This window comes from Engystomops pustulosus, chromosome 2 (assembly GCF_040894005.1).
Source record: "Engystomops pustulosus chromosome 2, aEngPut4.maternal, whole genome shotgun sequence".
NCBI classification, from domain to species: domain Eukaryota; kingdom Metazoa; phylum Chordata; class Amphibia; order Anura; family Leptodactylidae; genus Engystomops; species Engystomops pustulosus.
In genome coordinates, this window is record NC_092412.1 from 54738762 (window position 1) to 54810850 (window position 72089).

Sequence of the window (72089 nt, forward strand, 5' to 3'; positions counted from 1 at the left end):
CCGTGTGACAGCCGTGAGCTAGCAGCTGCTGTTTTGTGGCTAGCTCATGGCCGCCATATATAGTCGTGTTAATGAGACCTAGTGTGTATGGGGCCGTAATGTCCCACAGGACAGGTCATCACTAAATTCAGCATCAATTTGTTTACTGGTTGGTTGGATAGGGTCTTGCCAGCTCTTCCATGACACCTTTGAACTCCTGTCACCTCTAAGGGTGGTGCTTCCCTTGGTTTGTCACCCGATCATGATACTATGCATGATTAGTCATCTACTAACTAATGAGACTATTTGTACCAGTATATTTTGCTATGTTGTTATTGAGGGTAAAATTATTTTGTTTATCTGAAGTTAATGTGACTTTTCAGAATCATAGGTTGTGATTGGTTGGCAGCTTTCCTTTGCTCTGCAAGAATCTATAAATAGGCAGTGGGTCAGCATCCTTTGCTAGTTGCTGTATGTCATTGTAACTGATAACCTTCTGACCACTGTTTCAAGGGAGAGGTACCCCCAAATTCCTGTTCCACTACATTTTCATATCTGCAGCCCTCAAACGATCAGAAACAGCATTTAAGAAGTTTGTTAACCCTTTGCGATCTTCATAGTAATTAAATTTAAGGAAGTGAAGTAGAAAGGTCCACATTTGCAAAGAGTTTGTATGTTCTCTCCGTGTTTGCGTGGGTTTCCTCCTACACTCCAAAACATACTGGTAGGATGATTAGATTGTGAGCCCTATTGGGAACAGGGACTGATTTGGCAAACTTTTGCAGCGCTGTGTAATGTATGCGCTATATAAATAAAGGAATTATTATATTTTTTCTTAGGTTTTACTAATGGTGGCTTTTTATTTTAAAACATTTTTTTTTTTTACTTGTCCCACTATAGGATATGAACAGGCAATTGTTCGATTGCTTGTTCGTTAGAATACCATGTAATGCTGATACATAGCCTGACACACAGGACTTTACAGGCATTTACTATGGACAGCCCTGGGGTCTCAGCTCATAAGCCTCCAAACTGAGTGCTGATCATGTAGGGAATCTTCCTGCAGGCATTTAAAGGAAACCTACCACTTGAAGTGGCAGGTTTCTGATGGAAATACCGGGCACCAGCTCAGGGTGCCGGAGCTTATTTTCGTTAGTGTTTTAAACCGCGGTATCGCGGTTTAAAACACTTTTTAAACTTTATAGCCGGCGCAGGCAAGTACGCGCTCGTTGCTTACCGTGCGCGCGGCTACATAGGAAGTGAATGAGAGCCGCGCGCATGGTAAGCGCCAAGCGTGTACCTGCCTGCGCCGGCTATACAGTTTAAAAAGTGTTTTAAACCGCGATACCGCGGTTTAAAACACTAACGAAAATAAGCTCCGGCACCAGCTCACCCTGAGCTGGTGCCCGGTATTTCCATCAGAAACCTGCCGCTACAAGTGGTAGGTTTCCTTTAAATGCTGTAGTCGCGTTGACCGCATTTAAAGGGTTAACACCCACGTTTGGAGCATGCTCCAACAGCAGGTGTTACACAGGGATGTCAGCAATAAATTACTGAAGAGCTGCACCGGCATCGGCTCCACAATGTACTATTACGGCATGGAGCGCTATTAGTGGGACTCCATGCGGAGTGCCAACAGGTTGGAAAGGTACAGGTGGTGAAAGGTTCTCTTCAAAAATTGCTCTATAGTTCCATTCACAAAGGAAAGTGTCTCCTGCACCATTATTTATTCTGATACCTTATAAACAATGGCTGGACCTATTGTGCCCCCCTTCTTCACCATAGAATTGTAAGCTCTTGCGAGCACCTATTGTTGTAACATATGGCTACGTTATTACTCTGTAATGTCTTACTTTGGGTGTAATAAGTGGTTTGTAAAGCTATTCAGAATATGTTATACATATAAAAACTATTATTTAAAGTGGGGAAACCCCTTAACAAGGAGAACAACAAGTATGAGGTGTATGAACTGTTTGAGTATATTGTGAAATCCGCATTATGACAGATCTTATAGCTGCAGCAGATTTGTAGATTTGCACATGAGAAATGGAGTGCAAGCCACCATAATCTCCCTCTTCAGACAGTTAATGAGGACAGAATAAGAGGTAAAGATTCAGTCTGACGTGTTAATTTATCTATTGTGTTTGCTGTTTATACTTTTTTTCCTTCTGCCTCTCTGGGTTATTCATCACATCTGGGCTCATCATGTGCCATTGTGCAATGTGCCGACATACTAGGAGGGTCGGGTGAATTTCACAGCAGGTCTTGTCTGTCATAGAAGTCCGCTGTCACCTGATCCTGTACCTAGCACATGCCTGGCCAACAACATACCTGGTGTAAAGGTGGCATAGGGGGAAATGCAACATTACCGGAGCCTCTGTAGGGACAACTGGATTCCAAGGGACCGGAGTGGCTGGGTGTAGTGTGGCCTAGCACCAGAAATGTGTCATGGTTGTTTGGCTCACAGGAACAGGCCTTGTCCATGTCCATCAGGGAGATGTAAGAAGAGGAGGCCACAGCATAGTGATGGGACTATCGTTGTGTGTGTGTGTGGTAATGGATCCCCTGGCAGATGGTGAAGGGGGTGCCCGTGGTGTTAGTGGTGGGCCAGGGATCACACTTGAAAACAGGAATCTCTTTAATGGCACACATTCCAAAAAACGCAGCAGGTAACAGGCTGTAAAATGATCCTTCTGGCAGGCACACACAAAGTGGTGGATTGGTTCGCTGAGGATCTGAAACTTGGAGCGTACCAAATGGCTGGTGGATTGGCTAGTAGAAACCAGAATGGCTCTGCTAGGTGGACAGTAAGGTGGCAGTCTCTCTGGTATTAGCACACATGCAGAGATGTCTGCAAATCACAAATCTCAAGATTAAGACAGAATGACCCAGTCCTATCTCCAGACAGGAGCTCAGAAAAGGACATGAAGACCTTGAAATCCAGATAGAGAATTTATAAACCGTGCGCCGCTGTTTCCTATGGAGGGAGGAGGGGTCACCTCCTCCTCACCTGCAGCACACGGCGGTATGCCCTAAGACAGACCCCCCCCCCTCTGAATCTGCTCTGTCTGTAATAACCTACTGCCTGGACTTCAACCTTGGGGGGACCTTGGATTGCCTACTGACCATTAGTGACATGTCCTGGTCCCTCCTGTCACCAATACTGGGACTACTCCAATAACTGGTGGATCCCTGCAAACTATGGATCCCAGAAAGGGGGGAGACTAAGCAATCCCCGTGATAATGATCTTAGGAGTGGCCCAAAGCCAAAGTGGAGGCTCCACACCCACAGAATTACACGTCCTAATACAATGTTATGGTTAAAGGGACCATTTATACTTGAAGGTGAAATTACATTTAGAATAAGGCTGATTTCCAAAGAACTTGGGGCAGAATGCAGCTGTGACCAAAGTGTTGTTTTAAATCCAAAGTAATTGTGAAATAAACCTTGATTTAGCTTTTTAGAACGTTTGTAGTAATTTTGCAATTTACTATAACTTCAAACTTCTCCAAGGCAGACCGCAGCTTTTCTCTCAGACGTTGTAACCAGAATGTATTACATCCTCTTTCCATTCCAAAACTCTCCTATAATGCCAAAAGACAGTTTGTACTCATGGTCACAGGGGTATGACATTCACAATGAATATTAGTGTTACAAGGAGTAAAAAGTAATAAAATTTGGACCATTAATACACTGGGACAAAGGACTCTGCGGAGCAGTGAAATAGCAGTGGGGCTTGTTACGTGGCAACATACACTACAAATGTAACTACAGAGTAAAGTCTAAATATGCACCAGATTCAGCTTAAGCCCTGACCTTAAAGGGAATCTGTCACCAAATTTTTCACAAATTCAGCAAATGACAGGTTCCCATAGAATCCTATTAACTGAATGAAACCATTATTTTAGCTAAAAATTGTTTCCCTCGCATCCTTATAAAATCAACTTAGTTAATACAGTTGTTCCCCATGGAATCAGAGGAGGCTTATCCTCAGGGAATCAGAGGGGGCTTGTCCTCAGGGAATCAGAGGGGGCTTGTCCTCAGGGAATCAGAGGGGGCTTGTCCTCAGGGAATCAGAGGGGGCTTGTCCTCAGGGAATCAGAGGGGGCTTGTCCTCAGGGAATCAGAGGGGGCTTGTCCTCAGGGAATCAGAGGGGGCTTGTCCTCAGGGAATCAGAGGGGGCTTGTCCACCCATCCTCATGTGACCAGGGTGATGTCATTTAAGGTCCTTTATCCACTAACTAGTGATGGAAAGTCCGGCTCTTCTTAGCAAATTGAATCATTAGGCTCAGTTCACAAAGAAGAGCCGCCTCTTCTGGCTCCCTATTAAATATATAATAGGAAGCCTCAGGCCAGTCAGTCACCCCACAGCACTACCCTTTTAACCCGATTAAAGTAGGTTAAGTGAGCCATCGGTTCACTGGGAGGAGCCGACTCCCATCGTTCACGCCAAAGAGCCGGCTTTGTGGCAGCTCGTTTGATAAACGACCCATCACTACCACTAACATTTGCAAATTTTACCCCATGTGTGCATCTGATCACATAAAATCACTACAACCTCCATGAAGGATGAGGAGGAACAGAAATACTACTAGGTTGGACATATCTAGTAATCTCTCTTAGACCTTGGTCAGCAGTGCATACTTTTGAATGCAGTTATAGGTGCACAAAGAATTAAACCAGAATTGAACAAGTGAACAAAAGCACTCTTGCTTGTAAGTACTTGTCAAACTCAAATTACTTTATCACTCGAATTACATTTGCAAAAAGTAAAGTTGCACCATTAAACTCTGTCCTCTGACTAACTATATCTGGTGGACTTGCAGTTCCACTTTATAGAATGTACAGTCAAGAATGGCGCAGCTGTAGATGGCTGCCTGTGCGTTTGCTCAGGCTCCCCCCACCACCCTTTCAGTGCCCAGACGATCAGCAGCAGCAGCTGGGGCTCCATATAGCACCGGAATTGGATCCTGGCAGCCAAGAGCACCAGTTACTTACCATCACAACCAGTGTCTTACTGGAAGTCAGGAGGAACACTGTACTACGGCTCCTGTTGTGGCCAGCACCTGGCAGGTACTTGGCAAAATTGCTGCTACGGGCAGGGTCTCTTCTGCTAAACCAATGTTTCCACCACTGTTTCCACCGCAATCACTGGCCCCCCTTCAGTATTACCCCCTATGCATGTTTGTCCAGCTTGTGTCTATCTGTTATTGTCACTACTGTATTTCGTACTGTAATTGTTTCACCTTATGTAATGTAATGTGGTCTTGTTAACCTGCACCTTCGTGTAACTCAACTAAGGAACTAGCAACATATAAGAACGTGCCTCTCCAGGGGATAAATAAAGTACTATTGTATTGTATTGTATTCAAGTAATAAAGGAAGTGTGAAATCCACCCAGGTTTTCTACTGATATATACCAGTGGATCTGGCTATTGGATTCAGTCTTATAGGAGTGAGTCTCCACATATATTTTGCTAGTATACATTGTGACCTTATGTGGGCCCTGTATTTTCTGTGTGATGTTTCTCTTTTTTATGTAGTTTTGGATCTGTTATCAAATAAACTTTTACTGACAATGTATTTGTGTGCTGTCATGGACTTCTTTGGTTGGGTTCATAATAAAGGAAGTGGCAACACACTGGAAGCTTTTTTCAATGTCCTACCAGTAGGGGAAGATCAAAGAACACAACCACCAAATATGCGAATGTGAACCCATATGAGCCTGACACAGATCTGGATAACTCTAACAGCAAGTTTGAAGTTTATAGTGTTTTCTTGAAGACGTTCACATGTAATTAAATCATATGAAGGCTTATGGACGATTCTTGTTCTAATGGAGATGCCCAATTCTCTAACCAAGGGCAGCTAAAAAACCCCAGAGAGGATTGGATAGTTACAAAAGACTGATAAAGGGGGGGGGGGGGCATTTCTCTTGGGATTTCTACTACTGGGTCAAGGAGTATTTCAAAAACAGTGGTGCGTTCCCTAGAGATCCCCAACGACCCTAGTCAGGAAGTGCAGTTGAATTTAAAGTGTCGGATTTGGTCTGTTATCCGGCCCAGCTGGCTGTACGCGCCAGCTTTGAAGCCACCAGACTTGATGATGTCATCACATCACTTCTGCTGGCTTCAGAGCCAAAAATCACAGGAGTAAGAAGAAGACTGCTGTAGCTTTGGGGAGTGGGGAAAGGTGATTAAATAGTTTTATTTTCACAGGAGAGAGGCTGCTCTGGGGTGGGGGTGTACTCTAGCAGCTATGGGGACACTCTGACTTTTGGCTACTGTGCGGAAGCACAGTTGCCATGGTAGTGTCTCAGGTCATTTAACCTAACCCCTTCCCGACATTTGATGTAATAGTACTGCATGGCGGGAGGTGCGTTCCCGCATTATGCAGGATTATTATGTCATGCTTGTTTGTTACAGCTGGCCCCCATCTCTAGCACCCGCAATCGAAATTCCCTCCGCACTCAATCGGACCCCCCGCACAGCGCTAACATGGGGGTCCGATGCTCCGAAGGCACCGTGGTCTGCCAGTGCCCTTGGGCTGCGCGGCTTCTTCCGGGGGGGGGGGTCCTGCCTTTTTGCAGCATGCTCGGTGTGTTATATAACACAGTGTAAAACATCTGTATTACAATGTTGAAGAAGAGTTTGAACAAGTCATCAGAGCGTCGCTTGTTCAAGCCAACCTGTAGAAGAAAAGAAAAAAAGTTTAAATCAAGTTTTTTTTGCTGTTATGACCATGTATTGAAAAAGTAGAACATTTTGAATTTCGAAAATTGAGAATTTTTCAAAATTTTCGCCAAATATCTGTTTTTTCATAAATAAACGCAAAACATACCAGCAAAATTTTTCAACTAACTTGAAGTACAAAGTGTCACGAGAAAACAATTTCAAAAGCACACAGGACATGTTTGAAAAATGGGCCATGTGAGGAAGGTGAAAAGTGGCTTCAGTGTTAAGGGGTTAACAATATGTTTAGCTTTGTGGTTGCCCTCAGAGGGCTGATTGTACTAATGGTAATGCTGTATAACTGTGACTATGAGTTTGACACCCCTTCTCTGTGCTAACCCAGAGTGATGGGAGCCACAATTAACAATGGTGGTGAGTATAGAGGTAAGGACAGCTGTGCTCGGTGAATCAGACAGCAGTACAGAGGGTGAGACTCCGTGCATCAGAGTGAAAGCTGATCACTGGGGGTCTCCGTGATGGTACCCCCACAGATCACAGGATTGTGTCAGCTTCCTGGAGATGAACAGGGCAGTTCGCCCATGAGTGACCGGCTGCTCAGGTCACCTAAGGACGTGACGAGGAGTCTGACTAGGGTACATTGGTCGGGGGTCCCATCACTGAGACCCCCACCATCAGCAAGATAGGCCCTGTCCTGAAGGGGAATCACTTGTTTAGCGGGAAAACCTCTTTAAGGGGAGATTTATCATCAAGTTTTATCAAAAGTTTGAGTTAAAACTTTTTTAGTTGACCATGGTAACCAATCAAGGCTCAGCTGTGGGAAAATGAAAGCTGAGCTCTGATTGGTTGCATGGGCAACTAGAACAGTTCTACTCTAAGAGACTTATGATAAATCTCCCCCAAGGAGTCAAAGATGGGGAGAAGCGGCCTAAGTATAGGAAATATACAGTAATGGTGGACCCTGTAGGAAATATACAGGTACATTCACACGCGGTATGCCCTCCTCCCTCCATAGGAAATAGCGGCACACGTCCGCACATCCGCCGAAAGATAGAGCTTGCTCTATCTTTTTGCGGTGTGCGGCCCGGATCGGTGCCACACATGTGTGTCACTGGATCCCCGCCGTGCCGCTATTGCCGTCTATGGGGACGTACATGCGGCCGCATGTACTGCCCCGCAGACGGCAGTGTGAATGAGCCCTAATAGTGGACCCTATAGGAAATATACAGTAATGGTGGACCCTATAGGAAATATACAGTAACGGTGGATCCTGTAGGAAATATACAGTAATAGTGGACCCTATAGGAAATATACAGTAATGGTGGAAGCTCTATCATCTTGCATTGAAATAACAGCACAACCAGTGTGTTTCCCTGCTCCTGTGACTAGTAGGTGTGACTAGAGCCTGGATACACATGTATGACATGTATAAGCCCAGCGTATTCCTGTCAGGCGGATACAGGCCGCACCAGCCGGAACCTCACTGCGGAAGCCACGTCCTCAGACACCAGTTACCATAGCAACTGCAAGTCCTTTTCTACTGGTCTACATTCTGCACCAATCAGTGGACAACATTTCATTTCCTCCTAGAAACTCAGCCAGTTCCAAGAAAGCCAGAGGAGAACGTAACAGCTAAGGATGGGCGGGGTTTATCAGACACATGAGCCAATTAGCGAAACACAATGAAGCCGGCTAACCAATGACAGCAACTTCCGCCTGTGAATTAGAAGTGACGTTAGACCTGCAGACGTTGACCAATAGAAGAGCTTAGCGCGCAAACTTCCGGTATCTGGTTGATAGTATCCAATGATAATCTTGCTAAGGCGGAGCTTGTAGTGCTGACTGACAGATGTGATCACCAATCCCCGCTTTGCTCCACGTCGGCAAGACTGAGGAAGATGGACGCGGTGCTGCTGGTGAGTGAGGCCGCGGAGTGTGGATGGGACGTTGCCCGCTGTGGCGGTTATTTCAGGACCGTGAGGTCTGTGTGAGAATGTGACATTTTGTGTATTGTGTGAGGTGTACTGGCTGTGTGACTGCACGGCAGAAGAGGCCTGGCCCACATCACCCCCAGCTGACAGCTGTGTGTGCTGCCTTACAGGACTGTGCTGCAGTGTGTGACATAGGAGCCCTGGTGTATATCCCTGTGTTTCCTTGTGATGGCGCTGCAACAGCTGGAAGCAGCCTCCATCAGCAGAGGATAAGTTACCTGTTATGTATGTGTGTAAGGTCCTGGGAGGGCAGCAGTGTATATCACTGTGTGCCCTGGTGATGGCGCTATTGCAACAGCCTCCATCAGCAGAGGATAAGTTACCTGTTATGTATGTGTGTAAGGTTCTGGGAGGTCAGTAGTGTATACCCCTGTGCGCTGTGACAGCAGCCTCAACCAGCAGTGGATGAGTTACTTGTATGTGTGTAAGGTCCTAGGAGAGCAGTAGTGCAGATACTGATCACTAGAAGATAGGTGGCTGGACTTAAAGGAAAGTTCCACTTGTATGGTGCAGCTCCAGTAAACAGATGGTGTAACTGCAATATCTCCATAATTCTCATGCTCTGGGAGACTCAGGTCTGAAGTCATGATCAGTTAGTAATAGTGGAATCTCCACTGATATCCGCTCTGTCTCCGGAATATACCTCAGATCTGCTGATGGTGCAGTGACACAGGAGATATTACATTGCTTGGCACAATGTTCTTGTCTGATGTTGGGGTCAGCAACCAGAACAGTAAAGTGAATGTGTCATCCGGGCAGTGTTAGTTATTGGTCAGGGACATCTGTATAGTCATTTCTTTGTGTGTGTTGTTAGGTGCCACAGGATTTATAAAAATGTATTTATATTCCAGGTTTGTAGCTGGACTTGGAGCACTCTGTTTCACTGTTGTTTGACATCTGTTCAATGTATTTACGCTCGCCCCTCCCCCAGAGTACGTGCTGTTGTATTGGGATATGAGCTTGCTACAGCAGTGACGAATAGCAGGGGGCAGAGGTCGCATTAACGCCTCACCACGCGTCTATGACGCGTGATGAGGCACGATTACCCCCCAAAATAATCGCCATGCGTAAAAGTACGCATGGCGATTATCATGTGTAGCGCGCGGGTCGACGCGCTCATTTTCAGGATCGCGATTCGCGATCATAATGAGAATTGCCGCGCACCGCTCTGCGCACAAGGCCAATAACCAAGCTCCTTTCACACTGCTGATATTAAGCAGCGTGTATGGGGCTTTGTTATTGGCTGCACGCCTGCCCCTCAACCTTGCATATTACTCAAGCCCCTCCTGACTGTGCACTTGCTGTGGGCGGAGCTTGGAGACGGCGGGAGCTGCGGAAGTCAGGACTAAGCAGTGTGGTTCCTGGGTCCCGGTGAGCGGTTTCAGAATGTGTAATTAAAATATGTACATTGCCTATTTCACAGCCACAGTGAAGACTGTGGCGTTTCACCTATAGTGGTTGTGCACTTTTGCAAGGAATAAGTGATTGCATACACAGTAGTTACATAGAACAGTACAGACATGAGGCATTCACACTGCACATGCAGTGTAATACAGGTGGATTACCAGGTGCAGGCAAATGTTTATATTTGTCCTCTGTCAGGTAAATGGAGGACCTTATATTTGGGCAGAAAAGCTCCCTGTATTGGCCCTGATGTTTATAGTACATGAGATCAATTTAACCCCTTAAGGATGCAGGGTTTTTCAGCTCATTTCTCGCTCTCCAACTTCAAAAATCCATAACTTTTTCATTTTTACGTGTACAGACCTGTGTGAGGGCTTATTTTGTACGTAACAAATTTTACTTTCCCATAATGTTATTTATTTTAACATGCCGTGTACTGCGAAGCTGAAAAAAAATTCCAAATGTAGAAAAATTTAAAAAAACCCGCACGTGCGTCACGTTCTTGTGGGCTCAGTTTTTACGACTTTCACTCTTCGCTCCAAATAACATGCCTACTTTATTCTTTGGTTCGGTGCGATCGCGGTGATACCAAATTTATATAGGTTTTATTGTGTTTTAATACATTTTCAAAAATTAAACGAATGTGTACAAAAAAGAAAAAAAAATGTTGCCATCTTCTGACGCTAATAACTTTATTATACTTTGGCGCACGGAGATGTGCGAGGTGTCATTTTTTGCGAAATGAGGCGACGTTTTCATTGCTACCATTTTGAGGTCTGTGACATTTTGATCGTTTTTTATTTAATTTTTTATGTTATGTAAAAAGGTGTAAAAGTCGCATTTCGGACATTTGGGCGCCATTTCCCGCCTCGGAGGTCACCGCTGCCCGTAACCGTTTTTATATTTTGATAGATCGGGCATAATATGTTTGTTTTTTACTGTTTATTATGTTTTATATCCGTTCTAGGGAAAGGGGGGTGATTTGAACTTTTAATATTTTATTAATTTTTTTTATTTTTTAAACTTTTTTTTTCACTATTTTTTAGACCATCTAGGGTACATTAACCCTAGATGGTCAGATCGCTCCTACCATATACTGCAATACTACAGTATTGCAATATATGGCATTTTTGCAGGTCATACGTACAATGAGCCACTGGCGCCGACGTCTTTTAAACGCCTCCGGCGACTTTGCCGGCGGCGTTGAGAGGGTTAATAGCCACAAGCACCGACCGCGGTTATTAGCGGTGGGGGTTTTCTGCAAAATGCAAAAACCCCCACCTTTGTATGAAGAGGACTCAGCCCGTGAGCCCTCTTCATACATCCCTTATACCTCTGCGCCGTAGAGCTACAGCGCAGAGCGTTAAGGGGTTAAGGGCCTCATTTTTTTATCAGATCATGTGTAACCAAAGTCTTCACATGCTGCCCATTGAAGAAGGTGAAAGGCTGCAAACTGCTGGATTATATGTATATATTATATGTTCCCACCCATTCTCATCCACACCAGTTTTTGGCCCCAAAAACTGCATCTGAAAAACATAACATTTGAACCACACAATGCGTTGTGTCACATTTTTTGATATGTTTTTGGCTACAGGCTTGATCACATGCTGAGGTTACATTTAGTTTTAGAATGCAGTGGAAATGCAATGTAACCCAAGTATGTGATGAAGGCTGAAGCCTTTGCAATGCATCAAAAACGCAACGCATCGTGTGAAAGCGCCCTCAGGCTTCTAGAGTGTAACCCTTTGCTGCCTGTTTGTGACTTTGAAACATCTCCTTCCAGCTTCCAGAGTGCCATCCACTGCTACCACACTCATTTTCATCTTCCAGGGCCCCTCCACTGCTTCCTGGCTGTGACCCTGCCTTCATTTTTAGTCAGAGACTTAGATCTGTGAAGCTACCTCAGCTGGTAAGGGTTGATTATTCGCTCAGTCACCCCTGACATTATTTGCTGTCGGTCATTGAGGGCGGTTTTCCTCGTGGCATTTGTGTAGCGTTTTTAAACTGATCCCAAACGCAAGTGGGAGGAGGTTTGGCCAAAGTGCATATACGCATGCATTTAAAAACGTGACACAATCGTCATGTGGGAAACCACCCTGAGGATGCTGCTTTGACTTTCGAAAGTGTAACCCTTTGCTGCCTGTGACTTTGAAACCTCTCCTTCCAGCCTCCAGAGTGCCATCTACTGCCACCCACTGCTGCTACCACACTCATTTTCTTCTTCCAGAGCACCTCCACTGCTTCCCTGCTGTGACCCTGCCTTCATTTTTAGTCAGAGACTCAGATCTGTGAAGCTACCTCAGCTGGTAAGGGTTGATTTTCTCCCACCCCTGGCTGAAACTATTTGTTGATCATTGAGGGTGTGTTCACTCACAGCGTTTGTGTACAGTTTTGAAACTCAAAAGCTGTGGGCTAAAGGCTTGCCCGATCGCATATGTGTTTCCGCTGAAACACTTGCAATCGGAAATGAGGACAATATTGTCTATAAGGAGTAACTTTGTACTGGTAAAGCACTTGGCTTGAATATCTAAATGCATTCAAGCATAGCCTGTGTGAACACAACCTCAGTTACGTTAGCTAGAAGCCATGTTTGAAAGCAATTTTTGTGTTTTCTTTTTTTTTCCAGATTAGTAATGGAGTCAGTTAAAAAACAAGTGAGCTTGTTAAAATATTTCAATAAGAACACCAACACCAGCAGATCTGACCTTTGTGAAAATACTGAAAAGGCCCTAGAACAGGACACAGATAATTCTACTAATGCCTCACATTTAGCGGCAAATATTGCAATGGATGAATCCGTTCCTATTGCCTGCAGTAGTAATAGTGACTGCTGTGATATAGTAAGTCCTCCAGAGCCTTCAAGTGATAACATCGCTGACTCTGAGCAACCCTTGTCTAAAAAAAGTAAGACACACAACAAATTCTTATCTAAGTGGCTACGTGAATTCGCATGGCTGGAATTCAATGAAAAAAGTGGGCGGGCTTTTTGTTGCGAATGCCGGCGAGCAAAAATGAAAGTGGTAATGGCGACAAGTGGTGCCGTTAACTTGCAGCGATCTACATTTTTACGTCACGAAGAGACAGTGGAGCATAAGGCATCTTTATTATCTGTAGCACATCAAAATACTGTGCCCAAAACATTCATGGTAGCATCCTTGGAAGCAACTCCTGGAGAAATGGCCATATTTAGGACATTGTATACTATGGGAAAAGAAGAAATGCCCCAGTCTAAATTTAAGCCCATTATGACCTTAATAAAATCATTAGGAAATAATGCTATTAAAGAAAAGCACATTAACCTTCATCACTGTACGCTTACAGAGATAGAGTCTGCATTGTCTGAAACAATAGCATCAGACATAGAGAATGAAATAAAAAGAAGTCCATGTATTTCTTTATTAATTGATGAATCCACTGACATTGCTGTGCATCATAAAATGATACTTTATGTCAGAACAGTTAATGGCAGTGTGCCACAGACACACTTTTGGGCAAATTTAGAGCTGCATGGAGAGTGTTCTGCAGATGCCATTGTTAATGTTTTAAAAATATTTTTGGAGAAAAGGGGTGTCTCCTTTACTAAAATTTTAGGCCTTGCTACCGATGGTGCAGCAGTAATGATAGGCAGACACAATGGAGTAGGAAAAAAACTGCAGGCAAGGTTTCCTTTAATGTTGCATTTTCATTGCATTGCTCATCGTATGGCACTTGCCATATCGCAAGCATCTGAAGGAATCTCCCAGTTGGGAAATGAGCAAAATCTCATTGGTATGCTCTATAGCTATTTTAACAGCTCTACTATAAGGCATGAAAAACTAGTGAAAATGCAGGAAGTCTTGGAGCAGAGTCAAATTTCGCTTAAAGAAATTCATTCTGTTAGATGGCTTTCACTCGGAAGGGCTGTGGATGCTTTACATGATAGCTTTGATGCCGTTATTTTAGTGCTCACAGACTTGGTGGCTACAAAAAAACGTAGTTTATGTGACCGAGCTCCTGGATTACTTAAAGGATGCTCAGAATACATTTTCATTGCAACTCTTTGCTTACTAAGAGACGTGCTTGAAGTAATCAATAGAGTTAGTAGGGTGTTCCAAACAGAAGATATAAACTTTTCTGTTCTACTAAGTGAATTGAGAGCAGTAACTTTAGTGTTAGAAACAATGAGAGAGGCACCAGGAAAGTATCTTGCAGCATTCCTGTCCCAAATGTCTGCAAGTGGAGGGTACTTTAGAGATATTAAAATAAGTTATCGCAGTACATCAGAAGCTGAGTTTAAAAATGTGAAGGAAAAATTTCTTAATAATCTGTTAAACAATTTAAGTGAGCGCTTCAGTTTAACAGATTTATCTATTCTTTGTGACCTTGATCAGGTATTAAATCCAATGTCTCTCCCCCACAATATCTCAAAAGATGATTCTTTGAACAATGTTATTCAAAAGTTTTGTGTACCAGAAGCTATAGCCTCCACCTATCAGTGCAAACTTCCAAGTGAGGAGGGTTTACGAAAGGAATGGCTGGAAGTGTCCGACCTTCTCAAAAGGTACAAAGGCATGAAAATGACAGACTTCTGCCAACTTCTTTTTTCTTACAAGATTGGTGATGTGCTTATTTATCCAGACTTCTGTGCTCTGGCATCTGTAGCCTTAATTCTACCATTATCTACAGCCTGCTGTGAACGTGGATTTTCTACGCAAAATAGGATAAAGTCCAGCAAACGCAGTAGGTTAGGAGACAAACATCTAGAAGCACTGTCTAGAATTTCCGAGGAGGGACCTTCAGTTTCCTTAACAAATGATACAGTTGAATGCAACTTTGATTTTCAGGCAGCAGTGGCACTCTGGAAGCAAAAAACACGCAGGTCACACCTGTAATTTTTGGCTAAAGCTAAGACTTTACCGAGTTCAACTGAGTTGAACTTGAGTTCCAGTTTCACCTTTTCAAGTTTATTTCAAATTCAGCGGTTATTGAAAAGTTTGTTTTCGCATGCTCTACTGTTCTGGATTGACAGATTTTCGGCTTCAGTAAAGGTAGGGATTCCATCTTCATGCTTATGTTTAGTGTATGATGCAGAAAAATGTGTTATTTCCAGCTTATGCATGGAGAACTTCTTTAGTTATGATTTTCCTGCATAAATAGCTCCTTTTTAACAATGTATATGCCTACATATTATTTATTTGCAGTATTACAATTTTTGTACTCCTTGTCGGCTAAAATTACTCCTCCAAAATGCTAAGAGGAGTATTTTTACTCTGCCTTGAAAAAGTTAGTGCGACCTCTGGCAGGGGGTATAATCCACAAACAGTACCCCACAGTTTTTGAAGTCCGGCTACAATCCTGGAATATAAGTAGTCTTGCTGCTACTAGTAAAATCCACTGAGGTATGGTTACACAGGGACAATACCCAACACTGTCTGCAGCTTTCTATGGTCAAAACTGGCAGTAGAGTCTCTTTAAAACCGTAATTTAATCTGTACTCGTCTGTTTTGTCTCCACGTGTTTCTAGTTTGTTCCCTTTTTTGATACGTGGATGTAATTGACTGCAACTAATTGGTGACGCTGGGTGTTTGTACTGTATGTGAGCTTGTTGTTGGCTGCTGCAGTCACATAAATATATGAATATATATGGCAGGGCAGTAGTAAAAAGAAGGATCATTATCGTTCATGCATACTGTACTTGCATGAATCTTAGAATAAAAAATAGGCTAATTTACTGTAAGTTAGCATGTTATCATCAAACCCAAAAAACTGTTAGATAACTACTTGTCCTTGGAAGGTGATATTCCTATTATATATATCATTAGCTATACCACTCGCGCTATGTTTGTGATGCCCAACCTCCATGCATGAGCCATTGGTTTATAACAGCAATGGTAAACCTTTTCGAGACCAAGTGCCCAAACTGAAACCCAACACCAATTTAATTATTGCACACTGCCAACGTGGCAATTTAAAGGGAACCTGTCATCAGCACTTGGCCTCTTAAACCACTATCAGTATGTTGTCAAGCATCGTGACACCTAGCTGTTGTTTCTTTCATGGACCTTGGTGATGAAAATCAACCTTGAAGTGAGAGGTACATTGGTTGTATAAAGACAATGAGGTGGAGAATTTAGGACTGAAGCTGTGAAATTGTGCATTGGACTTTCAGCAGTTCTAGTTATTGATGTCTCTGGATGCTGGACCATCAGTTACAGAGCAGGGGGATTTCTGAGGAAGAGAGCGCTTGTCTGCAGTGTAAAAATCTTTGCCTCCTTGACTTACAAGTTACATCTTGCTTCAAAGTTGATTTTCTGGATGATGTCACTTAGCTGGGTCATTACAGAAGCAGGATCTGGAAGGTGTTTAGCTTCTTAACAACATACTGGTAGTGGTTTATTAGGTCACTTTCTGCTGACAGGTTCCCTTTACACAGTTACTTATTGCCCACTGCTGTTCCAGGGCTTTCAATAACCGCATCTGAGGACACCAATACCATTGAGATAAGGAGGGGGAATCCAAATTATGAATGGAGCTTTCCTCCCAGGCCCCTACAACATCTAGATTTTTGGGGCCGGGAGCATGAGTTCAAATCATAATTTGATACTCCCAGGACTGTCTCACTGTGTCGCTTTAAAACTGTGCTGAGCACATCCTGGCCTGCTGGAGGAAACCTTGAGTCCTGTCTGCTGAACTGTATCCTTGAGTGACAGCTGGAGTGCAAACACAGAGGGCTCTGAGAGCCACCTATGGCACACAAGGCATAGGCCATCACTGGTTTATAAGATTGGAATATACTCCACTGACCCTTCTGTAACATTGCAGCTACTACGATAAAAAACACTGTAATTCTGTTTCATCTGTATTGGCCACTACTTAGACACATGCAGCAAGAGCCACATAATGTGTCGAGGACCTTACCTGGGCCAAGTTGTACATTATGTATCCAGTCCATGCATTTGTGTATTAATTCACCAGTTAATTTTATATTGTAATTGTCTGTGTCATCCTTATTGATCACAGGCTTGTCCCTAAATTCGTGCCACATGATCCTATATGTGCTATGTTCTATTGCTGTTACCTGCTAGAGGCTGCTCCGTTCTCCTTCCTGCTTTGACAGATCCCATCTTTTCACTTTTTCAATGGAGAAGAAAAGCATAACCCCGGCTATAATCTGCTGTGTATGGTACAGAGGCTCAGAGAACACTAGGGAGGCTCCTTGTGTCATGATCCACCTCCTGAGGACCTGTGCACAGAGAATGGGTTTCACATGAAGTATTCCTTTAAATACTATATTGCCGTCCATTGTGAGCTCCTGTTGTAGTTGCTCCCTTCTGTTTCTAGAAAGTAAATGCAAGGTTTCTATCTATCTGCAGCAAACCTTTTAGAAAGTCAGGCAAGACAGACTCGGTCATCAGTCAGCGAGGATTCCTGATCCCATGGTCTGAATCTTATTTCTTCTAGATATTGTCTACTAGGAAGAATAAAGGAATATGTTTCTCCCTTTGCGGAAACCTTTACTATACTCTCCCGCCAATGAACGATACCTGGACATCATCAGATGGAGCTGTGGCTATAAGGCATGGTGTGTAGTTATTCCATGACCATATCCAATATGCACAATGTTGGGTAGCAGCTATGTAGAGCTGATTTTTTTTCCTACCTTTAGTATGCAAGCTGCTTGTAAAAATATCAATACTGCTGGTGTACTTCCTTTAAAGGGAACCTGTCAGTAGAAAATTACTTAATCAACCACTACCAGTATGTTATCAACAATCATTCCAGATAATATTTTTCTGGGGAAGGGGTGGGGGGGGGGGGGGTTGTATATACATACAGCCCAATGTGGTGACATCATCAAGAAAATCAACTTTGAAGTGAGATGTAAATTGGTTGTATAAAATCATGGAGGCAGAGAATTAAGCACTGAAGTCCATCTCGCCCTGCCATAGAATGCCCCCTATCACGGTAACTGATGCCCCTTCGTGGATCATAAGTTAGTTAGTGAGGACGGGAGAACTTAACTTCAGTGCTAAACTCTCTACCTCCATGGCTTTATACAACCAGTTTACATCTCATTGCAAGTTGGATGATGTTAGCCTGCTTCACAGAGGTGTTTTTTTTTCAGGTCATTTCCTGCTGACAGGTTCCCTTAAAAAATAAGAATGTATCAGTCCTGCACTGTGTGAAAAAAGAATGTTGAAGTGCAGTTCTGTGATTTATACAGTCTAAATCCTTATTTATAGCCTGACCTCAGCCCCCTTATACTCCATGTTTTGTACAGTGATGCATTAGCAGTTACAGGCAGGGAGCCGTCAGCAGCTGTAAGATACTTCATTTGCTGCGGTGACCTTAGTGATCCTTGTTGCATTGCGGGTTATAGGAGTCTGAGCAGGAGATAGGTCGGGCTCTGCGCTCTTGATTCCAGGTATGTCTGTGAGTGATGTGAAGCCCCCGGCACAATTAGCGCTGTGTCATATAGCAATGTCACCGCCTGTCCAGCTTTTAATGGCCAGGTCAGTATTTATTTCCATCGGCCTTTGCAAGGTAATTGCAGCCGTAGTAAATAACGCGCACATAAGAATTAATTACTTACTTTCCGCCGTCACATCCAGATCACTCATCTTCCATCTCCAGAGTGAGATAAATCATGCGCTCCAGCGCTTTGTAGCTGTCGTGACCCACTAGCAATAGATTTGTGAAATGATTAAAAGGACGCTGCGGCTCTCTCCGCTTTATTAGTAATGGGATGTTTTCTGATTAATTAACACAAAGCCTCCTGGTAATGAATGGGGTTTACAAGGGCTGGAAAATGCTTAGCAGTTTGCTTTATAGAAAGTATAGACCATGATTGGCACAACGGGAAAACATTCTCCTCCTGGGCTTCTAATGTACTCAAGATGTACACATGGACGGATTCTACCATTTATCAACACGTGCAATTGCTTATAGCTCCACACATGCAGGGGAGCCCAAAACAGGGGTCCGATGCAGACCAGTTGTTATATGTTAAGCTTACTCGCATCCTCTGCGCTTGCCCTGCACACCATTACAGAGTACAACTATAGTAGAGCGGGGAGCAATAGACTATGCAACAGGGCTTCCTATAGACATACTGTTGCTGGGGACCCCAGAAATTCTGCATTCACCTCTGAATATTAATGACATGAGCTTCACACAGGATACGGGATTACAATCTGATGGGTGGGGATCCCATCCTCACTAATTGAATGAAACGGCAGGTGGCGCATGCGTCTCTTATATCATTTGTACTGTTGCACCTAGACTTCTGGTTTCCTATTAAAGAGGAGAATCCCCCTTATGTTTCCTATCTGGATTGTGCTTGTAAGCGCCACAGAAATGGAGATTTCCACTGTTAAGATGCTGAAAAAAATAGTCAGAAATTGCAAGTTGTAATAGTAGATGTCACTTCGATCCTGATATTATTTTAAAGGGGAGATTCTCCTGTCATTAAAAGGACACCATATGTGTCTGTAGAGATATTACTGTATATAATGTAGAAGGAGTTGCAGAAGACACTTTTTGCGTCTAAAAACGGTCATGTTTATGAGGCCTATTCTGTATTACTGTGTTCCTCTTTTCTTCCTTCTTGAGTTTCAACTTTCTTCTTGTCAAGGGGGAAATGTCGCTTCATGGTCAAATAGTCATTGCTGATATTCAATATAGTCAATACCAGAGTGGGATACAGCCTGAAATAGTAACGCCCATCTGCCAATTTATTACTGAATTAGCATCAGTGCGGGAAGCTGTGATCACCATCTAGTACTGTACTTGGTAGAAGGTGGAGGTTGAAGAGCTCATTGACGTTACTCTGATCCATCCATTTCTGCTGCATATTGTTTATTGACTCATTTTCTTCAGTTCACTGCCTAGAACGGCCCTCCACCACCTGCTCTATATTCATAGCTTTCTGTGCCGCTCCTGGAGGAAGAAGTCTGAAGAACCTTCTACAAATATTCCATATGCAGCAGGGAGCCCGCAATACTAACCCCTTCAATCTATTCATTTTCTTCTTAAATTGTGTAAAGTTTCATGATTTTTTTTAAGAAAAGCCAGGCCTCATGCACATACTGTGGGACTTCATAAGGGTGTATGGTACTACAAAATCACATGAAAATGAGCAGTGGAGAGTCATAGGCTTGTGGTTCTGTGAGCTACCAATGCTATATAATAATAAAATGTCTTAATGTGACACCTAAAGCCTGTATGTAGGTACCATAGAAGCGAGGATGGGGCTGTCTGAAGGGATACTCCGCATGCAGTTTCTAAACTTGACTAAGCTCATGCAAAATATGACTGCTCTGCTGACATAACTTTGTCTAGGTAAATGGATGAGATTTCACATAAGAGGGAATTCTAGAAAGGACATTTCATACCCTACATGAGGGGGTTGGTAGTTTAATGTAGTAAAATCTGGTGTTGGGCTCCGTTTAAGGCCCACATGGCCACTGAGTGATCACAGAAGGAATTTTAAAAAATTGCATAAGATTAAGAAGTTGTACATAAAGAAAATTCTCAATTCCAATCCTGCAGTGCTGGCGCCTGCAAGGTGAATGATTGACAGCACTGATCACATGACTGTTCTTTATCCCTTCAGGAATAACTGACCAATTGCTGGTATTGTAATGTTTTTTGTTATTGTTATATATATTATATTTTATTTCTATACCGTTGTCTTCCTTAATGCAAGTCTCTACTGCGGGGCGGTAGGGATGTATATGACTGTGTAGCATGTATGCTGTGCCCAGGGCACTAGTGATTCCTTGTCTACGGAGCGCGTGACCATCGGCATTTGAGGTGAAGTTCTGTTATACACTCAGGCTGTGAGTATGTGGAAGTCAGTGCATCACAGAACTTTGTCTCGAGGGCTCTGCTGCACCCAGGACAGACGGCCGCCCGGGGGGGGGTCAAGGTGTGAACTGCGATGAATAAGTTGTACCTCATATTTTGTGTTGATGTTTTTTACTGACTGACAAGGGGGCATGGCTTATCTGTGAACTAGCAATAAGGGGTGGAGCTTCATATGTAGTTTTTTGCTCCTGCATTGCACCAAGTCATAGTCAAAGCAAAATAACTGGTAGACGGTATTCACATAGACAGTAAAGATCCCTGAGATTTATCAGGCGCTGTGATATTTCTGGGGTGGACAGACACAGGTCTAATAAAGAATTAACTTGAATTCTGTCAGTTTTCCTTTTCCAGGTCCATTTAACAGTCCATTATAGTCGTCCGGGCTTCTCTTGTTGGGGGTTGGAGGGTGCGGATGTGAGTGATGGTGACTTCTATGTATTCTGTTTTCTGGCAGGACCCCTCCCTGTACACAGTGAAAGCTGTCCTCATATTGGACAATGATGGCGAGAGGCTGCTTGCTAAGGTAAATATTCACCGCGCACATATGAAGGGGATGTAGAGGTGGGATTCCATTACTTTTATACATTTGGATTATACACTCGGTAGTGTCCATGCTGGATCACAGCTTCTTTCATTATCAGTCTGGTAAAGGAGCGGTGGCCTCGCATGTACTACTACTGCTCCATTATACTGGGGACTGATATAATTTCCCCCTTTTCCTGTGATCATTGAGGATCCCGGTGGTCCGAATGCTTCGGGTCAGGCATTTCTTACTTTAGATGACCTCCTTTCTTGTAATTCTGCAGTACTACGATGAGACCTATCCCTCGGTGAAGGAGCAGAAGGCTTTTGAGAAGAACATTTTCAATAAAACACATCGGACGGACAGTAAGTGGACACCACCTGATCCAATCCCATTCTAATACCAGCCACTAAGGAGAAAAGTCATACAGACTGACGCGATGGAAAACTGAAAACCTGCAAATAAAATTGTTATTGTTGTTTTTTTTTTTTTTTTTTTTTTAATAACAATATTTATTGAATTTTTCAGTATAGTACAGCAGAATGCAGCATACAATTACATCATGAAATGTATGATGGTACATAGGATTAGCATATTGGTTGACATAAATGCCCTCTTGTGAATTAATTATCGGTAGCAGGGTTGATCGAGGTCATATATTGTTATTGTTTTTAACGTGGGATTTATTTATTAAGTTCTTGTTATTAAGATTTGAATATTCAGAAATACAATATTGCCGTTCTCTGTCTTCTATTGATTGGTTAAAATCATCTAGAGCTTAGAAGGAACAATGTTTTGTGCTGATCCTCTAAAATTCCTTCTGAAAGTGGATGAAGAAATTGCCCGGTTGTCTTCACCATTCCTCCTGAGCTGTGTTTCTGTGCAGACGGATCACATGGTCCTGGTAAAAGAGTACAAAACTCCAGTGGGGGAGATCTATAAGGGCTTGTATAGCAGTTTTCTTGAGGACAAGCCCTGAAATAATCACAATGCCTTGTGAACCACCAGTTTACAATTATTTCCATCTTTGCACCCTCTCCACGACAAATGGGCGCGAAGGGTCATTGCCCAGCGGCAGAATCTGCAGGTTAGACTTTATCTACATGTAGATCTGAGGCTCTGAGTATGACGCATTAGAACATACATGCACAGTCCCTCATCAGAGGAGTAGGGAATGGGTGAACACACTCATACGGAGTTTACGTAAAAGTAATGTACATCACTGTTGACAAGTGTTGGACTCTTTCATTTGCTTTGTCGTTCCTCTTTATGCAGGTGAAATCGCTCTCCTTGAGGGTCTGACTGTGGTGTATAAGAGCAGCATTGACTTGTACTTCTATGTCATTGGAAGTTCCCACGAAAATGAGGTATGTTTCACAGCCTGTTCTAGAAGCTGCAGTCATTTGCTTGGATAACATCACCCCTGCCTGTGCTCAGAGCCATTATATCACTGTGTACATTAGCTAATATTAATGAATTGCATTCGACAGCATGTTAATAGGGCGATATAATCTAATGGTGATCATTAAGTCTACGCACCTAACAGAAGTGAACTAGCAAAGACTTTCATCCCATAAACTTCGTAATGCCGGCATGTTCTCTATATGAAGATAAATGGGTGCAGTGGCAAGGTCTTGATGTATCTGGGTGGTCTTTGTTTTAAAGTCCTGCTTCAATCTATATATACATATGATACCGCTGTATACTTGTAGTAATTCACTACTTGGGGTAGATCTATTGGGCTGTGGATATACAAGGTTTCTGTATCATTATATTAAGTTCTCTGGTCCATATGCAAAGTAGATTACATTTATATTTTAATCATAAGAAAATTATTCTGCACCATATCCAGAATCGCCCAGAAAAATCTCTGAGATTCAAGATGATGTGGGAATTGGGATGTATTTTCTCATGTTTCTGTATTTTCCTTTCCTCCCACAAAAGCTCATGCTGATGGCTGTTCTCAATTGCCTCTTTGACTCATTAAGTCAGATGCTAAGGTAAGCAAAGGGATCACTATGTGTACAACACCTACACTATCTTTCTTATTATTTTTAACCATACATTGATCATAAATATTTGGGTGTAAATACTTATCACTGCAATTGCTGCCAGGGCGATTGTTCATGGACACTTAGAGATCACACGACCTCCATCCGCAGCCATTTTATGGACAGGAATGTCTGGCTGATGAGGTAAAAGACAGGAGGTTTCACTTAACATATCAAGAAAGTGGAGCAGAACTATTAATATATGTATATTGGTAAATTACCTTTTATCCTGCCCCCACACTGAAACATTACATAAAGTAGCCAACCCCTTTAAAATAACGGGTGAAAAAATGAACCCATGTGGGAAGTATCCCTTTAAATCTGCCGGTGCTGACAGTACTTCTGTGGCCTGTGGAGAAATATGACTGGTGACAGATATTTGTGATTCTGCAGGAAAAATGTTGAGAAGAGAACTCTGCTGGAGAACATGGAAGGCTTGTTCCTGGCGGTGGATGAGATCATAGATGGCGGGTAAGAGATGAATTGGTTTTGCGGTCTAACTTCTGATATATCCTGCGACATCTGTTCCCCCTCTGTTTTGTGTGTCACCTCTATCTATTTCTCAGGTTATAAAGTCTATGCCGCATTAAATGCTCCAGTGCTCTTCCCCATCTTATAAAGTCGGGGTAAATGACTGGCAGTGCAGTGGTTAAGCGTTCAGCATGAACATTAAAGCAATTCACATTCACAAATGGAGACAGTAAAATCCTCGTGTGATTGTAAATAGAAGCGCTAATCTGGAGTCTGTACATTCCCCGTCTGTGCTTGTTTTTGTTTGAATTGTGATAGCGCAGCAGTTACCGCCATCGAGACCCTGCGCGGAGAACAGCTCCTAACAATGTCATTACCGCGTACGAGCGGCTATGTATCCGTGTAATGACATCATTAGGAATGCTTCCATCATAGCCTGCTGCAGATTGAGCAGCCGTACTCCGGCTATAAAGAGAGAGAAGAATTGCCTCTTCCTTAACTCCCTAAGATCTGGGGCTCTCCACCTGCCAGCAGTGTACCATGAGTGTAGTCTATCTTTTATTAATTACTTTGGGTATTATATATTCAATCTTCATCTCTCATGTCTATTTACAGCATCATTTTGGAAAGTGACCCCCAGCAAGTGGTTCATCGCGTTGCCTTGAGGGTATGTCGCTGTGGTCTATGAATATTCAATTTGGTTATTGAAACCTTATGACTTGAACACATTTTTTTTGGTGAATGAATTCAACCAAAAAATGTGTAAAAATACCACATTCTTATCAATAGTCATCTCTGTACAGATATTTCACGGGTAAGCTGTTTTCATATGCATGACTTGTATGATAAATAGATGCCATACAGTGGGCTTATTTTTATAATGATCCCTTTTTTATAATGATCCCTTTTTTTTATAATGATCCCTTTTTTTATAATGATCCCTTTTAGAAATAAAAGTATATTTAATTTTTTTTTTTTTTTTTTTTTTTTACTTACTGAATGGAAAATTGTAGATTATGTTTTTCCATTTCCTCTTTTAAATAAACACAATTTTATTCCAAGTCAACACCATAACCATGGGTGTCTCTATTCCATGGACTAGAATAATGGACACCTGGAAGGGATGGCTCTTCTGTTTACCATCCTATTGATCACCTTGGCTATGATCACCACGAATTGTGGTGTGAGCTGCACCTGACTCGTATATAACTGACTATTTTAGTGGTATCTTGCAATTATCTTATATGTAAAGGGGTATCCCTAATCAATCTCCCAATGGCAGATGTCGGGCAGAAGAAATGGCTGACATATTGGATTGTTCTATGGAACGTAAGCTGCCGCCAAACACAAAACCTAGGAGCTGTAAAGCTAAGGTTCTTAGAAATCGGATGGTGGCACCAACCTTTTGGCATTAACTGTTGGTCTCCAACTTTTTATACACACTTTGCATAAATCTGTAGTATAAGAAGTGAATTTCGGAGGCTGCTGGAGCTAATAGTAGGTTCTAACTCGCCCTGAGTGCTTTATTCCAATCTCTAGCGTTTAGTAGTTCTCTGTTATCTTCTCTAAGATTTTTCCAGTTATGTTACGCAGCAAAATTTCATGTTTTCTCTGTGTCTTCAGAACACCTGAAATTTACAACTACATTTAGTCTGATAAAATTGGTATGTATGTTGGATGGATTTACCAGCCTGATCCAAGTACAGCTGAACTTAACACAATGGTCTGTCTTGGATGCGCTGGGTTCAGGTTGGCACATCTGCTTGAAAGAGTTTGTTGGAGTTGGTCCTTAGGGAGTTGGAGCTACCGAAATATGAGAAACCAGTCCACAAATAGTTTTACTAATCACAAGGCTACACAACAACTTATCCTCTAAAGTCAATAAGTGGGTTGAACTAGGCCTTCACTGAGAGAACAGGGCCTTTTTTCCAAACTCCAGATGGTCTAGAGGGAAGCGGAAACCAACCCTGAATCACTTAGACTAATTTACCATGAAGTAGAATTAATTCCTTCCTGATCCCTACTAGAAATTAGACCCTCCTGTGGATTACCATTGCACATTAATAGCACAAACTTTGTCCTCGCAAGTGTGGATAAATGCAAGATGGGGTTAAAACACATTACAGGCGGTCCCCTACTTAAGAACAGTCGACTTACATAAGACCCCTAGTTACAAACGGACCTCTGGATATTGGTAATTTATTGTACTTTAGTCCTAGGCTACAATAATCAGCTGTAACAGTTATCACAGGCGTCTGTAATGAAGCTTTAGTGTTAATATTGATTCTTATGACAACCCAACATTTTTAAAATCCAAAAAAGTTCTGGCTGGGATTACAATGATAAAATATACAGGTCCTACTTACATACAAATTCAACTTAAGGACAAACCAACAGACCCTATCTTGTATGTAACCTGGGGACTGCCTGTATATACAGATGTTTTTAAAAATAAAAAATGTTTACTTAGCGACTGTGCAGGGACTTCTGTTGAATATACATAAGTATAGATAAAATTTGAGAAATATCATTTTGGATCACATTGTATGTCTATTAGTCATCTGTCATGTTGATTCTACTTTTGTAAATTGAATATGCAAAAGGGTTTCCCGGAATTGAAAATACCTCTCCTGTCATGTGAAACCAAATGTATGTTTAAAAACTCAATAAATTGTTTTTGTTTGTTTTTGTTTGTTTAAATGGAAGATATCTATATCAGTTGAGGAATAGGAATCTCACTTCCCTATCACGAGGTTCCAGATTAAAGTTACTCCTAGTCTTGGAGCGATGTGTAGCTAAATACTGATTTGTAGTTTTTAGTCTTGTATTGATGGATGCATGTAGAGGTTGTCATATTTTTGGTCCAGAACCTGGGACAAGTAATCTCTTCTATTTATACACATGTACTTGGGGAAGGTAAAGCAGAATGCGTAGAAGACAAGTTTTATAGTACATTACTGTTGCTGGGTTCAACCCATAAAATAACTCCAGACCCGGTGATCGCTTATTAGATATAATGGGGAGTATTGAATATCACTGATCTGCAGGGCAGGCCGGTGTGAGGACTCTCTTTAGAGACTCTTGTGATCAGTATGAGATCTGCTAGATGTACTTTGGATGTGACAGTGGTGAAGCGGTTAAGTGCCGTGTGGCCATATGTTGTTTCTCTTACTAGCATCTGTCCCCTGGGCCCTCCGCACAGCTCCCTGTGAATGCCTGCTGAGCAGGCAGATTTATGGGCTCCATTAGCATGCTGTTACAGGGTTTGCTGTGCTCTCCTAGGAGTCTGTGCCCAGCTACTGGCAGAGCCACCTGCTGAGCTGCAGAGTGATGGAAGAGCTGGCAGTGCGGCTCTGGTGGGGTGACAATCAGTAGGGTGCCAGGGAGGGGGGAGGTTACATTGTTTAATATCAATGTGTTCAGGTAGAGACCAAAGCCTCCTAAATGTACAGTAAGTAATGGAATTGATACTGAACATGTGGCATTCTGTTTTTTAGGGGGATGATGTGCCTCTCACGGAACAAACAGTCTCTCAGGTAGGTTCACATATACTAAGATAAGTGGAGATTTTTCAGCCTATGGCTAGGAGCTGATGATCTCACCCAAACTGGGGCCCACTTCACCCATGGCGTGGCCACTAATGTATCTTTATCATTCAAAGAAAGATTCCTGCTGAGCAATGGCACACAATGATTATTATGCCTTTTAGTAAAAGTTAAGAAACCACAGCAAACATTCAGTAGGTTACGTGTTAATGTGTTTGAGTCCCAGACTTAATGTCCAGCCATATTAAGTTATAAGTTATATCAGTGAATCTGTCTGACCCCACAACAAGCCATGGAACATAGGGGGTAATAGAGAATGTACTGACGAGGGTCTGATATGTGGAACAGCTTTATACAGATGTGTTTATGGCTGTGATCAATGACTTGCATGGTAGTTCTCTCCGGTAGGTCATACTCTACTAGGCTTTTCTGCATAAAACATCATCATACCAGCATGCCTGCTTATAGGAGACTCAAGATTTCTTTATTCTTAAAGTAAATCTAATATAAAAATCATCATGATAAACAAGGGCACCAACTCCTAGATCCGGACATTGTGACTGTGGTAATCTTTTTACATTTCTCCTTGGCCTCCTTCCGTCTAACATCAACTTTTAAGATTATGCTAATGAAGGGCTTTGGGTTTTTTTTTTACCAGAGCCCGCTCTGTACTGTAGCTTTACAGGCTGTTACACTGTACATGAGCACTTTCCCCTCCCACTTTGTGAAAATAAAGCATGCTAAGGAAGGATGTCCTGAAGGAGCAGCAGTGAGATAATGTAACAGTCTGTGAAGCTACAGCACAGAGGGGCTCTGGTAACGCCCCCAGAGCCCTTCAGTCATATTAGCATAATTTGAAGAAGAAAGGAGGCCATGGATAATGAGTATAAGATTGCCACAGTCGTGTAGCCTGGATCTATAAGTAAGGGTCCCTAGTTTATTATGATAGATTTTGATGGTAGGTTTCCTTTAAATCACTTAGGGTCTTTAAATGATATTAGATCCAAAACTGGAACCCCCACTGACCAGCTCTTGGAAGCTTCTGTCTTACACGTTTGTGATTTGCACATCTATTCATCTTGTGGCTTATAGAATAGGCTAAGCTGCAATACAAAGCACTGCCACTATACTGTGTGTGGCAGTGAGGAGCTGCAATGCTGCAGTATTGTCAAACAGCTGCTGAGCTGGGATGCAAAGTTTTGGACTCCCCGTCAATCAGTCAATTTCTTATAAGTATTGGTGATTCTTTTGAGATGATACTAATTGTATATTTGCCATGTGTTCCTCACTACAGGTCCTGCAGTCTGCGAAGGAGCAAATCAAGTGGTCTCTTCTACGATAGCCGACAATACCGACCCCAGATCTGATCATTCCATCTTGATGGGAGGACTCGCCCTAGTCCCTCCTATCCTGCTCCCCCCCCATCCTTATTTTTTATTGTATAAAGACCTTTGGGGAGATTTATCAGAAATGTCTGAGGTAAAACTTTTTTAGTTGGCAATGGAAACCGAAAATCAGAGCTCAGTTTTCATTTTATAAACAGTTGTGAGAAAATGAAAGCTGAGCTCTGATTGGTTGCCATGGGCAACTAGGACAGTAATGCTCTGACACATGTGATAAATATCCCTCCTTATGTTTAGGGCAATGGCACTGAAGTGTATTAGACATGTGAAGGGGGATAATTTGTGGCGCTACATGTGCTTTTCTGGGACATTATGCCTCCTTACTTGACAAACCTTTCTTTAAATTGGGGAGAGTTATCAGAAGTATCTGAGCTAAAACTGTTCTAGTTGTCCATGGAAACCAATCAGAGCTCAGCTTCCGTTTTATAAACCGCTGTGGGAAAATGAAAGCTGAGCTCTGATTGGTTGTCATGAGCAACTAGAACAATTTTGGTCTCAGAAACTTCTGATGAATTTTCCCCATAATATCTTTATCCTATAATCCATTGCCAGTTTGTGTGTGTCTATACTTACTGCTGCCCTGCTAGTGAGTGACTGATAGAGCACGCCACATCTAAATTGTAATAATGCTCCTATGTCTATGGTTAACGTTTTCATGCTCTGCCCTGCATACGCAGGGTCCAAGGCGGCACACAGTCTGGCACTGGTATCAGGGGGCCCGTATGGGTTACTGTAGTAAATATAATGTATACCAAATGGACCAATATGCGAAGGAGACTTCAGGAACACACCCTTATAGGCCCTATGTAAAGTAACAATCTGCTTCTGTTCTCAGGCTCGGTCCTGAAGCCGCTTTTATGAACTGGGATTCTTCCTCATTACACTTTGTAATGTGCTGTATAAATTGGACCTATATGATGGTTAATAAATTACTGTCAAAATACAGACTGCTCTTTTGGTATGATTGTCTGAACTGGAATAAAAGGTAAATAAGGCTACATTCACCCAACCATATGGGGGACGCATGTACGGCACGTGTGTGGCACCGTGTTTTATTATAGTATATATGAGTCTGATGTGTAATTATTTGTTTGGTGTGTAATTAAATAAATATCCTTTATTATTAGTCATATAACATAGACATAGTTAAAGAAGAAAGAAAAATCTTTCAATCATGTACTTCTCCAAATATCTAAATACCTAAATGACACTTTACTAGGGGGGGGGGGATAGGAACAGTAAGGCTTAAAACTATCTTAAGGTATATGAGAGGGAGGCACCACTACAACCAGCTTATAGGGAGCGAAGAGAGAGCAAATTGTAAAGGGAAATGTATAGATCGGGAGAAGGGGCAGAGTGAACATAGCGTAACTACCTCATACTCTCCCATGCGTCCCTCAATGGGGTATTTCTCGGTCAACCAAAAGATAGCCTGAGTAGGCCTTATGCTACTACAGTTCAGAAATCAACTTCTGCCAGCCATTCCAATTTTGTTTAAAGTTCTTATTGTTAATTAGGCCTTGTTCCCACATAGAACTATCATAATTATAGCACTCATTCATATTTTCCCTTATTATATCTAGTTTGATAGAATTTAAAGATTTCCACTGTTGCGCAATTACCAATCTCCCTACTGCGCATAGCCAACTAATTAACCATTTTTCTTTTTCAGTGAAGGTACTGGTATAAATATCCAAAAGGGCAAGAGCTGGACATGGGGGGATGGTCCTGTTGCAGATTTTCGTAATGAGCTCAAAGATATGCTCCCAAATACTAAGCACATGGACACAATCCCACCACATATGTACAGTTGTCGCAGTAGCCATACAGCCCCTCCAACAGGAATCACTGCAATCCGGATTAATTCTGGCTAATTTTTGGGGAGTCAAGTACCATCAGGTGCGCAATTTAAACAAATTAGTTATATAGTTTGTACAGAGCAGATTTCTATTTGAGTCGGAGATTGCCTTAAGCCATTGCTCGGATGATAAGGTCAGACTTAACTCTTGCTCCCATTTCAACATATATGGCTGTTTACCCTTACTATAACAGGTTATCATATCTCTATATGCTGCTGAGGTCCCTCCCATACCACTGACTGAATCTAAAAATGACAGAAAGCTGGGCCTAGAACATGCTCGCTCCACTAAAAATTCTTTTAGCAAATGCGTTATAGAGCTCAGCCTATGATAGGTAAACCATTCTGAGGTCGTTAGATTGTATTTCTGCCTCAATTCCTTAAAGGATAGGTACCTACCATCCATCCTCATACATTCCAAATTATGGATGCCAGCCCGAATCCAGACCTTCAGATCCAAATTCTCAGAAAAGGATTATAGTGTTTCTAAATCAATATTCTTCGGGGAGAATTTTACCTTATCCCCCATTGTTTGGTGTGTAATAATCTGTGCACCAGTCTGTAGATGAGAGAACAACCAAACTTGGTACTACCCCAAGAACCTGTCAGCAGAAATGTACTTAACAATCCATTGCCAGTATGTTATGAAACAGTAACAACTTCCAGATTATGTTTCTTTCATTGTCCAGTGTGCAGGGATCATCCAAAGGTTGTATAAAGTCAGGGAGGTGGAGAAGTTACATCTGAAGTCAAGTCCACCTCATGTAAGTGATGGCCCTGCATCCAGGGACATCACTAACCATGTCTCCCAAGTCACTTTGGATTATGACAATCACAGCAATGGAGGATGTTTCGGAATGGGGAGAGCTTGACTTCAGTGCGGACTTTATACAACCAATTTACATCTGACTTCAAAGTTGATTTTCTGGATGATGCCACCACACTGGGGCATGAAAGAAACAGGGTCTGGAAGGTGTTAATCTGCCTGTCAACAAACTGGTAGTGGTATTTTAGGTCAAAAATCCTGCTGAAGGGTCCCCTTTATGTTTTTAGATTCAAATGAGGCAAACAATTGACCTTCTTATGGATAGTTCACAAACGCCCAGGAGACTTATTTAATACTGATCATTGCCACCATATATCTTATGCAGAGATTACTAAAATATCCGTGGCAGAACACCTTGCAGAGCACCATGAACTCCTACTTCATACTGTGCTGTGGATGTCAAGGGCAAGTTTCCCCTCTATGGTCTTTGAAGGTGTCTCAAATGTCTGCTTCAAAGGAGAAATAGATTTTAAATTTGACATTTTAATGTTGACATGAAAGAAGTGTTAGCCAAGTACCACTGTACCAACTAACACCTTACTGCATTCCAAGTGCAGGGATTTACTCATGGAGTCAAGCTTGACCTTCTACTACTAATTAAACCCATCGCTCCATCTGTATTTCATTTACGCTTTGTACATGAAGGTGGCACAAATGGAGAACAGCCATATCATGCGGGTGTGTGAGATGCTAAGAGGAAAAGAGAAAAGTGAACTTGGTGTCCCCTATGTTTAAATTTGTATAATGAGATAACTGCATAAGTCATAAACTTTAATGTCTTATTTGACATTTCTCCATTTATCTAACCCTTCATATAAACTGGGAATCTACCATCAAAATCAATCATGATAAACCAGGGACACTTAATAACAGTCACTGTGCCTGATCTATGATTATCTTCTTATATTTGTTATCCATGGCCTCCTTCCGTCTAATATCAACTTTTACAATTGGGCTCATGAGCCAGAATGGCTTTAGGGGATGTTACCAGAGCCCCTCTGTGCTGTAACTTCACAGGCTGTTACTCTGGAAAGAGCAGGTCTCCACTCTCTTGCACTCCTTGCTGCTGCCAGATTACACAGGGAGAGTGCAGAGGGTGGGGTGAAACATGTTCTGCTCGTTGTAACAGCCGGTGAATCTACACATAAAAACTATAATTGACTTCTGTCATGCCAGTGTTATTTACAATTTATTTTCATTAGCTAGAGGCTAATTTCAAAAGCCCATATACATACATTAAAGGACATCACCAGATCAAGGATTGTAAACCAAACATACTGACATACTGGTATGTCCCTCCTCTGGCTGGACCTGCTCTTCTTTTAGCTTCTTATGCCCTTGCTTTTAAGAAAAATGGGCTTTAAAAATTATGCATATGAGCCTGAGGGGCTCCATTAACTCCCATGGAACCTGGAGCCCCTCAAGCTCATTTGCATAATTTTAATAGCTTTTTTTTTCTTAAAAACTAGGGAGTTAGAAGCTAAAAGAAGAGCAGATCCTGCCAGTACTAATAGGGGAGCCCCCCCTTCCTTTAACTGAACTTTCGGCAGTGTATTCACAATGTAGTCAGATACTACCCTGTTTCCCCGAAAATAAGACAGTGTCTTATATTCATTTTTGCTCCTAAAGAGGCACTAGGTCTTATTTTCAGGGGTTGTCTTATTTTTCCATGAACAAGAATTTACATTAATTATTGAACAAAAAATCAACTTCTCCAACATCCTTATAACTCTCCAAACTCTGAATTTCATGCTGTATTTCTTGTGATTCCATTAGAATCATTGGCCCCAATCTCTCATGTTTGGGTAAAAGCACTTTCCATCAATGACCCTTCCTATCCTGGTGGCTGCTGTTATCAAATTTGCAGCACAACAACCAGTGATTTACTTCCATGAATTCTTCTCCATGTCACAACCTTCTGCAGCATCTATAAGATTTCCTAATACTAATGTATGTTGTGGGGGGAGCAGCTGCAATGACTGCCGCTAGGTCTTATTTTCAGGGGAGGCCTTATATTTCTAAGCCTAAACAAAATTGTACTAGGTCTTATTTTCGGGGGATGTCTTATTTTAGGGGAAACAGGGTAGTATGTACTTGGTAGTATCACATCAATTTAGTAGCTGCAGACCGCCTGTGAATCTGCAGTACTGGGGGGCTCTGGTAACCTCATTAGCTTAATTTTAAAAGTTGGTTTAAGAAGGAAGATTGCCACAGTCATGGTGCATGGATACATGATAAGTGTCCATGGTTTATAATGATGGCTTTTGATGATAGTTTTCCTTTAAGGCCATCTCTTTAAGAGTTGGTATGTTGAAGTCTATGGAGTGGGTAGAAGAGAGAGAAATGTAGACAGACTTTATAACTACATTTTCTGAAAATTACACCAGTCACCAATCGGTAGGAAGTGCACAGGCCTTTGCTTTATGTGACTGCAGCACATCTGTGGCCACAGGACATCACTAGTCTCTTACACTGCTCTGGTGGGATTTTGGTCCACCCTTCTTACAGTCTCTTGCCAATAACTTAGTCACCAAGGACTTTCCAGAGGTTTTCTATTGGGTTTAGATGAGAACTGCTTTACCCATTTTTCTGTGTGACAGGAGACATTGGGGCACATTACTTACCTGTCCGAGTCGCGATCCCCGAGGTTCGTTCCCCGACGTGGATGCACTGTGCCGCGATCCACATAGATCCTGCACCTGATATCCTGCATGTGTCGATCTCTTCTCAGGTCCGCCGGAGTTCACCTTCTTCCCAGTGCATATAAGTGGTTGGCTTGCAACACAAATTTGAATGTTAAATCCCGAATCAGTTGGATCGTCCGACGGCCTGCAACCCGATTTTGTGTCGCGTAAAAGCCGGCGCGATTCCGACACAATCCAATCGTGTGCGACACAATCCATGGCGTGATCCCCGAAAAGTCGGGAAACCCGACGGAAATGCGTCCGCGGGACCCTTGGTAAATAAGCCCCACTGTCCTGCATGATTATTGCTGGCATACTGATTGAGTGAAGAATGCAAGGAACCACATGTTGTCCAAGGTTCAGACACATAATTGCATTCACTTGGCCTAATAAACCACTATCAGTAGGTTGTCAAGCAAATGAGATTGTGTCAGGTTGGTGGCATCAGCCAGAAAATCAACTTTGAAGAAATCAAAGTTGATTTACAGAACGGTGCCAACACACTGGGCAAAGAAACATGATCTGGAAGGGGTTAATCTGCTTCACAACATACTGATAGGGGTTTATTTGGTCAATTTCTGTTGACAGCTTCCGTTTAACTGCTGCTGCAGAAAACATTCCCCAAACCATGACACTTCCTTCCCACCATTCACTGACTTCTTTACACACTTTGGGTTCAGTTTTACCCTTGGTTGTTGATGAACTTAATGTTTACCATCAGATCAAAATAAATGAAACTTGCCTTCATCACTAAAATGAATTGTGGACAACTTCTCCTCACAACATGCTCCTCAGCACAGATAAGTGTAGCCTTTTGATTCTTCCTTTTGAACCTACTGTAGGACGGTTACGGCACAACCTCTTCGCGAAGTCAGTGATAACTGGAAAGTGAGGTGGCCAGTTAAATAGGGTGTCACATAATTAAGGAAATTAGCACCAGGTGTCAGATAAATGCCAATAACTCGCAGGTGTCTGAAAGCCTGCTCTAATTTTGTTCAATGTTCTGTTACAATTATCTCATTTACATTTTTATTATGTACTTTAGTATGTCCAATTTATTAAATAAGCTTAAAATTCTGCTATTTTACACATGTTAAGATATATTCACATAGAACTACACAATGACCTTGACACTTAAGAAACTACAATAGTATTTAAAAAAAATATATATACAGGCGGCCCCCTACTTAAGAACACTCGACTTACATACGACCCATAGTTACAAACGGACCTCTGGATATTGGTAATTTATTATACTTTAGTCCTAGGATACAATGATCAGCTGTAACAGTTATCACAGGTGTATGTAATGAAGCTTTAGTGATAATATTGATTCTTATGACAACCCAACATTTTTAAAAACCAATTGTCACAGAGACCAAAAAAGTTCTGGCTGGGATTACAATGATAAAATATACAGTTCCGACTTACATACAAACTCAACTTAAGAACAAACCTACAGACCCTATCTTGTATGTAACCCGGGGACTGCCTGTATACTTTTTTTTTACCCTTTCCCGCTGATGCCCTTTATGGTTTGCTCTTTCATTTTTTTTCTACCCTCATTTAAATATACATATCTTTTTTTTTTACTATTCCATGTATGGAGCTTTATGACGGCTGGTTCCTGGTGTTGTTCTTGTATATTCCATATCATATCCTGGGAAGTGGGAATATAATTCAAAATGTGGTGAAATTGACATAATAAACAAAGGGATACCAAATTTCTATAGGTTTTAATAGACTTAAAAGAATTGTACAAATTGTACAAACAAAAAAATTATTTATTTCGCCATATTCTTATGCACAAAACTTTTTCATAATTTGGCATATAGAACTGTGGAAGGCGTCATTATTTTATGAAACATGATGACTTTTTAATTTCTAATATTTTTCAGACCGTACAACCGGTTGATCAATTTTTATCAGTTGAAAAATGGCAAAATTGCGAAGGCAAATATTCTGGATAATTGCGTACTATTTTCTGTTACAGGGTTCAATGCCGGGAATAAACATTTTTATATTTTGAGTGGGACTTTTTGGGATGCAGCGATTTATGATTTTTTGGGCTTTATTTACTGTTATATTACTTCAAAGGAAATCAATTAGAACTTTTAGGTTCTGTATTTATTTATATTGTTACTTTCATTACAGACTCCCTAGGATTCTTAAATCCTAATGGGTGTGATTATTTCTACCATATACTGCAATACAGCTGCAATACTGCAGTATATGGTGTTTCTGGTGACTATCTGTTACAATGTGGCACCGGCACATCTTCACAAAGGACGCTACATGGAGCCTTGTACAGAAGCCAGACATGGAGACAGATGGATGTTGGATGTTCTACTGGATACTGTGAAGATCTTAATGTATTGTCAATAAACGTTCAGAATTTGCAGTTCAGTTGGTCCATTCAACTTTTAATACTGATTGATACACCTTGGCAGCAAGGGGGACGTGTGCCATACTATACCTGGGAGCATCAATCCCTCCAAAATGGTGGCGCTCACTCGCCGCTGGGGATCTAAATTCCGCCGGTGGCATTTAACAGGTTAACACCATCAGACATTCGCAATACAGTAGCATTAAAGTAGATGTGATTTGGAAAAAATAATGTAGACGATGCATTTTTTTCTGCATGGAAATTATTGCTCAGTGCAGAAAATAAAATAACGATCATGTCACTTTTATGTCACTTTTATTGTGCGTCGTCACAGATTTTTGCATGCAATTATTTTCTACTTTGAAGCTTATGGGAGATTGCAAAGCTGCATCAACATGCAGTTTTCCTGCATCATTCCCTCAGCCCAAAGGGATATGGAAAAAATATATGCAGACAATCTGCATTAAAAAAACACAAAAAAAATGCAACATTACATAGACAAATCCGCATGAAATCCTCATCGGTCGTCAGGCTGTTTTTTTGGATGATCCAGACACAAACTGCCAAGAGAACCGATGGCTTCTGATCTTCTGATCTGCTCCTCGTTCTGCTTGAGACTGAGGGTGAAGGTTTTATGAAAGTCTTCAGAGTTTACAGTGCATAAACCCTGAATAACCCTAACCCTGCATAAATTATTGGCACAATACGTGTATATGAAGAGAATCTCCTTTATGATTATTATATGACTTGTACCAGGGCCGGCTCCAGGTTTAAGTAGGCCCCTGGGCGACAGAGCCTTAGTGGGCCCCTTAGTGGGCCTCCCCCCAGTAGCAAGACTGTTCCCCCCCCCTTGCAGTAACCACACTGTCCCGCATGCCATAGCCACTTTGTCCCTCCTACATAGCCACACTATCTCCCCTATGTAGTCACACTGTCCCCCTACAAGCCACATTCCATTAGCCACACTGTCCCCCCATACGTCGCCACATTATCCCCCCCATACGTAGCCACAATGTCTCCCCCTACGTAGCCACACTTTACCCCATAAATCACATTTCATAAGCTACACTGTCCCCCCCCCCCAGGTATCCATACTGTCCCCCTCTGCATAGCCACGCTTTTTTCTCCCCCCATAACCACAATGTTCCCCACCCACCCATCAGGCACACTGCCCCCCGTAGCCACACTGTTCCCTCCCCCACTCTGGAAAAGAAAAAAAACCTCACTTTACCTCGCTCCTGCAGCCGCCTTCTTTCTTCGGCATGCACACACTGTGCATGCCGACTCTGGAGCCAGCACATGTGGTCTGATGACATCCTGATGTGTACCGGCTTCAGAGGGACGAAATTTTTTTTTCTGCTACAAAGTGGGCCCCTGCAGCACTCCGGGGCCCCGGCACTTGCCCGGGTAAGCCGGGTGCTGGCGCAGGGCCTGTCTTGTACTTTCTTGCAGTTTGGTAGATAGCAGGCTGCTTTGACTTCTCTCATGTTCACTCTTCCCCCCTTCCATCTCTACAGATACCTCAGTCAGGTTCTATCTTCCTTACTAGCAAGAAGGAATGCAGATTAATATACAGAGGGAAAGTCATTTTATCAAGCAGAATGGCATACAAAAGTGGAGAAATAAGCCCTTTCATCTGATAATATCTTAGCTTTCTAAGATTCCCATTTCCCTTTTTTCTATTGTCCTACATATTGTCCGTGTAACACTTACACAGCCCGCAGGCAGAGGCTGCAGAGGGAGCACTTTGTTGTTGTGACTTCACTGCTGTATCTCTGTTTTCTTGTTTTTACAGCCTCCCTACTCCAAAAAAACCCATACAAGCCTGAACAACCTTTTTACTCATGTATGTGTGTATATGTACATGTGATGTGTAATACCAACACTTAGGGTAAATCCATCAACTCACAAACAGGGGCGTAACTACAGTGGTAGCAGCCATAGCAACCGCTATGGGGCCCACAGTGTCAGGGGGCCCCAGCATCCGACCTGACATACTAAAGAGTGGAGGATGTGCATCATTATATCCATATTGGAGCAGATTTACCAAGTGTCTGAAAGTCAGAATATTTCTAGTTGCCCATGGCAACCAATCACAGCTCCCCTTTAAAGTATTCGTGAGCACTGGTAAAATAAAAGCTGAGCTGTGATTGGTTGCCATGGGCAACTAGAAATATTCTGACTTTCAGATACTTGATAAATCTGCCCCATTATGCTGCACTTTGTACATCATAATATGTATATAACATAAATGTGATGTATATATGCTGCATCTGTGTATACGGTGTATGGCGTCTGCATAGACTGCATGTGTGTATATATGTTGTGTGTTTGTAAATGTCACTGTATGTGTGTGTATATGCTCTATATAAGCATATGTGCATAAGTGTACAAATGTGTGATTGTAACTTGCATGTGTGAGTGTACAAATATGTATAATTTTCAAGTGGGAAGGGGAGTTCTCTTTCGTGTTCTTCTATCTGGAGGATATGGCAGCTTCTACCAGCCAGCAATCTGAACATTTAGGAACACAAAAAATGTTAGGTTCCTCATTTTATCATCATCTTCTCCACTCCTTTTTTTGACAATTTCTGTTGTTCCCCTAGAGATCAGAGTTATGCTCCTATAGTGGCAATAGTCACGGTGCCTGCCCCACATAGCCATTAGCCACTGTGTCTGCCCCAGTAGCCAATCATCATAGTCACGGGTGGCACATTCAGGTTGGAATTTGTCCCCCAAAGCCACTTGGCCGCCCTAGGCACCATGCTCTGGTGCCTAGACATAAATACTGAATTTGCCCTAAAATACAAGGGGACAGTGCAAGAAAATGGACATCAGCAGATTCATAAATGATTCTCATACATATGTACTTCTGCTTCCGGCTAGATTTGCAGTGAATTACATTCCTGATACTTGTGGGACATTGAACATACGTCATTTGTCAGAAACTAACCTGACAACCTCTATATCATTTCAATCTGCTCTCCAGGTTCCTATAAATACATATGGAAGATCACACAGTTATGTGCAATATATCTAGCCCCAAACCCATGCACATCATCTACCAAAAATGCTGCCCGGAAATGTGCTTCTATTTCTCAATGCTCATCTCATGCCACCTACACGTGTTGGTAATAATAATCTTTATTTATATAGCGCCATCATATTCCGCAGCGTTTTATAAATCATAGGGGACATATACAAATATAATATTATAGAGTACAAACAGTCATATGGAACAATAGGAGTGAGGACCCTGCTCACAAGAGCTTACAGTCTATGAGGATGAGGGGGGACACAAGAGCTTACAGTCTATGAGGATGAGGGGTGACACAAGAGCTTACAGTCTATGAGGATGAGGGGGTGACACAAGAGCTTACAGTCTATGAGGATGAGGGGGTGACACAAGAGCTTACAGTCAATGAGGATGAGGAGGTGACACAAGAGCTTACAGTCTATGAGGATGAGGGGGTCACACGAGCTTACAGTCTATGAGGATGAAGGAGGTGACACAAGAGCTTACAGTCAATGAGGATGAGGAGGTGACACAAGAGCTTACAGTCTATGAGGATGAGGGGTGACACAAGAGCTTACAGTCTATGAGGATGAGGGGGTGACACAAGAGCTTACAGTCTATGAGGATGAGGAGGTGACACAAGAGTTTACAGTCTATGAGGTGAGGGGGGTGACACAAGAGCTTACAGTCTATGGGGATGAAGGGGATGACACAAGAGCTTACACTCTATGAGGATAAGGGGTTGACACAAGAGCTTACAGTCTATGAAGATGAGGGGGTGACACAAGATGTGTAAGAGCTTGTATAATGGTCCAGCCATTCTTTATAAGGGAACAGTATAAAATAATGTAATAAATATAAATGCTGCTGCTTGAACCAACCATCAGCCGCCATCTTATATACAAAGTCCAAGGTGAAAGTGACTGCAGAGAAGCCTGGAGCTTGGTATATATCTGGTGTTTGCTGGATAAGCAACGTCAGGAGGACATAGGATAAATTAGGAAAGAGAGAGTTGGTAAAATTGTAAGAACAGAGTTAAGTGACATGAAGACTTCTATAGTTTACAATTTTAAGGGAATATCCAGTATAGAAGACCCATGTTATATACTAAATTCTCCTTAATTACACGTGTTGTAACTGTACCTCATGGTGCCATTAAGGATGTATGAAGAGCTCCCACACCCTCTTCATTCATACTAGGGGTTTGCTGCATAATGCAGCAAACACCTACCACACACACCCCCTGTGAAAAGTCCTAATGCATATTGCAGGGCATCAAGCATGTATGTAGCTCCGCCTTGGATAAGATATTCCCCTGGAGGTACCCTATCCATTCCCAAGGCAGTCTGGAGTCTCTTTGAAACTCTAAGCCCTGCCATTCTGCAAGTTCTGTAACTGTCTGTCCAACGCAACACATACAATTTTGAATAAAAAAGTGCTAAAAAGCTTTTACAGACCTCAAAATGGTTGTAATGAAAACGTCAGCTCATTCCACAAAAGAGACACCTTACAATGCTCCCTACATCAGAAGTATAGAAAAAAAGATTGGCATCAGAATATAACAAAAATGTTTTTTGTACAAAAGATTCACTTTTTTTGTATCAAAACATAATAAAACCTATATACATTTGGTATCTATATGATCATACCAATCCAAAAGATAGAGGAGAGGTGTCATTTGGGGTGCACAGTTCAAACTATAAAGACAAAGTCCACAAGAAAATGGTGCAAATGCGTTTTTGCATCAATTTCACTGCATGTGGATATTTTCCTGGCTTCCCAGAACACTGCATGGAATATGAAATAGCCAAATCTCAGTACAGGCGGTCCCCTACTTAAGAACACCCCACTTACATACGACCCCTAGTTACAAACGGACCTCTGGATTTTGGTAATTTACTTAACTTTAGCCCTAGGCTACAATAAACAGCTGTAACTGTAATTAAGCTTTATTGTTATTCCTGGTTCTTATGACAACACAACATTTTTAAAATCCAATTGTCACAGAGACCAAAAAAACTTTGGCTGGGGTTACAATGATAAAATATACAGTTCCGACTTACATACAAACTCAACTTAAGAACAAACCTAAAGAACCTAACTTGTATGTAACCCGGGGACTGCCTGTATATAATAAAACCAGGTGGGGTTATATATATATGAGGGGGCTGCATTTACCGTAATTAAACTATAAAGGAGATTTATAATAGAACCCATAAGGGGGCTGTATATAAAATAACCATGAGGGGGTTGTTTGGAATGATAAAGTAGGGAATATTTTAGGGTGGACTGTTTTAGTTACTGTATTTTTAATGTTGCCACATGAGTTTACTGCAAAGGGGCCCACTGAGGCTGTGCTGCCCAGGGGCCTACTGAAACCTGAAGCTGACCCTGCTAGGAAATACAATTTGTTACATTTTCCCATCTGCTAGCCAGTCCAATAAGGAAATATATCATCAAGAGTCAGTTTTGTAATGTTACAAGCTCCATCAAATGAAATGGTAAAATATGCGAATATGACTATAAAACAACTTGCATAGTAAGTAACATAAGTGTTCAGATAGTTTAGGGTTGTGGGTAACAGTGTAGTAGTCACATAGACACTATAGTAAGTGGTCCTTGGGATCCATGTGTTGTACAGGATTCCTTGCTAGAAATCGGTGCAGAAGGAGAAATTTTGTCTCAGAGCAGGAGTCGACTTATCTTCTAGGAGACCCGATCCAACTTCTTAAATAATTCTCTGCGGTCCCTACATAATGCAGTATTTACTTTAGAGTTTTTATGTCCAATAATGTTTGTTCATACAACAAAAGACTGGAGCACGTACAACAAGCAATCTCCAATTCCTACCACCTGGGATATATAAAGTCTTGGAATTGTGTGAAAGCTGCAAGGGATTAGGCCCATGAAATACAGCATATTTCACATTCACATTCATTACTTTTTATCTCTGCTTAATAATTTAAAGCAGCAAAGTTACATGGTTGCCAAATGTATGGTCAGATGTATTCTCCTGGTGCCACAGTGCTAAGAAGCCTTCATTATAAGACTTAGGATGGGAGGGGGTGCGGGTGTTATAAGTTGTAGTATGCTTTATGAAGTCTCCCACTATTCACTACCACCCGGTACTTACATAATCTCTATAAAGAGATCCAGGGGACACAAGGGACTATGCGATATAAAACAGAAGCAATTTAAGTAATGTTATGTCTTTTGCTGTGATTAAGAAGATATCTATTATGGAAATAGTTTTCTATTACCTTTTTACATTATAAGTAGCAATATTTGGAAAATCTGGTTAATATTATGACAATATCAATCCTTATGATGAAGTCTGATTATGGGTGCATAGGGTTTAAGGTGCGTGCAACAACAAGGCTGGTGACTATTCCTTTGTATATGTGATTTTGTGTGTTATATGCTATCTCTGTTGACCCAGACCGCTCATTATTTCTTTTGTCTTATTTGTTTGCCCTGTTTTGTGTTCCTTACTTACGCATATGGAGGGAGCGATGCCAAGTTACTCACAGTTCAGGACATTTTGGGGGCTCAGTTTTAGGGCTTATTGTTCTTGCCATGTCTGGGCATCACAAATGTAAGTTTTAATTTGTCAATTTGTAACATTTTTTTGTTTGTTACATTTAAATTCAGAAAGTGATTTAGGGAAAAGATAGTATATTCATCCAGACCCCTTCCGTAGCCAGATACCCCTTAATAATAATAATAATAATCTTTATTTATATAGCACCATCAAATTCCGTAGCGCTTATAAATGATATAGTATTATTCAGGGTTTAAAATCCATAGAGGGTTACAGATTTTACTAAAATCAGTATGAGTGGAAAGTCCTCCTCTAGAATACCAAGCTTCATAACAGAGGGTGACACTAAGTGCTAGTTCACACGACCGTTGGGGGCCGCTGTATATATGATCCCCATAGGCCGGCAATGGGCGCGCGGCGCGGTACCGTTCCGACACGTCCTATCCTTTTTCGTATTACTGCGCTGCGTGCTATATTTCTCTATGGGGGGGGGGGAGCAGTGCTACGACACGGTGGGCACACATTTGTGTGAATTCATCCTAAGGTCTGAGGAGCCTGGATTTTATGGCACCGTGTCCGGGTTGCTCTCTTCCCATTTGCAAAACACGCCATTATCTCCCAGTCAGTGGGAACAAGAAAGCAAGTGCCACTCACCGGTTTCCAAGGTTTACATCATTTTTTCAGCTAAGCAGGCATAGGATCAGATGCCCAAATGCCTCAGAGGTTCGTTTACACTGCACTTTCTCAACATGTTACACAAGTGGAAGGAGCCGCTCGTTCTTATAGGCGTCGTCACCTAGTCACACAATTCCAAATAAGTGTTAAAACCCCCACATGACAGGTAACGACAAAATATGTTATTTCTTACAATAGGGAAGCAGTCTATATTAAATTTGGGCTATTTATGTAAAATGTCCATTCATAAGAGGAAACTTTTTTTTTAAACACCTATGAATCACCTACCCTCACATCTCCACCATCAACATCTGACATAACTCTTTTGATTCCAGCAAACCGCATTACTTTTGTATCGCCTTGATGTACACTACAAATATGTTCAATTAAATGTGGTGGACCATTACCCAATACTATGGAAGCCATATGTTCTCTAAACCTGACATACATTTTCCTAATAGTTTTCCGTCTTACTACATCTCCAACCCCTCTCATTGAGTATGTTCTTTGTTTGAGGATATAACTGCAATTACAATGAGCACCGAGCACCTATAACACTGTTGGCGAACCTATGGCACGGGTGCCAGAGGCGGCACTCAGAGCCCTTTCTGTGGGCATGCAGGCCATCGCCCCAACTTAAAAGATGCTGCTTTCAGTCATATTTCGATACTTACTTTGCTACTTGGGACTGTAGGAAGAGGGAGAATGTATAGACAGGGCCGAATTATCTTTGGAGGACCTCCTGCTGGCCCCACGATTCTCAGTGTACAGAGGGAGACTGGAAAGAAACTTAAATTATGTAAATTTTCCATCTTTCTACTGTGCTGGTGTCCTCAGGAGGCCAAAATGATTGAAAGTTTTTGAAGAACAGGGAGCAATAAGTTACTGCTTTAATTTTTGGTTGGCACCTTGGGATAAATAAGGGGGGGGGGGGTTTGGGCTGTTTTTTGGGCACTCGTCCACTAAAAGGTTCGCCATCACTGACCTATAGGATTAGTAGGGTATCTACTGAATTCTTTGGGTTTATGATGCATTTAGTAAAATTAAAACTTTCTGTACAAAAAATGTGGCCATATGTTTTTGCGAGATGAGTTGATGTTTTCATTGCTAACATTTTGAGGACTGTACAACATTTTGTTGCAAAAAATTGCGTTTTGGAAATTTGCTATTACAGGGTTAAACAGCTCTGTACATGGCATGGGATATTACATACTGACACTAGGACCTAGACGGTGTCTGGTATATAACAGACTTATACAGCTCTGTACATGGCATGGGATATTACATACTGACACTAGGACCTACACGGTGACCGGTATATAACAGACTTATACAGCTCTGTACATGGCATGGGATATTACATACTGACTCTAGGACCTACAAGGTGTCCGGTATATAACAGACTTATACAGCTCTGTACATGGCATGGGATATTACATACTGACACTAGGACCTACAAGTTGTCCGGTATATAACAGACTTATACAGCTCTGTACATGGCATGGGATATTACATACTGACATACGTACAATGTGTATTAGTTGAACACACTGGTATCAGGGAAATCCTGTATCATTTGCGCTCCAGATTAGCTGCAGCGCTGCAAAATTACTACAGGTGCCACTGCTTACCTATCCTTTATGATGAGTCATTATTAGGGGGGCTTATGAAACCTTGAGGACCTTGGCAATAGACTACACCCTACCCTGAACCCTCATCTATAATGCCTCATACCTAGTAGAAAACAGAGATAGGAAAAATGTGGGGACCAGCTAAGGATTATAACAAATCATTTTGTTTCGATATCCAGCAAAAATACATATTAAAAACAAATAAAAATGGGTGTCACTAAATGATCACCCAATTATATTGCTCAAACCAGCCTGGACACAATACTTGTCTCATGGCTAGTTCACTAACTATGCCCCACATGTGGTGAACTAAACAATGGTACAAACAATGGTAAGTTATACAATTTTTGATAGGTAACATGAAATAGCGCAAACATGCAAAAGCTGTATAGAATATCTGAGGTCCAGGAAGTGCGATAAGTATCTACAAGGGTTCATCGGGATCCTGGAATTGAGGCTTTTCAACATGATAAAATAGTTGAAAAGATCTCTTTCTACACTGATGATTTGCTCTTGTACCTTGGCTCCCATTGTTCCATCGACTGGGTGTTTAAAGTATCCGATGACTTTAGTGTATGCTCAGGTCTGTGTATCAACTGGAAGTAAAGATTATAGAAATCTCACAAATATTCAGGGCCGGTGCTATGGGTAGGCAAAGTGGGCAATTGGAGGAGAATCTCTTCTTTCAAATGAATCTTGAATTGTGTTTCTAGGTGCCATGGTTCCAGAGATATTCAGGTTTAAAGTGAGAATATCAGGTGCCATTTTTATATATAAAAATCACTACTTGGGACTGTAGGAAGAGGGAGAATGTATAGACAGGGCCGAATTATCTTTGGAGGACCTCCAGCTGGCCCCACGATTCTCTGTGTACAGAGGGAGACTGGAAAGAAGCTTAAATTATGTAAATTTTCCATCTTTCTACTGTGCTGGTGTCCTCAGGAGGCCAAAATGATTGAAAGTTGTTGAAGAACAGGGAGCAATAAGTTACTGCTTTAATTTTTGGTTGCCACCTCACGATAAATAAGGGGGGGTTTGGGCTGTTTTTTGGGCACTCGTCCACTAAAAGGTTCGCCATCACTGACCTATAGGATTAGTAGGGTATCTACTGAATTCTTTGGGTTTATGATACATTTAGTAAAATTAAAACATTCTGTACAAAAAATGTGGCCATATGTTTTTGCGAGATAAGTTGATGTTTTCATTGCTAACATTTTGAGGACTGTACAACATTTTGTTGCAAAAAAATTGTGTTTTGGACATTTGCTATTACAGGGTTAAACAGCTCTGTACATGGCATGGGATATTACATACTGACACTAGGACCTACAAGGTGTCCGGTATATAACAGACTTATACAGCTCTGTACATGGCATGGGATATTACATACTGACTCTAGGACCTACAAGGTGTCCGGTATATAACAGACTTATACAGCTCTGTACATGGCATGGGATATTACATACTGACACTAGGACCTACAAGGTGTCCGGTATATAACAGACTTATACAGCTCTGTACATGGCATGGGATATTACATACTGACTCTAGGACCTACACGGTGTCCGGTATATAACAGACTTATACAGCTCTGTACATGGCATGGGATATTACATACTGACTCTAGGACCTACAAGGTGTCCGGTATATAACAGACTTATACAGCTCTGTACATGGCATGGGATATTACATACTGACATACGTACAATGTGTATTAGTTGAACACACTGGTATCAGGGAAGTCCTGTATCATTTGCTCTCCAGATTAGCTGCAGCGCTGCAAAATTACTACAGGTGCCACTGCTTACCTATCCTTTATGATGAGTCATTATTAGGGGGGATTATGAAACCTTGAGGACCTTGGCAATAGACTAGTTTACTATACCCTACCCTGAACCCTCATCTATAATGCCTCATACCTAGTAGAAAACAGAGATAGGAAAAATGTGGGGGCCAGCTAAGGATTATAACAAATCATTTTGTTTCGATATACAGCAAAAATACATATTAAAAACAAATAAAAATGGGTATCACTAAAAGATCACCCAATTACATTGCTCAAACCAGCCTGGACACAATACTTGTCTCATGGCTAGTTTACTAACTATGCCCCACATGTGGTGAACTAAACAATGGTACAAACAATGGTAAGTTATACAATTTTTGATAGGTAACATGAAATAGCGCAAACATGCAAAAGCTGTATAGAATATCTGAGGTCCAGGAAGTGCGATAAGTATCTACAAGGGTTCACCGGGATCCTGGAATTGAGGCTTTTCAACATGATAAAATAGTTCAAAAGATCTCTTTCTACACTGATTATTTGCTCTTGTACCTTGGCTCCCATTGTTCCATTGACTGGGTGTTTAAAGTATCCGATGACTTTAGTGTATGCTCAGGTCTGTGTATCAACTGGAAGTAGAGATTATAGAAATCTCACAAATATTCAGGGCCGGCACTATGGGTAGGCAAAGTGGGCAATTAGAGGAGAATCTCTTCTTTCAAATGAATCTTGAATTGTGTTTCTAGGTGCCATGGTTCCAGAGATATTCAGGTTTAAAGTGAGAATATCAGGTGCAATTCTTATATATAAAAATCACTCCCGACGGCAGTTTAACAGTTAATATCTCTGTTTTCCTAATACTTAGAAACACACATTTAGATTCATATAAAAGAGGAGACACATTAACACCGCGACCCAGAACATGTCCATAAAGTTATATGTAACACCAAAAACACACACATGTCCTGGAATAAAGTTTTTATTTCACACCATCCTCCATTATTTGTACTATACGTATGTTATGACATTCTCACTCAAATTCTTATGAAGCGCGGAGGGTTCTGTTATTGTGCAGCCAATACATTGGCGCACATCTAAATGTGACTTTTATTATGTCATTAGAGGGGTTTATGGATATATAGTTATTTAATTGGGCTGTATGTATGATCTCTTCACATCTTAATGTTTTAGGAAAGTAGATTTTCTATATATGAGTATGTGGATTTGTACATATTTTAGAGGAAATTTTGAATGTTAATTGCCAAATGCATCGCCTGGTTGTCTGCTTTCAAAATTCTATAGGTTTTATGGCGCCTTTACTTTTTATTGATATATTTTGCAGGTTGTGATTTCTAGCTGAAAAGCAGATAATTAGTTATTTCAGTTTTAGTGATATTATGATGATTTATTAATGTGAACATATATATATGAGGCATTTGTGAACTCTACACATGTTCATCTATTACATTTAGGAGATGTGATGGTAAATATTTTCTGTTTGGAGCACATTTTTTGCCATCAAAGTCAAATTTTAAGTGTTTTTTTATAAAATGTTTCAGTTTGAAACAAAATTGCATGAAGGCGCCTATGTCTACAATCTCTTTAATGCAATTTTGACTTTTGGTTTACTTTTATTCTTTTTGCTGTAATTTCGATTTTATTTTTAAACCTCAAAATTGTAAAAATTGCTCTGTTCAATAAAGCGACAAAATATCCAGAAATGCTGGGCGGTGAAAGGGTTAAATTCCCGGGTGAAGATGCTTATCATCTATCTCCTGTCTATATAGCTGTCTAGTTATCATCTCCTATAATCTGGCCATTTATATGTCTCACTTTTTCTCTATCTATTTTTTAATCAATCTGCTATTTCTCTTCTACTGTATTTATCTCTCATATCTATCTACTGTACATATCATCTATATTATAATTCTGCATCTAGAAATCTTTATCATATTTCATATTTATCTTCTATCATAATAATTATAATGAATAATTCTTTATTTATATAGCGCACACAGATTAAGCGGCGCTGCACAGAGCTTGCCAGATCAGTCCCTGTCCCCAATGGGGCTCACAATCTATTCAACCTACCAGTCATTTTTTGGAGTGTGGGAGGAAACTGGAGGACCCAGAGGAATCCCACGCAAACACAGAGATAACATGCAAACTCTATGCAGATGTTGACCAGCGCTGCAAGGCTATAGTGCTAACCACTGAGCCACGGTGTTGCCCATCTTACCATACTAAAGGGAGCCTCTTACGGGCTGTGACTGGTCATAAAATAGTTTTATTTTGGGGGCCCACTTTTAGTTTTGCCCAGGACCCCACTTTGTCTAGAACTGGCCCTGCAAATATTTATATCCTCTATAGTCTCAGAATATGTAAAATTGAATATCATTCCCTTAATAGTTAAGTCGGGAAAAAAATCTAAATTTGGAAGCACCTCTCTCTTAAAGGAAAACTACCACAGCAGATAACAAAAAACAAACTGCAGATTCTCACCTACTCTCCTCTTCATCACAATCCCGGCGGTGGTCTTCTTTAATGTTGACACGCCGAGATTGCTTAGTAAAGAGATCTATAATTAGATCTCTAATCTGATCTGATCTCTGATCTGATCTCTGATCTGCTAATTATTGAAGCCCATGCTGGGAGAGGGAGGTGATGACATGCGAGAGGTGTGAATTCACACCTGCATGATAGAAACCTCCCCCTCCCATGTTGGACAGGGAGGTGATGTACCGATGGGGAACTGTATAAATAGCTACCCAGAGCATGGATATCTCATCCCTGCTAATTATAAGCCTTTTTTCTAGATCCCGTCAACATTAAAGAAGAGCACCGCCGGGATTGCGATGAAGAGGAGAGTAGGTGAGTATCTATAGTTTGTTTTTTGTTATACGGAGTGGTAGTTTTCCTTTAATCTCTCTTAAGGAGAGATTAAAAATTAAAAATATTTTTGTTGCACATGTTGCTTTATGTTTTATCTGCATCGCCTTTTTATATTGTTTATATCATGGTCCAATTCTTCAGGATAGTGGAGAGCGTTATCTGCAGCAGTCACAGTCGGCCTATGGAGCAAGCGGGGCGGTACGGGGAAGAGGCAGCGCCTCGGACCGCCCCCTCATGAATACATAGGACCGCTTTGCGAGCGGTCCAAAGTTTACATTGTACTCTGCCGCAGTGTTTGATAGCGTTACCGGAGGTTTCCGCTAATGCTATCACTCTAATACTTCGGCCTTTGTTTAAGCACTAGGAGCTGCTTACTTTAGTAACCTAGTGCCCAAATTTATGGGTGACAGGTCCTCTTAAGGGGAGCTCTTAGTCACAAGCCTCTCACTCAGCCAAACCAGTTCCCTACACTGTACTGAGGAGACCCAACCAGGTTGAAACAGTGCTGTCTACAGTTGGGAGTCTGTTCCTTCTGGAATAGAGATATTGGTTTGGTTTTAATCCTGCATCATGTCATAAGGCTGCCTGAAGGTCATGCTTGATGTCAAAGGAGCTTCCTAACAAGGTAGCTAAAAGAGGCGTAGTTTCCCTTATGGCTTTCTTGGCAGGCTCCTATATTTTGGGACTGTTGACTAGGATTACACAGAACCTGAGACTTCTTCTGTTGCTATGACCATTGGCACTGCAACACTGGAGAAGGATTGCACTTTTATTTTCTTTTGGTCACATCTGCCCGTACACCTAGAGGTTTATCAAGGATGCTTGGAGAACCCCTTTAAGTTTCAGAAAATACACTAATACTTTAGGTGACAGCAAAGTAAATGCAATACAGATTGATCTGTAATGAGGTTACGATCTTGATTGTGATTGACAATGTGATATAACTGGAAAAACCTTCTTTCTTGTGTCTCTTTATACACTCTAGATTTTTTTTTATACATCTGTGCAACAAATCGGAACGTTTTATTTTCATTGCCTTTGAGCACGCCAAAGCAATGGGGCCAGTTGGAGTGAATGATCGTAATGAGTTAAATGTGTTTCTGTAAAATTGTTTCTAAGTAATGTTACAACTCTAATGTTTCTTAGGGAAATAATCGTATGAATAACAACTTGCAGTGTTACATTGTTTTTAAGCATGTGGTGAAAGTTGTGTTTATAGTATCTATGGTTTCCAAGCCGGAGAACGCTTAACGTGTGGTTCCAGCCCACTTGCATGAATTCACAGACCTGAGAAAGCACTTGTAGCGTGAAACGGTCCGTCATTTGTGGCGTATCCGGCACCTCTTTGCCTGTCTCTGCAGCTACAATAAAAGTCTGCACTTTGTAGTGAGTGACCCGTCTTCCTATTCTTTTTTCCTTGGATTGGATTGTCTTGCTTTTCATAGGAGTGCGCCACCAATGCATGCTTAAATCATTACCTATGGTCCGAATACCTGCCCTAGGTGTGTTGTGTGCGTGGAGGACGCAGTTGCCTGCTTTTTTCATTCTGATTATCCTGAATTGTATTTCTTTATAATAAATATATATACTGTAAGTCACATCTACAGAAAGTGATAATATTGATGACACTGTTATAGTTTAAAATATTTCTTCAATAAAATAAGTGAAGTACCTGTTTGATCAAAAGCCTCTTCTGCAGATAAAGGGCTCAAAGGCCTTAATAAAGGCTTATGGGATTTGGAGTAAATATTCATTTCTGCCATTGGCCACCTCAATTACTAGACATACATCCTTCCATTTACTATACACATAGGTCACCCCTATTACTATAACTACATCCCTGATTTATGGTTTGACCATGTAGTGGTCTACTTTTAATGCAACTGTGAATAAAAGTTATTTTTTAGAATATCCACAGTCAGATCCCTCTCTATATATCAGTACATCCCTGATTTACTATACATATAGGCCACTCCAATTATTATACATACATTCACCTACTATACATATAGACATCCCCAATAACTACACATACATCCCCCATTTACCATACATATAGGGGGCTATTAAAAAAGATGAGAATAAACATTTAGCCACCTCTGGTACCGGGCGGACAGGAGCAAAAGTGCAAAGACCATACACTAGGTCAGAGGGTGACATGCGCTGAGCTCCAGACACACTCAGTCTGAAAATGACATCTGTGTTTTAATGACGCAGATGCCATTGACGACTATCTCTTTAGTAATAGTAGCTCTGTCTGCCTGGTCTATGACTTTCCTATTTTGGCAAACCTTTTATAATTCTATTACATGCTAATAACATGTATAACTTTTCAGGTGAATGCCAGGTATACTACTATAATTCCTGTGTAGCAGTATCTCCCACACAATCAATTTCAGTATTTTGCATCAGCATTTGTAAACTAAAATCAGAAACGGATCTAAAATATGCATTACATGCAAATCTTTCCATTTTATCTTTTCTCTGTATGGGTTCCAATTTCTGATTTTATCATTCAAAGACTGATGCGAAATACTGATCAAATACTGACAATGTGGAAGGGGCCTTAGGTGCCGCTTTGTGGGGATTACATAAAATTCATGTATTGTGACTGTAAGTTCAATGAGTTTAAAGGGGTTAGCCGCTTCAGTTTTTGTAATTTTTTTTAAGGCAGGATAATAGGTGACTTACCAATATACATCTATGACTGATATGGAATTTAAAGCTCCCTTGTTCCGAAATGTCTTTTTCCTCATCAGCTGTCATTCTTATCCATAAAATGACAGCAAATATTGTTTAACCATCCATGATTAATCTACAATCTAGGACCTAATGATAGTATTCATGAAACTTCCAGGACCCTCCATCTCCAGCCATTTTATGGACAGGAACGGCAGTTGATGAGATAAGAAAACATTGTTTCAAGAAAACATTGCAGAACTTTTAATTGATGTATATTGGTAAGTCATCTAATATCCTGTCCCACACACTACAATCTAGCTTATTGCTAGCTTTTGCGGTTATTTGCCCTGATCCACCACCTTCACGCCAGTTACTGACGTTACTGTCCCCGCGCCTGCGCACTCGCTGCTGCCGGCGACTGTTCATATGTGAAAAGTCGCCGGCTGTGTTTTTTTTTCTACAGCAGACGGAAGCCTCTTGATGTATCGGGCTGCAACATGCAGCGGAACAGCGTATGATAAATATGCCCCTATGAGTGCATAATGGCCATCTGAATAAGGGGTAATACACAAAGTCAATATCAGCAGCAGAATTGGTGCTGAAAATCTGCTGCGGATGACAGTAGTTTATATTTTTGCTCAGAAGTTGACATTTGTTGTGGCCATTTTAACCGTGTATTTGCGGCAGGTCTCTCCTCTATTAACGGCAGAGTATAAATCCCCAGGTGAATCCCCATGTATTGCATACATATTTTCCACAGATTTATTTCTCTATTGTATACCCATGTGCGCGTTGAATGCAGTTTATGTCCGTTTTTTTACAATCCAGAATACCTGAATGTGTTACAGCCCTGTTAAAGTAAAATTTAACATTAGCAAATGTTATTTAGCAGTGTATTTAACAAATGAATAATAGCGGCCAATGAGTAATTAGCAATAATATAATTTACAGAAGGAGGTTTCTATTCAAAAGACTCTAATCACTGCACATAACATATGGCAAAAATAAAGGCAGCGGATAATAAGGCTATACCTGTTAGGATAGGGTACACAAAAGACAGGGGATAGTGTGCCCTGAGCTTGCCCCAACCTCTGTCCCTTCCTATAGCCCCCCCACGCTAAACCGTGGGGCGACTACTTGAAGACTCGGAATATTCTGAGTAAGTGTGGATAAGGGAAAATACAAACAGACTGACAAACATAGAACATAAAAGAATCGTAAACAAGCCGGAGTCACAACTAGAGGGAACGTCAAAAGCAGAATCAGTAAGCAAGAGTCAAAGTCCAAAACTAGCCGAGTTAACAACAATATAGATACAGATACTGAGCAATACAAACTAGCAGCAACCAGGTGGAGAAAGGGATTTTCAAACACTGGCACAGGAGACCAGTGAAGCTGCAATTTATGCAGCCAGAACTCCACCTCCAGAACCTGATAGGTGCTGGACAGCATCTGGGAATTAACCCCTCATGGTGCAGAAACAACCAGGCACCAAGCAGAGGTTCAAAGTCCCAGCAACTCCTAGACAGCGCGAGATCTTAGCAGCCGCTGCCCAGGACGAGAGGTGGAGTTTGCGCGGATACGCGCCGGGGTTCGGAGAACACTGCTGGTACCACCAGAAGAACCAGAAGTCCCAGCAATCTCCCTAGCGAACCTGACAGTACCCCCCCCCTGACGGGGGGCCTTCGGACCCCTAGATCTTAAAGATGGCTTCTGAGGGTAGGTCTGATGAAATAACCTGAGTAACCGTGGAGCATGAACATCTCTAGCCGGAACCCAAGACCTATCCTCAGGACCAAAACCTTTCCAATGGACCAGGTACTGCAGGGAGTTACCTACCCATCTGGAATTCACCACCTTTTCCACCTCAAATTCCAGATTCCCCTCCACAATAGATGGAGAAGGAGGGTCAGAAAGAGGCAAAACAGGCTCAACATAGCGCTTCAGAAGACTCTTATGGAAGGTGTTATGGACCCGCCACCCTGCTGGAAGTGTAATCTTGAAGGAAACCGGGTTAACAATATGAGTAACAACAAACGGACCCACAAACCTGGGCGCAAACTTCAAAGAGGGGACCTTCAATTTAAGGTTTTTTGTTGATAACCACACTTTATCCCCCACCACAAACGTATCAGATTTAGTGCGCCTTCTTTCAGTTTGTTGGACCATAGAATTTTGTGCCCTCTGAATATTCTCCCGAACTTGTGACCAGAGCGAGCGCAACTTGGATGTAATAGCTTCCGCTCGAGGAATATTAGAGACAGGCACAGATGAAAAAGAGAAACGTGGATGAAAACCATAATTGCAGAAAAACGGAGATACCTGTGTGGACGAACTACAGTGGTTATTAATAGCAAATTCTGCCAACGGAAGGAATTTCACCCACTGGTCCTGACTGTCCGAGACAAAGAGTCGCAGATATTGAATCATCTCCTGATTCATTCTCTCGGACTGACCATTAGACTCAGGGTGAAACGCCGACGAGAACGACAAATTAACTTCCAGTCTAGAACAAAATGCTCGCCAAAATTTGGAAACAAATTGTACGCCCCTATCTGATACAATATCATCTGGTATACCATGGAGGCGTACAATATTCTGTATAAACAATTCAGCCAATTCTTCAGCTGAAGGCAACTTTAATGGAACAAAGTGTCCCATTTTAGAGAAACGGTCCACTACCACCCAAACCACTGAACAGCCTTGAGATGCTGGCAGATCAGTGACGAAGTCCATAGACACGTTAGACCATGGCCTGGTGGGAACTGGAAGCGGAAGAAGAGGCCCCTCAGGACGTCTCCTGGGAGTCTTTCCTCGCGCACAGACCTGACAGGCTTGGACAAATGCGTGCACATCCTTAGTCATGTGAGGCCACCAGTAACTTCTCTTTAAGAGATCCAAGGTACTCCGCATTCCCGGATGACCAGCCAATACCGAGCAATGCGTCTCCTCCAACACTCTCAAACGACAAGAAGGAGGAACAAATAATTTGCCTTCCGGAAGGTCTTTAGGTGCAGATCTTTGTCCTGCTAAAATTTGAGAGGAGAGGTGGGAGGAGACAGCTGCCAGCACAACCCCTGGAGACAAAATATTACTGTCAGCAGCCTCTGGAAGCTCAGGAGTCCCGAAGCTACGGGACAAGGCATCAGCCTTCACATTTTTTGACCCAGGTCGGTAGGTGACCACAAAATTAAAGCGAGAGAAAAACAAGGCCCACCTAGCCTGACGTGAGTTCAAGCGCTTAGCAGTGTCCAAGTATACTAAGTTCTTGTGATCCGTGAGCACAGTTATCGGATGAAGAGCTCCCTCCAAAAAGTGTCGCCAGACTTCAAATGCCCACTTAATGGCAAGGAGCTCTCGATTACCAATATCATAATTCCTCTCACAAGAAGAAAATTTTCTAGAGAAATATGCACAGGGCCTAAGTCTGGTGAGAGTGGAAGACCCCTGAGACAACACTACACCTACTCCTACCTCGGAGGCATCAACCTCCACAACAAACGGTAGAGAGAGGTCAGGTTGAACCAAAACTGGAGCTGACGAGAATGCCGCTTTTAGAGTTTCAAACGCTGAGTAAGCGGCAGGGGACCAATTGTTCGGATCAGCACCCTTACGGGTCAGATCCGTGAGGGGTTTGGCGATCACGGAAAAGCTCTTTATAAAGTTCCGATAATAGTTAGCGAAACCTAAAAAACGTTGTAAGGCCTTAAGATTGGTAGGCCGAACCCAGTCCGTGAGCGCCTGAACCTTACTCGGATCCATCTGTACATCAGAGGGAGTCACAACATAACCTAAGAAGGAAACCTTCTGGACGCAAAAAACACACTTTTCCAGCTTAGCGAAGAGGTGGTTTTTGCGCAACCTGGTAAGTACTTGGCGGAGATGTTGCTGGTGAGAAACCATATCAGGAGAGAAAATCAAAATATCGTCTAGATATACCACCATAAACACACCGATGTAATCATGAAAGATGGAGTTCATAAACCCTTGAAAAACCGCTGGGGCATTACTCAAACCAAAGGGCATAACCAGGTATTCAAAGTGCCCCAAAGGTGTATTAAATGCGGTTTTCCACTCATCCCCTTCTCGGATCCGAATCAGGTTATAAGCCCCTCTGAGATCTAATTTAGAGAAAACTTGGGCCCCAGAAACCTGATTTAAGAGATCCGGGATCAAGGGGAGAGGACCTGAGTTTTTTACCGTTATCTTATTTAATTCTCGATAATCAATACACGGCCGTAGACCACCATCTTTTTTCTCAACAAAAAAGAACCCGGCCCCAGTGGGCGACTCAGAGGGACGGATATGTCCGATTGCCAAACTCTCATCAATATAACTCTTCAGTGACTCCCGTTCTGGTACTGACAGGTTATATATACGACCCTTTGGCAATCTAGCATCAGGAAGAAGGTCAATTTTACAATCAAACTCCCTGTGAGGAGGAAGGACTTGGGACAAGGGTTTTGAAAACACATCTGAGTAATCAGAGAGAAAACCTGGAAGACTCTGATCTTCCGCTACTACTGTACATAATGAAACTTTGGACAGGTGATCCTTACAGTGAGGACCCCAATGAACCAGCTCCAGAGTTTCCCAATCAATTACCGGATTATGGATCCGGAGCCAGGGTAGACCAAGAATGACATTTTCAGACAAGTTTTCCATAACTAGGAAAGAACACCATTCTTCATGCATAGCTCCTACCATAAGCTTTATCTGCGGGGTTCGGAATTTGATCAACCCTGCCTGTAGAGGGGTCAAATCCGCACCCGACATCTGGATAGGAGTGGACAATGGAATCAATGACATGCAAAACTGAGAGACAAACTTGTAATCGATTAAATTAGACGCAGCACCTGAATCCAAAAAGGCGCGACCAGTGCAGGAAACAGACTGAAACTTAACTGTACAAGGTAAATACATTCTAGACACAATTGGGAGTACCTGAGCTCCTAAGCAGTCCCCCCGACTACTGCTTAGGAGCGGAAGTTTTCCTGCTGCTGCCTCTTGGAACAGGTGTTGACCAGATGATCAGGACTTCCACAGTAGAAACAAAGATGACGTCTCAGTCGATGTTGCTTCCGCTGTGCAGGAGAGATGCTATCCAGCTCCATGGATTCCAATTCTGGACTACCTGGAGACAGACTGGCCGCTGGCTGACAGTCAGAGGACACCCGAGGTGATCGCCTGGATCTTAGGCGACGATCAACTCGGATGACCAGAGTCATAGCATCATCTAATGTCTGAGGCTCAGCATAAGCTAAGACTAAGTCCTGTACTCGGTCTGACAGTCCGGACATAAATTGGTCTTTTAGGGCGCAGTCATTCCATTGCGAGTCAGTCACATACTGTCTGAACTGGGCACAATAATCTTCTGCTGTCCGTTTTCCCTGACACAGAGATCTAAGGTGGGAAACTGCAAGTGCTCGGCGGTCAGGTTCGTCATAAATCTGGCCTAAAGCAGAAAAAAAAAGCGTCAAGAGAAAAACGGGATGGAGAGTCAGGTGGGAGAGAAAAGGCCCAATTTTGCGGATCCCCACGCAGCAGGGAAATTACCACGCCCACCCTTTGAATCTCTGTGCCCGATGAACGAGGACGTAAGGAAAAATAAAGTTTACAGCCCTCCCGAAATGAAAAAAATTTCTTACGGTCACCAAAAAACATGTCAGGGAGAGGAACCTTAGGTTCAGGTGTGGGTGGCAGTGGATCCTGCGGAGATGTCTGCACCGGAACCTGCATAGATTCCTGAATTTGGAGACGGGAGGCTAGATCCTGAACAAACTGAGTTAGGGTCTGGACCTGAGTGACCACAGCTGACAAAGGCTCCATGTGAGGAGAGAATGTAGCAGGTCGGATACAGGATGCAGACCTATGTGTGGCCAGTGTTTCTGTTAGGATAGGGTACACAAAAGACAGGGGATAGTGTGCCCTGAGCTTGCCCCAACCTCTGTCCCTTCCTATAGCCCCCCCACGCTAAACCGTGGGGCGACTACTTGAAGACTCGGAATATTCTGAGTAAGTGTGGATAAGGGAAAATACAAACAGACTGACAAACATAGAACATAAAAGAATCGTAAACAAGCCGGAGTCACAACTAGAGGGAACGTCAAAAGCAGAATCAGTAAGCAAGAGTCAAAGTCCAAAACTAGCCGAGTTAACAACAATATAGATACAGATACTGAGCAATACAAACTAGCAGCAACCAGGTGGAGAAAGGGATTTTCAAACACTGGCACAGGAGACCAGTGAAGCTGCAATTTATGCAGCCAGAACTCCACCTCCAGAACCTGATAGGTGCTGGACAGCATCTGGGAATTAACCCCTCATGGTGCAGAAACAACCAGGCACCAAGCAGAGGTTCAAAGTCCCAGCAACTCCTAGACAGCGCGAGATCTTAGCAGCCGCTGCCCAGGACGAGAGGTGGAGTTTGCGCGGATACGCGCCGGGGTTCGGAGAACACTGCTGGTACCACCAGAAGAACCAGAAGTCCCAGCAATCTCCCTAGCGAACCTGACAATACCTAATGTTTCATGGAGCTTTTATATGTCTATTTCAGCTAAACATAAGGTAGAAAGACTCTAAATATCCATTTGTTGTGTATTTTATGTGCCGATTTACACTGCTGAACACGTAGAAATAGATGAACATCACTTCCCAGATTTATGGAACTAATAACCGGTCTCACAAAGCCGGCCGATTAACAATAAGCATACTATTTAAGAGATCTCGTACAGGAACCTTATGTAATTCCCACAAAGAGACGCTGAAGACGGTTTATGCTAAATAAACATATCCTAAAATCCTAGGGAACAATTGTCATTGTCTGTCCTGCTCTTATCATGGGCTTTGGTTGCCCTCAAGTGATGACTTTTGGTACTACAACTAAACATATCCAAAAAAAAGAGTGTGATGCTCATCCTGGCTCTCACGTAGACAGCTCCCATATACAAAATATATTCGGTACCAGGTCCTATTTGTTGGACCATCTCTGATGTAACTAATATTGACAATTGCCCACCACAAACACACACATATATGTTCTCATTCACTGCCAGACACCATAAAATACAAAATGCCAAATGCTTCTTTTCTTGACCCTTGCCATTGCCTACATACAGGTGTTTTGGTTGTCCGGCCAGAACCCATGGATCCAGGGGCCACATGTCCACCACAGCCTGTCACCAGTTTTGATACTCTTGTTCTGTATATTTTGCTCTTTTCCTGTATATATGGGCACTGAACAGAACTACTACTATTAACCTTCACATATGGCACATCACAGTACTACAGTTACAGTTTCAGCCTTTCTTAAGCTTTTCAAGTAATAAACCTTTACATCCTTGGAGTGCTGTTATTTTTTTTTTACATTTGGAGGACCTGTTGCCTGGCCCTAATTAGCGTGCACCTACCAACCTAACATTTTCTTGCATCTTTTTGTGCTGTTTGATGAAGATTTTCCATATATACACACAGTAAAGTACTAATACTCTTATTCTACTTATACAACTACTACTACTTCTAGTACACAAAACTACTACTACTACTAGTCTGTGCATGTGACACAGAACAGCACAGTTTGGTTGTGGTGGTTTAACTGGGCAATAAGTGTTATTTTTTTTTTTTTTAAAAAAGGACACTTTAAGTGGGGAGTAATTTTCATTAAGTGCAACCTGCACTTAATCCGCCCCATGCAAACACATCTATGATCTTTAATAGCAAAGATGTAGTTTTTATTATCAATTTATGAGAACTTCTCTTTTACAAATATATTACATGCATGGGGTGGAATTTTTATTATAAGTGCAGGGACACATGGGGTTAAGTTGCTATGGATTTGAACAGCAAATATTCAACAAGTAGAAGATTGGTCTAAAGAGAAATCGCCACCACAGGTAAGTCGCCGCAAAAACCAATGAATGTTTTTTTTGTGAATCCTTCATGGCGTCTGCTTTGCCTGGCTTTGGTCTAAATTATTATTGTACAAAAAAGTTGAGCTTAATTAAACATTTTTCCATTATTTCTTCATGTACATGCAGTTCCCACTCTCCCAGCAATCACCTTGTGCGCCACTTACTTTCTCGTTCTTCACTAATCAACATTTTTTCACTCTATAATATCCCTTTAAGCAGCGCTGATTTATGCAAAACCAATCTACAGATGGAGCGGAGAATTCATAGTGTAAAGCCGGAGCCTTATTAAAGACGGCACAGGGAAAAAAAATGTGATTTAGAGACTCGTGTCTAATGCAGTTCTATTAACTTGCAAGTGGTATGGCTCAAATATTTTGTGGCTTTGCAAACTTAATTACCAATTCATGGTGACTTTCACTTAATGGGCAGATTTATAGATTGTTAATTATCATTTTTGTTTTTCACCCCGAAAACTATTCTCTTTGCTAATTAAACATTTTATCATTTTTTTCATCCATGCAATTCTCTACATCCATATATCTGAAATTAGATGATTTCATTATATACGTTTGTCTTTTTTCCGGTTCATTACAGTTTTCTACATTTTTGACACCATTATAAACCTTTTACCATGGCATAATATTTGTTAAAGGGGAACTCTTTCCATTGAAAATATTCATTAGGCACCAAGTTAGACCCACTAATGTATATATTTTGTAACATTGCTGTATATGTTCATTATTGACACCAAAACCTGTGTATATAACCATTGGTGATATATCAATATAGACCCCCTACTCTTATAAGTGAATAAAAGCAGCTTGTAACATCTGTGTCCTTTTAGGCTTCAGCCCCATCCGCTGCCTGTAAAGTACGGCAAAGATGTGTTGCAGACCGTGATATTGTCCTTAGTTTGTATTCTGCTCTGCACTAGTCGGAACGCTGCCTTATTCCACTCCTGGCTGTCAGTCACTCTACCACATCAGTATGTCTCCTATTTACTTTGTTCTGGTCTGCAGATGGTTAAGCTAGCTGTGATGGCAGATGCCTCCATACTTACATTCCTTTCCTGCATGTCTGCTCTGTCTGGATGTTAGGGGATCGGTCTAAACACTCTATGAACTCTGATATCTCATAAGATGATTGTCTACACACTTCCTAGCGCTTGCTGTAAGTCTTCTTTGGAGTCTACTAGCAGGTTTTCCATTTTTTTCTGTATCATTTGATCTTCTGACCCTGGCTTGTATTCTGACCATCTGTTTGTCTCTTGATTCTGTACTTTATTGTCCTCCTTGATTTTGGTCTGTATTTATGATACCATTCCTGTGTTTGTTTGTCCTGGTTTTGTCTGCACGTTTTCACTTTGGTGCAGGAATATTATCAGCAAGTAGGTGGGTTCAGCTGGATGGTATCATAGTCTTATGTATGTCAGGTCAGCCATAAGGAATAGAAGCAGTGCATGGAGCTAAGCTGCCTATACTCACATTTCTAAATCACTGAATCCATAAATATCAGGTGTGTCAACTTCCAAGGGGCACAAATCACTGGAATTGAGGGCTGTGGACCAAAAATGGCATTTTGATGGAAAACTCCTTACTTTCATCAGTCAGAATGTGATAAGTCTGTGAGAAGTCTTCTGGTAAAAATCCATGGGTGTCTCTAAATAAGTGACAGGCAACATTTAAAGGCTGGAAAGTGATCACAGCGATCAAGTGGTGAGACATACTGGGACATGCCCTCTGTCCTGGAGGTCAGATATGTTCTGCCTTATGAATGTTCTGAAAATCAATGCAGTCTTTATACAGATTTTTCACTCCTGAGGAATTATTGCTGGAGGCTGATGCATTGATCATATTATGCTTTTTATTATTTGCATTCATAATACTAAGAGCAGCAAGAATCTTGACCCAGAGGATGGACAAATAAACCCCTAAGGGTATATTTACATATGACTGTCCCATTAATCTGATAGAAATCTATGTACTTTCCTCCTAAATAATGGATTTAGTTGAATTAAGATGTTTTTTAGGTGAGGTAATTACCATCCGCAACAAAATCTGACACATGGGAATCCATCCAAAAGGGGAATAAGGCAACAATCCTTCTGCACCATAACATAGTAGCTGTGACTAAGGCAGCGCAAACTGCCTGGCATGTCAAGTAATGATGCAGGTTTACTGCCTGTATACCAAATTTAGTGTGTTTGTTCTTGTACAACCATATAGCATACACATGCCAGGGTTAGTCTGAATATGACTAGCCATTGTGGAGGAAGCCATAGTCACCACTTTGCTCCATCTTCTACCTTGCTTGTAGCCCTTTCCATACATCTCTTCCATGACATATTCTTGCTCTGGAGCAGCCTGTGACTTTTTGCTCATTAAGTATATGTAGTGGCTGTTAGGCTATCATTTTAAATAACAATAAAGGCTCCTCTTGCACTATAAAAACCCTGCGTGGGAAAAAAAAATGTGGTTACGGTTTAGCATCAACTTTAATGATTCTGTATCACAGTAAAAGTGTTTTATCGTTCAAATAATGTTTACATACATACATTGCACTCCGCGTGTTTACAGGCTGTGTTTCTAGATCGCGCGCAGTTGCTTTAACCTTTTTAGTATTTAGGTTACTTGGACGTATTTCAATATGTCAACAGTTAACCAAGAGACAAAACCGGTGACGATAAAACTGATTAATAGCGGTGTAACTGTACCTCTGCTCTGCCGCTGCCTCTCACTGCATGCAAAATATTGCCGTGTATTCTACTGAATATACTATCTACAGTGATCAGCATGAATAGGCAGAAGGATAGATGCACACATGCCAGGGTCACGCCGGGTTCACATTTTAATTCTAGCGGGTAACACGTCTTTTATCCTCCATTGGGACTTAAAAAATAATATTGGAATAATATCTAGTATCCTAATGAATTGTATATTAGCTCTTCCGGTGTTGATGCTTTGGCCAAGATGATTGCATTGGTTATGTATGTATTGTGTGCATGGTCGTAATTACAGTTTTAGGTCACGTTCACACTAGTCGGTATTTTGCATCAGTATTTTTAAGCCAAAACCAGGAGTGGGTTTAAAACACTGAAGAGATTTAGAGCTTTCCATTATACCTTTTCTGTTTAAAGGTTCCAACTCTGGTTATGGCTTCAAACACAGTTGCAAAATACTGGTAAAATACTGACAGTGTGAAAGTGGCCTTAGAATGTGTTTTGATTATCAGCAATCTTGGTAAATCATTCAAACGATCCAGCACTTGTATATGAAAAAAATGTCATGCTTTTTTATTCAATCATCATATAAAATCAATCAGCACATAGTGGTATCCACAAACAGCTACGCGTTTCGAGGTATAAAAACTCTTGATAATGGCGCCATCTTTTTTTATTGCTTTTGAAACCCGCAACCAGAGGGTGTATCCTGTGCACTTTCAAGAGGACGGGGAGGATCACCAAATGCTCACAGGTCAAATAAGTTCTTTTAAAACACACTTGCCGTATGGACTGTTTTTATAACTTGAAGCTGCTGGACTCCACAGCAAAATCTTTACCAGGTCCCACACCGACTCCAAAAACATACTGATAGGCCGATTAGATTGTGAGCTCCATGGGGACAGGGACTGATTTGCAGTGCAGTGTGCAGTGCTGCATAATCTGTGTGCGCTATATAAATAAAGGAATTATTATAGTTGTTGTGAACCAAATTGTGCATAGGTTACTAAATGTGTAGTATTTTGTATAGTTTATATTATATAGGGAAGACAATACAATCCTAAAGCTACATTCTGATCTCTACAGTGTTCCTGGTGTATACGCTGAGTATATCCATAGATGTATACCGGCAGTTGCAGGGATGAAAGAGGCAGCAAGTTACGTCTTTTCATCCTGCCTTCTGCTGTTGAGTGCCGTATACCGCTGGCTGCGCAATCACAATACTACGGTGCATGCCCAGGTATTACAGAGAGGTTGCTGCAGGAAGAGGTGTGCATAAGTAATGATGGAACCCGTAGGGGCTCTGGTGACGCCACCCAGAGTTCCTCAGGCTCATTTGTATATTTTTAAAATATATCTTTTTATAAAAACATGGTCACAAGATACTGACTTTTTTCTATAAAATATGTAAGCATCTAAGATATAAGGATCTTCTACACCCCTATAGTTTCATTTCTGGGTTTCAAAGTTCCTTTTAAAACTAAGTTGACTATGGCTGAAGCCATATCATAAACATCGTCGGATGTACCCTCAATGATGATGATGTTGAGAGCCTTCCCTCCCTCTGTTCTTGATCACATCTAATGAGCCATAAAATGTGTGATTGCTCTGGTCACCTCTGCATGAGTCTTCTACTGGATCTTGGGTGCCCATTATTACCTGTCAGAGTCTGGGCTTTCTGAAGGATCCTTAGGCACACTTTGGGCCAGTCTGACCAAGTTTATGAGACACAGTTTTATGTGATATCTGATCACTCTTAGGCACAGGTAGTAGAAGTTTAAGTCCCAACTTCTTCACTTCTTAGACTATCATCCTGAAATAATCTTATAGGGAACCTGCCATGATCCAGGCCACCCCAACACCCCATAACTGAACCTCACCAAACAATAAACTATCACTCTGTTAGCAATGAATTAGAGGCCAATAACATTAATCATAATTGTGTGAGCAGAACATCGAGACCTGCATCTAAATTTCAATGCATAATCCCCCATCACCATAAATGTCTCCCATTTTCTTTTCTCAGTTACTCGGGAGTTTATACAACCTTTTATCTGAAAGTCCTTCAAGGAAATTGTACATAAAATTGCTGAAATCTCTCACTGATGTGGTGCCAAAGAGATCCATGGGATATGTAAACCTCATTAAAAACAAGATAGTAATAATACAATATGTCTTTCTGTTAATGAGCTGCAAAGTACATAGAATTTTACAGACACAATAAGTCTGTATCCCTAAGAGCTTACCAAGTCGTTCTTCTCAAGATGCTCAAACCCACAAGATGTGTTCTGTGGAACCTAAACGGGGAACGGCAGATGTATAACAGTTATCTCAATAAAATGTATCCTTGAGGAGCCATAAATGTATATATAACATACGTAACTGTAGGTAAAGAGATCTGTAAGTGAAAGCTGATACTAGCGCCGACCTCGTACAACCCTATTAATGTCTAGCAGCATATGATAAGCATTATTTTTATGCTACTGGTATTCCTTATTAGCCACACTTCACTTCTGGCTTCTCTCTTATAGTTTATATGTGCAGGTACACAGTTGGTAATGCATACAGTATGATGCATATAATGAGTTTTATTCCATCTATATATATTTTTTTTTAGCAAAAATAGATTTACATTTTTTTTTCCTGACGCTTATATAGCGCCAACATATCCTGGCATTGTAACTACTGTATTTTTTGGGCTATAAGGCGCACAAAAAAATCCTTTGATTTTCTCAGAAATCAAAGGTGCGCCTTATAGTCCAGTGCGCTTCATATATGAACCGTACTTACAGTCAACAGCTGCCTTGAACTGTGCACAGGTCTGCCACCTGCTGGTCATTCATCCTTATAATCAGCTGCGCCTTATAATCCGGTGCGGATTATATATGAACCTAAACGTTTTAGCAGGCATTTATTGATGGTGCGCCTTATAATCCAGTGCACCTTATAGTCCGAAAAATACGGTACTGACATCAGTTGTTCTATATTATGTTCCCATGTGTTCCTGAAACCCCATATTTGGTTTCTTTCTTAATCCACCTCCAGTGGGTACACTAGTCTCCTGCCATACATCATTTTTTGTTTCATTTTTAATCCATCCAGTCACTCAAAAGATATGACCCCCTGGACTTTAATATGTGAATTATCCCATACTAGTAATAGCCAAGGGTGCAGGAACCATTCATTTCCTTAGGGTGTGTGTCTCAGTACGCCATATAAAAATGAAAGGTTACCATCCCCTTGACTAAATTACATTACAACTTCTTAGGGCAATAACTTTATACTAGGAACATCGATTTTTATTATTTATTATCAGGGCAAAGCGGCAATCAAAGGAGGTATCTTACTATATCTGCCACAATGGGGCACATTTACTTACCTGTCCACGTTCGACCCCCGATCTGGAATGTCCAATGAACATGGATTGTGTGAAAGCCGGCGCAATTGCGCCAAACTCCGATCTTGTGCGATACACATTATATATCATTGTCCCTGTGGTGCGATTCCTGAAAACCCGACGGAAATGCGTCCGCGGAACCCTTAGTAAATAAGCCCCAATGTGTCCTTTGTGTAGAACGTTATAGTGTTGGTAGTAAAATCCCCAACTCTACTGTGAGAAAAGCCTAAAGGGACTATTTTAATAATAACCAAATTTCAGGGAATTACTCTTTAAGCAGTTCTCTCATATCTCTAGGCCTGGGCTGCAGCATCCCTACACAAGGACAGTAATATCAGTGAGATGAAAGTAAATACAATATTGTGCTATGAGGAATCCATCTTGCTTCTGACTTTCACCTCAACCCTCACTATAAAATGCAAATTAAGACTTCGCTGGTGTTTTGCATAATGTTATAACAGGATTCAGCTGAATACTAAAATATGGATCAGTATGGGATCATAAATGATAATCAGCGGGATACAGAATACGGCAACTGAGTATTTTTAAATCAGCATTATCCTTCCTATCTTTATTTTTTTTTTGTTATTTTCCACAATATTAAACTTCATTGTTTTTATTATTTTTGTAAAATTTACAGTAATATAATTATCTTTCAGGTTCAGGATGGTCCTGTAATATAGTGGAGATGTTTCCTCCATCACTTTTGACAAGCAACGTTGTCCCCAGTTTTGTCAAAATGACTCTTCGGGAAGCCAAATGTGAGACCTTATGGGCCCCAAAGCCTCTTGGGCCCGGTTGCGATCGCACCCTCTTCACCCCCTCAAGTTACGCCCCTGCCTGTGTTGCTAAACTTTTAAGCCAATTCACATAAATCAATAGGGCAGATGATAATAGTAAACTTTACGATACATTTATTTAGCAAATAAGTTTCTTTTACACAGACAGACGATAGAAAAGGGGAAGCTGATAAAGTTTCAAATGACTTAACTCTTTAACCCCTTAAGGACGGAGGGTTTTTCGCCTCATTTCTCGCTCTCCAACTTCAAAAATCCATAACTTTTTCATTTTTCCGTGTACAGACCTGTGTGAGGGCTTATTTTGTGCGTAACAAATTTTACTTTCCCGTAATGTTATTTATTTTAACATGCCATGTACTGCAAAGCTGAAAAAAAATTCCAAATGTGGAAAAATTGAAAAAAAACCGCACGTGCGTCACGTTCTTGTGGGCTCAGTTTTTACGACTTTCACTCTTTGCTCCAAATAACACGCCTACTTTATTCTTTGGTTCGGTGCGATCGCGGTGATACCAAATTTATACAGGTTTTATTGTGTTTTAATACATTTTCAAAAATTAAACGAATGTGTACAAAAAAGAAAAAAATTTTTTTGCCATCTTCTGACGCTAATATCTTTTTCATACTTTGGCGCACGGAGATGTGTGAGGGGTCATTTTTTGCGAAATGAGGCGACGTTTTCATTGCTACCATTTTGAGGTCTGTGCGACATTTTGATCATTTTTTATTTCATTTTTTATGTTATGTAAAAAGGTGTAAAAGTCGCATTTCGGACATTTGGGCGCCATTTCCCGCCTCGGAGGTCACCGCCGGCCGTAACCGTTTTTATATTTTGATAGATCGGGCATTTTGGGACGCGGCGATACCTAATATGTCTGTGATTTTTACTGTTTGTTATGTTTTATATCCGTTCTAGGGAAAGGGGGGTGATTTGAACTTTTAATATTTTATTAATTTTTTTTATTTTTTAAACTTTTTTTTTTCTTTTTTTTTTCACTATCTTTTAGACCATCTAGGGTACATTAACCCTAGATAGTCAGATCGCTGCTACCATATACTGCAATACTTCTGTATTGCAATATATGGCATTTTTGCAGCACATTCATTACAATGAGCCACTGGCTCATTGTAACGAATATGCAGCTGCCAGATAGCTTCGTGTCAAAAGAAGACACGAGGCTACCATGGCAACTGATCGCCGCCCCCCGATGACGTTCGGGGGCGTGGCGATCGAAAAAAAGATGGCGGCGCCCACGCGCCGCCGTCTTTTAAACGCCGCCGGCGACTTTGCCGGCGGCGTTTAGGGGGTTAATAGCCGCGATCGGTGCAAGCACCGACCGCGGTTATTAGCGGTGGGGGTTTTGTGCAAAATGCAAAAACCCCCACCTTTGTATGAAGAGGACTCAGCCCGTGAGCCCTCTTCATACATCCCTTATACCTCTGCGCCGTAGAGCTACGGCGCAGAGCGTTAAGGGGTTAAAGACATGATGATCTCCTCAATGATCAAATGAAATATTCTCTTTATCTTTAGCCTCCTCTCCTTATAAAACTGCTGTTTGTAGTCTGAAAAAAAATCCGAGGAATACTGCTCACTGCAGGAGAAGAAAGGAGCAAAAGTATGGAACATGAAAACTGCCATCAAAATAAAGCAGGGACCTTACACATAGATCCTGGTACTGTGGTTGTGGTAATCTTCTTATATTTGTTATACATGGCCTCCTTCCTTCTAATATCAACTTTTAAAATTACATGATGAGGCAGAAGCCATGGTGTGGTGTTACCAGAGTGCCTCCATGCTGTAGATTCATAGGCTGTTACACTGTGTAGGAGCACTGTGTATGCTAAAATTCCCTGCTGCTGTGAGATTACCTGTGAGGTAGGTGAAAGGTGCTGAGGGAGCAGAGGGGGTGAGATAGTGTAATAACAGCATGGGGGCCCTTCAGACTCGTTAGCATGATTTTACAAGATGATTTTAAAGGAAGGAAGAAGACCATAGATAATAAATATAAGAAGATTAACACAGTCACATCGCCATGATCTATGAGTAAGTGCCCCTGGTTTATCATGCTTGATTTTGGTGGAAGATTTACTTTAATAAAGTAAATTGCTACTACATTGCTAGTAAGTTTACTATTATCACATCTCTTAAAAAAGCTTCAGGATATAGTTACATTTAAAAATGACACTGCTATGTATTATGTTGCACAGTAATCAATACTTTTTGGAACATACAAATGCCTCAATTAGGTGTTGAAACTCACCCAGCACCACATCATTGATTATTGTAGACATTTTATGTACAGAACAGGTTCAGTGTAGAGCAATCTAGTGGAAGAGCAAGACAAAGGGTTTGCCTGTCCAGAAGGGGGCAGCTGTGGAGTGTTGGGAAAATCACCAATTCTGCAGCTTTAAGATTCCACACTGATGTAATTCCACTTCTAACCAGCAGGTGGCAGCAGAGACAGATAAACCATCTGCAGTACAGAACATTGAGCAGGATGGAAAAGCTGCAGAAAAAAATGTCACATTTTTTTCAAAGCAGCACAATATGTACATATTAAATTAAAACCATATTCATTTACTTCCCAAACAATTTAATTTTGTTGAAATCGTTTTCCTGCAAAAGTGTTTTATGACAGTGGGGATCCTAGTGCTGAGAATTGGAGCCTTAGTATACAGCCCACATTCTCAGGTCTGATGGGGGTCTCAGCAGCTGGACCTCACCGACTAGTGCTTAATAAAACATCCATAAAACGAGCAACACTTCATTTACTGAATACATATAATCCAATTTCCATTATGATGCACAATCTACATGCAAATAATGTAAATACACTATGACTTCCATATATTCTTGCACCTCATATCATGCATTGTCTTTATAAATTTACTATTATCAGAATTTTCAACATATTTGGGTTGCATTTAGTGATGGCGCCTGATTTTAGTGATGTTTTGCACTGGGATTTTTTATTGTGGTGCACAGCCTCAGCACAGCTCCATAGAGATAAATGGGGAAGCACAGAGATGCACGACAGATCTGCAAGTTTGGCCCTATCATGTGGATAGAGCTTGATTTGTTTCATGGAAAACCCCTTTAATGTATTTGGTGCAACGTAAAAAAAACAAATGAGCGTGAGAAATGTCTTACCACATTCATGAAGGGGTTTAGAAGTTGTCAGAATTAATTTTTGTTGGTCTCATTTTACATTAAAAAAGTGTTGGGAAACTAGAAGTGCAGGAAAAGTGTCAGGATTGAAGAACTGACAAAGATAAAGTTGTGTCGGAAAAGAAGCAAAATAGTGGCACTGACATATAATAGATATGGCACACATGGACCAATACAAAAAAAACAAAATGTGTCCTTCAAAAAATTGTTGCAAAGCTAATAAAAAATGCCCCTCCAAAAGTCTTGTCCAATGCAGACGTGAACATTTGACTGTTTAAGGAAATTGCAAAAAACTGATACTGAGTCAGAATGAACATATAATTTTCTGATAGATTTTACTGCTTCAACATTGATGTGATCTAGAAGAAGCTGCTTAATGGAGTTTGCATGTTCTGAGAACTAGACATGCAGTTGTTCACACTGTGCTTTTATAGTTTTTTTTTAGTGTATGCAGCTGGAAAATTACCAATATAACCACGTCACTATATCAAAGCTGCACAGTTTAGTTGCACCCCAAATGCTACAAAATGTACCAATTGCAAATCTATGCCACTCTATGCCTATACAGCTGCATACTTCCAAAAAATATCCCTCTGTACCCTATGTGGGACATAAATGGACGTGTGATTTTCATTATATAATTGCAGGATGCGTAAAGTTGCTGCTTATAACTTTTTGACTTGTATATGCAAAACCATTTTGGAACATTTTGCATTTCTGCACCAATTGTACCACTTTTGAAAAGTTGCTGTGGTTATCATAATGTATCACATTAATAAATGTAACTTTGAAAATGGGCTTGATGGGCAATCTGGGGCAGTCCAGTCCGCCATATTTACTATATACTATATAGGTCTCACCTGGCAGAGATCTTACTGTAGGCATAGCCTCTTCATAAATCCATCATGCAGTATCCCTGCTATGGGGGAATGGATAATTGGGAATTGACAGTAACAGTAACACTTAAAATAAAAACTGACCTTCAAATTTCCCCTTGTAAGAACAAGTTCACACCTGTGTTCAGACCGACATTATTATCTTCTGCCACTTAAACGATAATGCAAACCTAACAGATCTGTCTATTAATTTCTGTGGACTTTTAATGGCTTTTGTTAGTGAATGTTTGCACCACTTTTTTGGTACTTTCTTTGTTGGAGACAGAAAAAAATGTGCTGCGGATTCCATCCAATGTTCCATGCAAATAACAGGAGCAT

At 41.4% G+C, this 72089-nt stretch overlaps 1 protein-coding gene across 3 annotated transcripts; it reads left to right on the top strand.

The window, feature by feature from the left end:
* Positions 1–8428: 8428 nt before the first annotated feature.
* Positions 8429–29854, top strand: COPZ1 (COPI coat complex subunit zeta 1). Of its 3 annotated transcripts, none has more exons than XM_072134667.1 (9): positions 8429–8586; positions 21371–21439; positions 21723–21804; positions 22715–22806; positions 23384–23439; positions 23884–23961; positions 24577–24628; positions 27459–27497; positions 28801–29854. In XM_072134667.1, exons 1-9 carry the CDS (start codon positions 8569–8571, stop codon positions 28846–28848), a joined length of 534 nt encoding a protein of 177 aa, XP_071990768.1. In that variant the 5' UTR covers positions 8429–8568; the 3' UTR covers positions 28849–29854. The 3 variants fall into 3 exon arrangements, with proteins under 3 accessions (XP_071990768.1, XP_071990767.1, XP_071990769.1); XM_072134666.1 differs by having other exon boundaries at positions 8568–8651; XM_072134668.1 differs by lacking the exon at positions 8429–8586 and adding an exon at positions 17607–17629.
* Positions 29855–72089: the final 42235 nt, after the last annotated feature.

What these genes read in the sequence shown, in the direction of transcription:
- COPZ1 (XM_072134666.1), top strand. Translation starts at nt 8,610, where the DNA reads ATGGGACGTTGCCCGCTGTGGCGGTTATTTCAGGACCGTGAG. An exon ending in GGTTATTTCAGGACCGTGAG is followed by an intron (nt 8,652 to 21,370) that starts GTCTGTGTGAGA and finishes GTTTTCTGGCAG; the next exon opens with GACCCCTCCCTGTACACAGT. An exon ending in TAAAACACATCGGACGGACA is followed by an intron (nt 21,805 to 22,714) that starts GTAAGTGGACAC and finishes CTCTTTATGCAG; the next exon opens with GTGAAATCGCTCTCCTTGAG.